Below are 72,089 nucleotides of genomic sequence, written 5' to 3'. Positions count from 1 at the left end.
AGTTTTGATGATGACACTTTGTATGCAACCTAGTTGTGTCTCTACCAAACTCCTTCATATTCTTTAGATGCTCCTCCAGGAATCTTTAGTCTCCTTGCTCTTTCTTCTCATTTACACTTTCCTTTTCAATTAATTTTACTGTCAGTGTTGAGACTGGACTCTAAATTATGTATTACTGTTATTTTGATTTATATTTTCAATCATTGCTACATTCACAAAAGAATCTGTCAATCTTCTACATAATGGACCTTTCTGAAAGTCTAATGTCTTACACATAAGGAGTGTAAGTTAGATATGACTAAAGCCATATTTCTACAAATTATTATTTTGGAAAGGAAGGCTATTTAAAATAATAAAATATTATATGAATTTAATATTAAATTAGAAGAGCTTTCAATTGATACTGTCCTAAGTAATAATTTTCTGCTATGTTAAAACCATGATGTCATTGGCATTTCTATCAGAATATTATTGATTCAAAAACCACTTTATGGTAGAAATATATGGGAAAAAATCTATGTAATTAAAAATAAATTTTCTGTTGACTTTGAGGATATGTTATTACTTGTAATTATCCAATTTTAGTTGCCTAGGAACTAATGGTAGAAATAACAAATTTAACAGGTTGTTTTTCAATTTATCATCTCAGTCCTTTACCTCACATGACTTTTGTCTGTGTGGCATATGTCTGTATGCAATTTACATTTGCCAAAAAATATGTATGTGTTTGTGTGAAATTTTATTAAGAGTTACAGCATTGATTATGAGTGGTATGCATTAACTGGTTTTGTTGGCAGCAAAGAATCAATGATGGACATTGGCTGTCATTCTTTATCTGGGTTTTTCTTTTATTAACTTGCTTCACTTCTTGAAATTTTTTGTGTTAGCTGTTCTATTATTCTAATTCTACATTAAAATAATATTAAATGTATCTATATTCATGAAACTCTCCCTCACATGTTTTTATAGTATCCAAAATGTTTTTCAACAAAAAATGCTTCCGTTTATCAACAGTGTATATATGTGTGTGTGTGTGTGTGTGTGTGTGTGTGTAATTTTAATAGAGACTGGAATGATTTCCAACAGTAATTACCTATAATTTCATATCAGTTTGCTAATATCCAGACCAACAGGATATCCCCCCATATAAATGTTACAGGAATGACTTCTAATGACCTACATTTAGATATTTTTAAGGTAATTATTCTTACTCTGGTTGAAGGAAAACTGTACTTGCATGCACTTACTCATAATAAATTATTTGTAACACATTTCAGTCTCCTCGGCAGGTATTTACCTTTGGAGTTGGAGAGCAAAATGTACACAGCAATTGTAGAGAATATGGCAAATTGCTAGCACTTACAGTAAGTCTAATGAGATCTCATGGAGAGTAGCTATGGTCAGCAATGTCCAAGCTTACAGAATAACATCAGTGTCAACAACACAGGTTGTCAGGTATGGCAAAAGGGAATACATTTAATAAAATAACTTCATCAGACTAAGAAGTCACAGTCAGAAAGACACCTGCTATGGGACTATGAAGAAGTGAGTTCAGATTACCAGCACCCACAGGAAAGACAGGCACATCTATAATACTAGAACCTATTACCAGGTGCAGTAAGATGGGGATCTTGAGTCCAGCCAGTCCAAGTAAGTGGTGAGTTCTAGTTTCAGAAAGAGGAATTTCTCAGAAAATAATAGGGGGAGCTGTGGTGGCAGGCACATAACACTCATCTATGGCTTCCAAGTGTATGTACACATAGTCACATGTATCATATATACCATACACACACATATACACACCCTCATTTATATTCCACATGTATGCAAATATGTACCCACACATAGACAGCACACACACATTAAAAAGTTGGGAAGGTAGGATGGACTTAAAGACAGAGGAGAGGGAGGGATTAAAGATAAATTGCAATAAGGATGTTTAAAAATGTTTAAGGAATCATAATATTTTATATTTACCTAAAATTACATATAATACATAATTGCATGTATATACATAAATACATAGGTTAAATGAAGTTATGCCGTTTGGACTGTCAATGCTATCCATAAGTGTGATAGACTATCAAACAAAATCCCTAGTTCCAGGCTTAGATATTTCCTTTTAAACAGTTGATAAGCAACTCCAAGTGACCACACACACACCAAAATATAGACCAATGTTACTTCTGCTAATTGCTTTGAAGAGGTTGAAGGGAAGTTGCTATTGAAAAAAAACACAAAAATCCCCACATATTTCAGACACAGACCATAGAAGATTTAAGCTGTTACTCACCTGAAAACTTTCACCCTGTGGTCAAGCTTTCATAGTACAAGAAGGTGCTGTTCCTTCTGTAAAGAGGGGGAAGTAATCAGTATTCCTACCCAGCTATAATGGCTGTGAACCACAACAATGAACATCATGGCAAGATAGTCCTAATGTTCCATAGTGACACTCACATCTTCACAATAACTAGCATCTGTCTAATTAAACTTTAAAGCTTCCTCAAAAGGAAGAAAATCATGCCTGATATTGGAAACCTAGCCAACTACCCAGAGATATTAAGGACATGGGACTGAAAGGGGAACCTACTACCATGACTTTAGTAGATCTTCATGATGCCTACAGGCATACTAAAATTTGTCCTTATACTCATTGGTAAATGAAGCTCTCTCTCACCGACCATCAAAGAAGCTTCTCTGGTAAGTGGGTCGAGACCACTATAGAACACTATAACTGAACATAGTGCAAGATAAAGTAACTGTAGTGTATCTAGCCCCAAAGAATACATCTGCAACCCAACTCCTGAACCTAATGTTCATTGAACATTCTGGGAAAAGGTGTGGGAAGATTGTAAGTGCAGGAAGACTAAGAACTCTGCTGAGAGGTTGTATCACCTTTAAAGTACATGCAATTTAAAAATATTATGCTTCAACAATATGGATGCCTAAATAAAACCTAAAGAATGACAACAACAGACGTACTGATATAGATGATAGAAATATCACTGGGCTGTACCCATAGACAAAGAATTACAGACAACTAATGACTCCAGAGAGAGGAAGAATTAGACTTTCTGAAGAGTGAACCTTCTAATTGGTGATCCAATACGTAATTCTAATCCCTGAAATCATATACATACAAGCAAGTAAATGGATTCAATGGGTTGCATATATCCATTTCTCTCTCTCTCTCTCTCTCTCTCTCTCTCTCTCTCTCTCTGTGTGTGTGTGTGTGTGTATAGCAATAATAAGCAAAGAAAAAAGCCTATTAATTCAAGATGGAGTGAAGGGATACATATGAGGGTTTAAAGGGATGAAAGAGAAAGAGTGAAATTATGGGAGAATTCATGTAATTATATTTTAATTAAAGAAAAATAATTTACCTTGGCTATGCAAAATCAATGTGTAAAATTAAGAGACAAATACTTTATAATTCATGCAACAAAATAGATTGTGTTTAATAAGACATCATAATTCTTTAATTCTTTCATAATATGAGCTTTAAACTTTGAAATAACTTTGATCACTGAGAGGATTAAACATACTAAAATGCTGATTTTTCTTAAGTGATTATCCCTGATAACTTCATAGAATTTCATCACACTGATGAAAAATGTGTTTTAAGATTTTTTTTAAGCGCCTACTCATGAGGCAAAAAAAAAAACCCAATAACCTACAAGATAACTGGATATTTTTAGACACTGAAAGAAAATCCTGTGAAAAGTATATATTATTGTGGTAAAGGACAGGGAAGGATAGCTTATGTCTATCCTATCTTCCACATTTGAAAATAATCAGTCCTACTTGGCAGTAAAAGGATTTTGTAAGATCAGTGCTTTGAACCAATAGGGCACATTCCCACAGAGAATCCTTTCAATTCCATTTCCAATCCTACGGGGAGGATTAGTGTAGCCCTATCCTTTGATAGACAGATACACCTTTCAGGATGGAGACGCCTATCATCAGCACTATTGGTTAGAGCTAAAATGCACTGTCTGCTGATTTAGTAAAGAAAACATAGTTTGTTCATTCCTATTAATAAGACCTCTATTAAGCACATTGCATTATATTTGCTCTGTATACATATTCCATGCATTTTGAGGAAGAATACTTCCCCAGTTATTGCAGTAGACTGTTCCTGATTAAAGAAACACACATTTAAGTGAAGAGCTGTGTGATTTCAGAGCTGTGCCCTGTATCTACCTTTGTCCTATGGAAATGACAGCCAGGCAGGCTCTGCAACTGTGCAAGAGCCTTTAGCTGAAAGAAAATCCAACATTAGTAGCTTGAAAGTTGTGATTCATGGAGATAATTCATTCAATAACCATGCCCTAACTATTGAAATGGACAATACTTAAAAGAATAGATGATATGGAGCAGAAAACTTCGTGAGCTGTCTCATAAATTAGTAAAAAGCTAAGAGCACTAATTTCCATCGATGTCAGCAACGTTGCTCATAGTTAAACTAAAACAAAAGTGAGAATGATAACTACTGACAGTTTCATCTGAATGGTTTGAGGCAAGGAAGCAATTCTGTTGTTTTTTTTTTCTTTCATTTAAAAACAAAAGCAATTCTTATTTGACTTCAGATACTGGGATTAAGGCAGAGTCAGAGCCATTTAGTCTTGAAACATACTGTGTGGTATGGCACCCAATATATAGACAAAAATATTAATTATGAACAAGGGGCTGAGGATATGGCTTACTGAGATTAATGCTTGCTGTACAAGCATGATGAGCAGATTTTGGTCCCCAGCACCAACACAGACGCCGGTAATGTTGGCACAAGCCTCTAATCCCCATGCTCTGGGTAGACAAATCTCTTCAGATATTTAGAGTTTCCTGGCCAAACAGTCTACTTGAAATATAAAAGTCTAGATTCAGTGAGAGACTGTGTTTGAATAACAATAAGATATTCTGATATCAACATATTGTGTACATACAAACAGGCAAGCATACACGTATACACTGCAAAACACTATGCAAGCATAAGCACACAGTGACACAGACATATTTTAATTATCTTTTCTTTATATATAGTGAGCTCATAATTCTGGTTACACTAAAAGCCCCATGGATAATTCCTCAGTCCTCACAATCAACTGTTTGAAATAAGTCAGGACAAGAAATGCAGACTATAATTTAAGATTGCTTTCAGCTTTCAATTATTCAATATGATTCTCTTTCTCACAAAAATTCAATTAATATTTAAAAGCGAAAGAAAATTTACTTTCTCTGACAGATTGTATTATATTAGATATTTGAGAATATGAAAAAATTCGTCTAGTAAATTTAAACAATGCTCACTTTGTTTATGTAAAATTTATTGTTACACAATAGCTAAGTGGTTCATTTGATTGGTGAGTAATAACAGAGTATGAGGCATATCTCTAAAATTATGATAATTATGGTGAAGTTATGGTAAATTAGAGTTATTTAACAATAAGTAAGGGGAAAAATTGGGGAGACTACTGGATGAGTCTGAAATGCATGTTAGCAATTGAATAAAGAAGTAACAGAAAACAAAAGAAATAATGCACAATCAAAAGAGGCAGATTGATTTAACTGACATTTTTGTTTGAAGAATGTTCACATTATGAGAATGGTGAGAATGTAACTTTTTTGTGGGTAAAGAAGTGAAAGAAAAACTTCCTTTATTGGTCTTCTGATAGGAAATAACCAGAATACCAATACTTGATTAGCCCTAATAGACTTTATCATTGAATTAGTGTCAATGAGTGAGGAGACCTGACATCCATAACTATGAGGGAGGATGTGAGTATGCCTTTTATTGAAGCATCTTTATTATGGTATCTCATATGTTCAAGACGACACATAGGAATGCCTTAGGTTTGCTTGTTTTCTTATTAATTTAAGTAGATTCTAATAGGCTCCAGGAGTTCTGAATTCATAGACAACTCCTCTGTTTTAGTATATTTTGTTTATTGTTTCTTGATACTTTGGAGTGCTCAGAATCTATATCACACCCCTTCTTCCGAGGGTCAGAGATCACTATGTGTAAGAGAGAGAGATGGCAGGTGTCTGCAGTGAAACATTTTCTGAAGGTCAGAGCATTTGCACATGTGAATTCACAATGGCTTGTGACTGTATGCACAAGGGCTGCACAAGAAGTCAGCCAAAATTAAAGATGGGAAGGTCAGAATCTTTATGAACTATAACCACTAGCTGACCACCTACTGACAGTTAATGGCTTCTGGGGAAGAACGACAGTTTCTTTTTAAACATATGGCTACTGGGAGGCTAGTCACACTTCACTAGTTGACCCTATACCCATGTACACACAGGCAGCACTAAGTTAGCTCAATAGGTTTCGAAAAAGGTACATGAAGTTGAAGGGGAGGGAAGTACTGGAGAAAGAGATATGGGAGGAATTAGGTGGGAGTAAGGGCAGCATTTGGCCATGACACATTTTTATACTCTTATATGAAAGTCTGAACAATTAAAAAGTGTCCGTAGGCAACAATAAATGATTGTTTCTTTTTTTAAAGAAAATTAATGATCACAGATTAAAATAACAATAACATAAAGTAACTAATATGAAGACTGATTTCAGGGGAGTAAAAATAGTGAATATATAGGACATGGCTATATGGATATAATCAAAGATCACTACATTCATGTTTATATTAATCACAAAAATGCCATTAACTTTCACAAATATTACATAACTCACATAATGCAGGCCAACTGATTTTCTGTAAAGTCAGCACAAATATACAACCTTTCTAATAAGTGGTGTTGGGAATATTGAGTCCTCATAGGAAGAACATCATGATGAGAAACTCTAACTGGAGCCAGAAATCAAATGTCACATGTTTCATCTCATATTCAGAATCTATATTAAAATTTATATATATCAATTTTTGTAGGAAGTAAACTGAGGCAAAAGGGTGATGAGAATGATAATGAATATCATCAAAATGAATTATGTACACATAGATAAGTGTTATGCCACCCATTTTTGTGTAACTAATTTATACTTACTTTCTTATTTTCAAATAATTACTTTTAGAGATCATACTACAAGTCTATCTCACTGTTCCCTTTCTGCTCTTCATCCCTTCTATATAGCCCCTCACTCACTCTCCTTCAGATTAATGCCCTCTTCTTGTTAAAACACAGTCCAAGATTGGAGTCCTGGGAGGGGATTTCTGAGTGCTTGTGAAAAGACTCCAAGAAACCAAAACAACAATCTTGTGACCTCAGTTTTCTTAAAAAACATAGAATAATTATTCTCAAATTCTGCTTTTGTGCACCTCCCAGCTGTAGTGGATAAGAGTGAGTTTACTTCAGATTATTCATTATAAATGACTGTTGTTACTTTTTTATAATACTCTATGGAAAAACCATGTTTCTGTTGCATGCAGTTTCATCTTTATGATTTGTCTTTCCTTGTTTTTTTAAATGCACTGAATCTAATTTTTTCTACCCATTCACTCTTGAATGTGTGATCTTCTACTGGAGTATGCACAACCTCCTGAATGCCATGCCTTAAAAGGAAACTGACTCTGTCTCCCAGCATTCAATTCCCAATAGCTCTTCAGCTATGGGTGAGACTTTGTACTCATCTCCATTCAATATGTTGATCAAATAAATGTCTGACTTAAGCATGTGAAGTACATGTGCATACTGTCTCCATTACTTTGAGTTAATATGGTTAACTGGTCTACCATGTTCAGAAAATCCTATTTAGTAGAAGTTATCCACTGCCTCTGACTCTTATCCTGTTCACAATGATCACTTTTCACGATGATGTGTGAGCCATTTCTATTTAAGGCTGAACAATCTGATTCTCTGTACCTTGACCAGTGATGGGTCTCCATGTTTATTTAATATCAACTCCAAAAAAACCCCAGATTTTTCTGAGGAGGTTTGTCAGATATGCTAATCTATGTGTATAACAATAAGTCATTTAGAGTAGGTTAACTATTAGCTTCATTTAGCAGAAAAACAGTAACATGTTTTTCCACAGTCTGTAACCTATCTAGCCACAGGATGTTTGGTCTGATAACAGTGCCACATATGTATGAGAATGACCCTAGAGTCAGAAGAGGTGTTGGGTTTAAATCCAATATTTATAAGTGTTAAGACTATGACAAGTAATTTGATTTTAGCTTCAGTGGATCTGTACAGCTTCATAAGATGTATAAAGTTCTTACAAAAGTATATTTTATATATGTTGTAGCAATTAATATAAGAGATGGTATGTAAGTGTAATCATTTTTCTTATAGGGCCAGATTGGAAATTCGACTTGACCTATTATATAATAAAGATCTGAAATGAAACTTGAAAAAATTACATATTTCAGGTGTGAAATAACTTATAACTTAAAAGATCTTAAAGGGTGCTAGATATTTTAATGTATTATTGTTGTTGATGATGTTTATTTCACTGCACTCAATAAGATATTCAAATTTTGTTGAATGCAAAATAAAGATCCTTATACAGATATGAGCTTTACGTCAGGAGATACAAAATTTAAGGTTATTTATCTATGTTACTTCTACACTGCAGATGCTTCATCTGAGGAAAGAAAAGTCAGTTAAGCTTTAGAGAATGAGCAGGGGACACATTTGAGCCTCACCTGAAAGAACAAGCGGCTTGCAGATGCCATTCAAATATGAGTGCATTTAGGGAGGGCGTCCTCCAACGGCAACTACACACAGCATCTATTGACTTCGCGTTTCTGGCTCTTTTTCCTGCAGAGCAGACTCCAGCTCAAAGCTCTCTCTGTCTTCAAAGGAAGCTTTGTGCTCAGATGGGCTCAGCAGGAGGAAGATGAGAAACTGACCCAGGTTCCTATTCTATTCCCAGATGAATTTGTGCAGGAAATAGTGTGCTATGAGATTTGAGAGCTGTGCAGTGTATATACATATACATGTGCAATATATTTATATATACTCAGATTGCTTAAGAAATGGCAGTTGTGATAGGAATTTTAGATTTTATTGTGTTGAGCTATATTAACAAGTACTGAATTTTCATTTAAGCTACCAATAAAAATTAGTATTAAAATAAGTCATATAAATCATCACAGAGTTTGGAAGCTGTTTCATTTTCAGCTACATGAATTGACCCAAATTACCCTACACAGAATTCCCAAAGAGATTTGACTTGAATATGGGGTAATTAAGCCATTTGTGCTTCCTTTATATTTTTGTGCAATGCCTCCTTGATAGCATCTTCACTAGTGGGGAAATAAGTTGGCTCCTTAACAAAATCCACTTTCTACATTCAGCTCATTTCTTTATATGAAAATATTCTAATCAAGAGTTTTAAGAATGATTGAACCTAGAAAACTTAGAAATTAGTTTGGGGTGTTTTTCTAGCAATATTTTTTTTCTCTTTTTGTCTTGTTAAAAGTGATTAAATATTTTTGCTAATTAGATTGAAAATTGGAAGAGTTAGTATTAACTATGAAATCTGAGATGGATTTTATATTGCTTAGTAGATCCAGATGGATTAGAAAAGCAGGAACAATTATACAAACTAGAAGGACTTCTTTACGCCATAGTATTGTGAATATATAACAATTTACCTCTCTCTCTCTCTCTCTCTCTCTCTCTCTCTCTCTCTCTCTCTCTCTCTCACACACACACACACACACACACACACACACACACACACACACAATCTGCTCAGTCCATATATTGTTATCTCAATGTATATGATTTCAGAGCTGATTAATTGCCATTGTATAAGCACATTGAGGAACTGTAACATGAATTGCTAAATGGCCTTATTAATAAAAAATAAATAAATTTGAGCCAGATATTGGGGTGAAAGCTGAAAAAGCAGAGAAGCAGAACAATCTACAGCAAACCTCAACTCACCAACTCTTCAGCCAATTCTGTTTCTATGAATCCTCAGACTGAGAGCCTCTCAGTCCTCATCCTTGAGGATCTCAGTTGAACTGCTGCTTAGTTCCTGTCTCCTGACACCTTTTATACCTTTCTCACTCAGCCATGTCTGTCCTGGGATTAAAGGCATGTGTCCTTCCCAAGCAAAGACATGAGATCTAATTTATTTAATGGGATGGTCTGTTATCAAAGCATAGTGATTAAAATGTCTTTTGTTATGAACACTATTGTTCATTAGTTAAGGAAAACACTCATGCCAACAGTAGAGAAAAAAATAACCAAATTAAGTGTATAAAATGCATTAATCAACTTCTAATTATGTCAGACTGGAAGAATATTTCAACAAGGCAGGAAAATATTTAGCAGAGAAATATTGAAAGCAAGCCAGAAAAAATGAGTAATATCTAGTACCTGTGAATGTTCAAAGTGGCATTTGTAGTCTTGAAATGTCAGCAAAGTACTGTCAACCTTTTCTTTAGCAGTCTGCATTTGGTGTAGACATGTGTGTGTCAACAAGATAAAATAAATTCCCTTTGCCATAGAGAAGTACTGCCTAGGCTAGCAAGACTAATTTTAGCTATGTGTTATAAAGCACCTTGAATTTAATAGCATGTGATTACAACACTCACAAAGTTCTGAGAGTGCTGAGAAGACAGTTTGAGCCATCGTCCCTTGCTGAGAGGAGAGTCGTCATGGTGAAAGAAAGATGTTGCCATGATCCAGTAGACGTTTTTACCTTCATGTCCCACCGCATTCTTTTCTTAAGGATAAATGTCTATTTATTCTTAATGCACATTGATTAATAATGAGGAATCACCTAAATTAATGACATCTTTCTTTTCAAAAACTGAATAAAATACTATTTAACTATTATGAAATTTGTAGACATTACCACTAGACAGAGTTCTGCCCCAAATAGTTGATATTTGAAGCCAAACTTATATCATTTCTAAAGGCTACAATTCTAATGAAAATTTCTGAATATGTTCTCTATAGAAAAAAAAAACTATGTGTAAAAGTAAAGCTTTCGTATATTTGTATGTATTTAAAAATATTGTCAGTATGAACTGACGATAACCTGCATCTACATTATATACATTAAACTGTCATATATCAAATACTTTAACATTGCTAGTTGAAACTCACATGAATCTCCAAACATACCTGGCACATCCCTAAAGCAGTGGCTAGCACATGGCACTCTTCTTGCCTCAAAATCCTTCAGTCTAGGACTCCCAGGACAACTAATCCTTAATACAACTGAACATCTCTTGCAGGTAGCCTTTCCTAGTATGGCTAAGATTGCATCAGCAATTACTGCACTCTTCTCTTCAGTTCTCCGTGTGTTCCCCCGCTTCTTCCACCTTGTATTGTCAACATTTGTGATAAGACTTATATGTCAGGGAGCCCTCTGCCGTGTGTTTTACAAGCTCCAGTACTTACCATTTTTCTTTTTTACTGCCAGCATAATCTAAAGAAATCTAAAACAGTATAACAGGATGAATTAATTTTATTTCTGTTTTAGCCTAGCGATTTCCTTCCCATGGGTGAAACAGGAAGCACTGAAAGTATAAATTTCATGCAAACCATTGAGAGAAAAACAATGTCCTGAGAGGGTGGAGGCATTTTGTCCTGGAGTGATAGGCCAAGAGGCCACCTGTGCAATTCACACAACATCAGGCTTCAAGCAGAGTATTTAACTTGTGTGTAAGAACTCCAGACGAGAGGCGCAGGGTCAGACATCACTCAGAGACAGTCTTGTCAGTACAGCCTGAGTGACATTTCAATAAAAAGTGAGTGTTTGATTTGCTGGTATAGATTTTTTTTTACTTTATTTTTATATAAGGGTAGCAGCATTATTGGTAAATTGCTAAAGTGGCAAGGAATATAACAAGAATGTCACCCCAAATCTTCCAGAAATTCAATCCTGATCTGAGAAGGGATGATCAGTACCATTAGAAAACTATTTAGTAGTCTCACACTGAGAGCAACAATTAATAATTGGGACCTCTTGAAACTGAGAGGCTCTTGTATGGCAAAGGACGCAGTAAATAAGACAAAATGACAGCCTACAGAATAGGAAAAGTTCTTCACCAACTCCACATCTGACAGAGGGCTGATCTCCAGAATATATAAAGAACTCAAGAAACTAGAAATCAAAATACCTAACAGTCCAATTAAAAAATGGGCTACAGAGCTAAACAGAGAATACTCAGCAGAAGATACTCAAATGGCTGGAAGACATTTAAGGAATTGCTCAACATCATTAGTCATCAGGGAAATGCAAATCAAAACAACTCTGAAATACCATCTTACACCTGTCAGAATGGCTAAGATCAAAAACACTGAAGACAGCTTATGTTTGAGGGATATGGACCAAGGGGAACACTTCTCAAATGTTGGTAGGAATGCAAACTTGTACAGCCACTTTGGAAATCAGTATGACTGTTTCTCAGAAAATTGGGAATCATTCTTCTTTAAGACCCAGCTACACCACTCTTGGGCATATACCCAAGGAATGCTCAATCATACCACAAGGATACATGCTCAGCTATCTTCATAGCAGCATTATTTGTAATAGCCAGAACCTGGTAACAACCTAGATGCCCCTCAACTGAAGAATTAATAAAGAAAATGTGGTTCATATACACAATGGAGTACTGTTCAGCAGAGAAAAAAAATGACATCATGAGGTTTGCAGGCAAATGGATAGAACTAGAAAATATCATCCTGAGTGAGGTAACACAGACTCAGAAGCAAGAACATGGTATGTACTCATTCATAAGTGGATACTAGATTGTAAAGCAAAGGATAACCAGACTGCAACCCACAGCTCCATGGAGGTTAACTAGTAAGGAGGACCTTAGGAAGGATACATGGATGGCCCAGCAATGGAGAAATGGATGAGATCTACATGAGCAAACAGGGGTGCTGTGGGAGTAATGGAGGGCAAGGGATGGGGAATGGGAACTTAGGGGAGCTGGAGGTTTGAGCTGGAATGGAAACAGAGTGGGAGAGCAAGGAAAGAGATACCATAATAAAGGAAGACACCATGAGAATAGAGAGAAGCAGAGTGCTTAGGGAGGTTCCCAGGAATCCACAAGGATGACTGCACCATATACTACTGGCAATAGTTGAGAGGGTGCCTGAGCTGGCCTACTCTGGTGATCAGATGGTTGAACACCCTAACTGTCATCATAGAATCCTCATCCAGTGACTGATGAAAGCAGATGCAGAGATCCACATCCAGGTCCCAGGCAGAGCTCCAGGAGCACAATCAATGAGAGAGAGGAGGGATTTTATAAGCAAGATATATTGAGATCATGATTGGAAAAAGTATAGAGACAACTAGCCAAACTAATGGAAACACATGAAGTGTGGACCAATAGCTGAGGAGCCCAATGGTACTGTGTAGAGAGCTGCGTGCAGCCGCGCCTCAAAGATGGCGGTGGCTTCTGCTTTCCACCCTTGTCCTTACTTGGCTAAGGCTAGGATCTGGCTTGCTTCCGCATACCTGGACCTATCCACAGTACCCACGTGGCAGACTGGGGTAGGCTACCCAGAGGCTATTTAGGTTGTGGGTTAGCTCTCCCCAGGGTCAGAAGATTGTCTCAAGGTTCCTGAATAAACTGCTTGGAGAAGAGCCTGGTGTTGTGTCTTCCTTGCTGGTCGAGGCAGACGCGACAATACTGGACTAGTCCCTCTGGATAAGTGAGACAGTTGTTTAGCTGAATTGTTTAGGGGGTCCCCAGGCAGTAGGATCAGGACCTGTCCCTAGTGCATGAGCTTGCTTTTTGGAGCCTAGTGCCTATGGTGAGACACTTTGCTCAGCCTTGGTGCAGGGAGGAGGGGCTTCGACCTGCCTCAACTGAATGTACCAGGCTCTTCTGACTCCCCATGGGAGACCTTGCTTTGGAGGAGGTGGGAATGGGGGGTGGGTGGGTTGGGGGGAAAGACTCAAGGAAGGAGGAGGGAAGACAGGGGAATCTGTGTTTGGTATGTAAAATGAATAGAAAATTTCTTAATAATAATATATATATTTGAAGAAAAAGAAAAAAAACTACTTAGAATTAACAAGAACCTATTCATACTCCCAAATAAACTATAATCCACCTGCCCTTAAGACCTTGACACAAACCATCATATGGTTCATTTCTGACATTTAAGTATACAATGCATGTGATTCTATCTGTCTATCTATCTATCTATCTATCTATCTATCTATTTTTGAGACAGTCTCTCACTGACCTGGGATTCTGGATAGCCTGATTTGCCAGAAAGTCCTAGGAATCAACAAGTTTCTCCCTTGTGCTAGAATTGCAAACATGTATGACTACATCAGAAATTTTATTTTATCTAAGTCCAAAGTATTCTACTCAGATTCTTATGCATACAAGCAAATATTTAACTACCTGAGAAGTCTGTCAGGAATCTAGGAATTTCATTCTTTATCGGTAGTGATACAATAGGCTGAACCAGCTCTAAACAATGACATGGTACTGTACAAATATAAACAAAGAATCAAAACCTGCTAACTCACTTTTAAAACTTTTTAAAGTAGAATATAAGATAAATAGGTCATTTCCACATGTTTTATAACTTGATTGCTTTTACTTTTAACCAGTGCCACTTGGTTTTAACAGAGTGTTTCTTCTGTTACTTCTTTTCACTTTAACAATGAACTGGGCATGAAAAATATATGTTTCTTTTTGTCCTTACCATATTATCATTGAGAAAATTGTACTTAGTCAGCATTTCTCGGTATGTTACCTTTCAACTTAATTGCAATGAAACCAAACAAGGGACAAAGCCATGCACCAGCATTCCCAGTGTCTATAGCATCCTCCAGCATCCTCTTCTTTCTCCTCTACCTCAAGAAAAGTTCCTGAAAATGAAGATGATTGAAACTTAAATATCTCCTGTAGACTTCAGCCACTATCTTGGTAGGTTTGGTAACTTTAAGAAGTGAGATCTAAGAGACAAAGGATGTCACTGATGGCGTTGCTTCAGTGTACATTATCCCTGATGATGAACCCGGGTTTTCTTGTCTACCATGTGTAAAAATATCCTCTATCATGCTTACCTGCTGTCATAATCTTCTACTGAAGCACATTGGGACAAACAACCAGACCGGACTCTCTGAACTAATGAAAAAAAAAAATCTGTCTTCCTTAAGATTGATTTTCCTAAATATTGGTCACATCACAAAAACCTAAATAGACAATCCTGTGCAGCCTAACATGACACAATATCATAATATATTTTAAATTCATAATATATTTTAAAGGCCAGAGTAACAAGTCTGAGCAACTTAATGGTTAACAAGTAATCAAGAAATTGTTGACAATGAAACCAAATCCTTGTTTTACCTGCTATAACTAAGCCCAGTAAAAAAAAATAGAACAACATAGACATGGTCATTCCATATGATTGTGGAACCTCAAGATGACCATTAAAAGTCCTAGATATCGGGCACTCTTATATTTGTATACTCTGTAATTCTCAAGCTTGTCTGATGTTACTAACATGGAAATAGAGGAGATAAGACTGTTGTATCTAATCTTGTCTTTTGAAATTCTCCCTCTGGTAGAAGCCATCGGCCATGCTGTAAAAAAATTTAAAGAATCATCAAAAGAAGCTGATTTGTAGAATAACTGAGACCTTCTAATGATTGGCAGTTTTTGTGGATAAGCTGATTGGTATGAATCAGCTGTATTGGAAGAATATCCTGTCATCTCATTCAAATTATTAAGGAGCTATCATGGATCTTTGAATAAATCCTATACTTTGAATAAATCAGTTACCACATGCTAAAATAACTGAATTAAGCCACGCCAAAATTCCTTATTAGACAAACTGTGACAAATCTAAATAAATACTATTTCATTAACTAAATATTAAGGCTTTTTCTTTATTATATGTCACCAGGTTGATAGGAAATTCAGAAAATTTCTTGCTTCTGACCATAATAAGTTTGCACTATGATGAAATACTCAAATGTGTATTGTAAGTTGACTGAGAATCAGTTTTAGAGATATCTGTATTTTATATGCATGCAAATAGTCACCTAATTGTGACTAGTAGTTTAACACACATGCTAAAAGACCAGAGAATAAGAAATAAGGTCGGTGAGTAAAATAGTGGACTTCCGTGTTAGGTAGCTGGGAAGAAGAGGTAACTGAGTATATAAACAAAGAATGATGAGAAGATACTACAAAAGTTATCATATCCACAGGAAAAAAAATTATTCCAGAATGAGGGGAAATCCAAAAATACCCAAGGGCATCTTACATAGTAATGAATAAAATAAAATAAAAATTTGGGTACAAACATATATTTGTGACCTTATTAACAATTACTTGAAAGTAATGTTAAGAGATCACTAAGAAAGGAGACAATAGACAGCAACCCTCAATGTTATCTTCCATTCTACTTAGAAGCAACAACCATGGCACAGTTTGAGATGCTTTCTCATTTGGCCTTGTGGAAATCACACTGAGTTACTTTATATAATCATGATACAATGAAGCATTAGATCCTGTTTTTCCTCTTGTGATTCAAATGGTAATCACTTAAAATCAATCCTATCCAGTAAAAAGCAATAACAATAAAGGTTATTTTATATTAAAATTTCATATTGCATTAATATCATAGAATAATCCACAAATCTTTATAATAATGGAATAAAAGGGGTCATTAAAATATAGCATGAAATTTAAGGATGTATCATATTTTACCATTAATTCAGAAACAGTTATATTTTCTTAGAAGCAAATGGGGTGTTTGTGGAGAATAAATACAGAGAACAAAATATGTTGGACAAAGTAAGATTTAGGAGGACACAATATGCTGAATTACTATATACATTTTGTTTAAAATGCATATAGAGAGCAGATTAGATTTTAATATAACAGACTAATCCATTTTCCTCTTCCTCTGTTCTTATGTTGCAGTAAACTCTTTTCACAAAGCTCCATAGTGCCACCTACCATAGAACACCTGCTATTGCACTAGATTGAAAATGAAAATATTTACTTAATCTAATATTTGCAATAAAATTCTCCTATTTATTTCCTTGTAATAGAGAAATATTTTATTCATTTGTTTTTGTGAGATGTTTACAACATGTAAGTGTAAAACAAAGTTCATAACATATGCTTAATAGATGTAATGATAACTTATAGAAAGCATATGCTCAAACCATAGCTACATAGTCCATCTCATATGTTGATAAAATTGTGTGTCAAAGACATTTTTGGCAGTTGTCCATTTTTCAGTTTAATCCTAGTACTTAGGTGGGAATTGGGGGGTGGGCTGGAGGGAAGGTGAGAGGGGTGGGAGGGGGGAGAATAAGGGAATCAGTGGCTGATATGTAGAACTGAATTGTATTGCAAAATAAAAAAAATAAAATAAAATAAAAATATAAATAAATAAATAAAAAGATTTGCAATGAAGACTTGGCATTGCCCACATTTCCGTCAGCTTCCTTTTAAATTAACCTTGTATGATATACTTTCTGTTTTCTTCATTCACTGTTATTCCCAGTGTATATTTGTAAAGAGACCTTAGAGTCCATAATGTAGGCAATTAACATGTGATAACCTTTCAACCTTACACAAAACAATTACTTTGTTCTAGGATTTTTCAGGTCACAGTTCCATAGGTCAGAAATCCAAGTGGTTTTGGCTGTGTTCCATGATCAAGGCCTTCCTGTTTCAAAATTACATTACCAGCAGAGTGTATTTTCATTGAAGCCTGTAGTTCATGTCTAAGCTCATTCATTTAATGGATGAACTCATTCTTTGCAGGACTCAGACATGTTGTTCCTTTGGTTTCATGCTTTCATTTAGAAAACTTTCTCTCTTTTTTTTTTTTTTTTTTGGTTTTTCGAGACAGGGTTTCTCTGTGTAGCTTTGCGCCTTTTCCTGGAACTCACTTGGTAGACCAGGCTGGCCTCGAACTCACAGAGATCCACCTGGCTCTGCCTCCCGAGTGCTGGGATTAAAGGCGTGCGCCACCACCGCCCGGCAAGCACAGAGACAAATAGCCAAACAAACGGAAACACATGAAATATGAACCAATGGCTGAGGGGTCACCAACTGGATCAGGCCCTCTGAGTGGGTGAGACAGTTGATTGGCCTGATCTGTTTGGGAGGCATCCAGGCAAGTGGGACCGGGTCCTGTGCTCATTGCATGAGTTGGCTGTTTGAAACCTGGGGCCTATGCAGGGTCCCTTGGCTCAGCATGGGAGGAGGGGACTGGACCTACCTGGACTGAGTCCACCAGGTTGATCTCAGTCTGTGGGGAAGGCTTTGCCCTGGAGGAGATTGGAATGGGGGGCGGGCTGGGGGGAAGGTGAGGGGGGCGGGAGGGGGGAGAACAAGGGAATCTGTGGCTGATATGTAGAACTGAATTGTATTGCAAAATAAAAATTAAAAAAAAAAAAAAAAAAAGAATAATTTTGATAACATAATGTATTAACATATAAAAATAAAATTCTAAGGTAACTTTATACATAAAAAAAAAAAGAAAACTTTCTCAGTCCATAAATGTCTGTATTCTTCTAGTTTGTTCCATTGCAGTTAATCTTTAAGAACAAGTCCTGTTCTCATTCTTTAAAACTACCTGAATCTTTTCTATGAACAAAGAACAGTCTGGTGTTAAGAAAATATATACAGATAAGGTCTAGTAAGTTATTTTCTCTCCCAGAGGTCTGAAACCTATAATTGACTCTAAGGAGTGATATTTCACCAAGTTCAAAGAGAATCAAGATGAGTATCTTTCAGGACTAATTTGAGGAATTGGATTTATGATACCAAGAATTACAGAGTGTCAGTCCTTCAAAGTATCAAAAGAAAAATCCATGAGATTTCTTCCACACAGGCAGTTAAATACACCTTTCCTATTTATGTTTTCCTAAAATCAAGGACAAGAAGTATAACCATCCTTTAGGCCACTGCCACCACAAAGATCTGTCTTATGGTAGCATTCAATAGTAATCTCATTTTCCTACTTTCCATTAGAGTAATTGTTTTCTCTCTTCCTCCTGTGGAAGATCATTATGTCAACAATCTATCTACATAAATGTTATTGGCTGAAAACGTATATCTTCTCCCTGGGTGATGATTATATATGTAATCTGTTACCCTTTTCCATTAAGCTAATGAACAGTTGACACTTATGATTAGAATAATCTGGCATCTTTAAGAGTTGTCCCAAAAGCAAAGCATGAAAATATCCCGTATTTAAACCCATTGAACAGCATCTGTTTTGAAATCTACATAAGTGATGGAGTTTTACTTCCTACCAACAGCAAAGGATATTAAATGGATTACGGTTTGATTTCTCATTTACTGGAGTCAAAGAAAACTTGCTGAAGCCACAGTTAATAATAGATAGCGTTTCCTAAAGAGAAAAGATGCAACATATTTTGTATATCCCAAAGTACTGTATACCAATGCATAAATGCATATTTGACACATGGAATTCTAATAAATGAAATCACTTCATGAAAAATCATTTTCAAGTTTTTCAGTATCTAATTCATGGGTTTATTGTTGTTGCAGCTATTGCTTGAAATTTGAAATTTTTTTCCATGATGTTCATGTCTACCTTTGCAGTTGATAAAAAATATAGTTGACACCACTCTGATGTTCCGTGTACAGTGTCTCACACAGTTCTCATTTAGTACATTAAGGTGTTTCTAGGAATTCTCTGCTAAAAATTCTTTATTACAAGAATAATAAACTCAGCATGCAAAATTGGCATGCCGCCTCTTGCCCTGTGTGGCCCCTTACACTAATGCTTCTGTTTTGCTCCATTAGAAATTAAATAACTAAATTATGCTTATGTCAGTCTTTTCTGTTCATCATCTAGGTTCAGTTTCTGAGGAAAGCCTTTCTCCTATGTCTGCTCATTCTAATACAGCTTCTTCAGTAACTGCTCTACCACTTCAATTTCAAAGTTCTACCACCAGCTTGTCCCTCGTTCCTTTACCTTAAGTAGTCTCTACTTCAGCCTGACAATTTTGTGAGATTCATACTGTTTCACTTCAGTAAAATATTCAAGACATACATGAGATCAAATCCTATTTCCCTTGAAAACACACCATTAATTGCAGTCTTCTGTCATTTGTACCCTAGTGTGTGCATTATTTACCAATTTACTGTGCCACATCATATTCTCCATTACAATTTAAAAACTCTACTTCTTATCCTCTTGCACCTCATGTTCTATATAGCAATTGAAACTCAAGCATGTACCTCTCATCATATGGATATAAACATAAGAAATGCTGTGGGAGCCCACAGAGGTTTCCTAGTGAGATCCGAGCTTGCTTTACCACCAAAGCTCCATAAGAGGATGATTGGACCACGGGCCTCGGTCCCAGGTGTTTAGAAGGGTCTGCACTTGGCTGTATCTAGCAAGGCAGAGGTCTTTTGTCCCGCCCCCTCCCCCCGGCATTGTTATAAAAAGCCCCTTTGAATAAAGTTCTGGGCTGGTGGGTAAGGTATCCAGGCCCTCCTGAGGCTATCCTGTGTTTCTATCTGTTCCTCTCCCCTCTATATTTTTATCTAAATCTCTTATCCCTCACACCTCAAGAGTACCTTGGGGTAAAGAGGTGAGGGCTGGTCACACACAATATGCTTATATGTAGACCATAAAATTAGACAAGCTAGTAGAACATAGCATTATATTTCATATAGTATACAGTAAATCTTCAGATAATGATTCACATACAGAATGTGCTGAAAAACACATGAAATACGTAAAATCTGTAGCTGTGCGTTGGTTCAATTGGCATCAGTCACACCTACAACTCTAGGCTTTACTTTTGTCACTTTTAGCCTGATTCAACTCCTACAGGAATGAGTTTGCAGAGGGTTAAAGGGATCTCACTTGGGGAAAATGAAGAATAAAGTTGGGGACTCTTGAGAGCTCTGTGAAGAAAAAATTGCAGTTTGTTTGATGGATGATATTTTAGAAACATGGGAAGTTTCAAACCATTGAAGTCATTTTTTGATCACTATAACAAATGAGAATTTAGAATTGACTCTTCCAAAGAACTTGCATTTTGCCACATACTCACATTTGCTATGAGGTAGACACCTTTGTTAGGCTGTTTCTGAGAAAAGCATATTATATCCATGTAAGAAAATTAATACAAAGCTGTGGAAACAAAGTCTGCACACTGATACTGAACCTAGAAATTAAGTTACTAAATTTATTCAATACATTATAAAATATCATAAAGATTTATAGACATGAAGCAGATTTGTAATTCTAATGAATAATCCTGAATTACATGGACAGGAAAGGATTTGTTGAATAATTTTTCGATTAATTATCTTATACTTTGCCTGAACTTTTACCGTTGTAGTTACAGGATAAACATATATGTTGCTATTTAGGTTCTTAACATTTGTATGACTGGTTTTGCCTGTTTCGTCCTCTTTATTGACGTGTTAACTCTACAGCAATTCACCATCTAACTTAATCACAGAGCATTGTTGGGGTAATGGAGAACATTCACTACAATAACTAAACACTGTGATTGTAGAGGCTCATTGAGAAGCCTAAGCTTACCATTGTGCCTTAAATAAGGGCAATTTTGATGTATTGCCATGATTCTCATCTTGCTGCTTTGATTCAAAGAATTGGCTAATTGCTCATGATTTCAAAGCATATTGCATGCTGAAATAAATCTTATTTCCATTTCCTTTATTTCACCTGCTCCTTTCACATTGATTTGTATAATTAGTATAAAAATATTGCATGACAAATCATTAAAATGCTGTTTGATTCACAACATCATTAGTAATTAAACACAGCATAATTTATCCTCCTTAATTAAACAATAACAACCCGAGAGGACTGGGTGGCTTCAATGAGTATTATTGGCAGTTGATTTATTTGTATGATGTTTGGTTTGTTGGCTTACTCACTTATTACATCCGAGTCACTGAGCTTGATCAAATTGTTGTGGGAAGTTATTATTATAAGATGGGAGTCTCTTGATTTGCTTGAATGATCAGGTTATACCAATATTGTTCCTTCATATAAGACATGAACATTGGTATCATTAATGTGAATGCTTGCACCAAGACATTGTTTTAAAATAGTCAATGAAATAGAATTTTGACATCATTTTCAAATAAACTAGTTCCTGTCTAGGTGATTAAATTCTACAAAAAAATGAATAGTTTCCTGGAGCTCTAGTTATGGTACAGGAAGAAGTTACAATGTGAATGCTATTTTCTCTTTTTAACCTTTGCTTTCCAAGCTACTGTATGTCCTTGAGCATCTTTGATTAATTATCACTACTATTTACTCTGGTTAAACACATTTAAATGAGCATTATTATATATCTTTCTAAACTGACTTAGTATTTTAAATCATAATGCATTTGGTCATCATGATATATATATATATATATATATATATATATATATATATATATATATATATATATATATATATATAAAATAGTATATATAGTATATAAAACTGGAAATTATGAGAATTATATTTAAGTATGATTAGGGCTATCAGAAAAAATTTCAGAGAAAAGGAACTACCCTGCATATTAAAGTAATGGGAATTTGAACATGCTATTTTCACAACAGTTTACAGGTGTGGAACGGTAAAGCAAAGATTTATTTCTAGACAATGAAATAATTTTACAGGCGTGTGTGGCTTCTCATTTACTTAACCAATGTTTGAATTCTTTCTATTACTCTTCCAATGATGTATGTTACATAATATACTAATTCAAAATTAGTATAAATGTCTTCTGCTTCTATTTTTCTCTTGATTGAATTGACAAGTAATTCAGAAAAGGAGTTACTCATCTGGATAAACTAGGTGACTTAAAGGCAACTTAGGTACTTGTTTGGCCGCTCCGAAATGTGTAATATGCTGTATTTTCATATAAAAACATATTTAGTTTTGGGCATGTACGTGTATTCATGACTGTGCACATGCCACAGAACATGTATCAAAGTCAGACAATGCCCTCTCTGCAGGAGTAGATTCTCTCTTTGTTGTATGTGTACTCCAGGCAATGAACTCAGATTGTTATGCTAACTGGGTCACAAGCAACTTGGTAAGCTGAGCCATCTCACTGACCCAAGATGCTTCATTTCTATGTGTTATTTTTAAGTAAGCAGAGTTTGAAGGCAGGACCCATGTGCCCCTTGTTTATACCTCATATAATCTTGATGCTTGGCTACAAGACAATGAAGTTTACATGTTGGCTCAAGGTTCTAAAAGAAGAAATCAGAATCTAAAACCCCTTTAGATGGTAAAGCACAAAATATGATGGCAGCATTTACATTGTACCCTGCTGTTCAAAGTAGCAGCTGATTAACCTGGGCTTCAGCAGAAGGAAAAGACAATCCACCTATATGATTCCTCAACCATCTGTAAGTCATCACACTTACAATAATTAAACCAACCATTTTATTTTACACATAGCAAAACAAGATTTGAAACTTTCATAAAAATAGGATATATTTCATATTAATTCAAGTTATACTGGCAGCTTCAAACAAAATATGTGAAAATTGTATTGAAACAAAAGCAGAAGAAAATGCTTAGATTAATTTTTCTGTAGATTAATTATTTATGAAAGCAGCAGAGAAGAAATTGTATAGTAGTTTGATTTATATACGTACAATATTGTAGAGGTGGGTAAAAAGTCAGCACGTGTCATTCATCATTAGATTGATACCTTGCTGTGGGTATCACCCTTCTGTACGCTGTGAATGTATGTTGCTCTCATTGGTTGATAATAAAAGCTGATTTGGCCTTTAGCCAAGCAGAATTAGGATGGGATGGACAGGAAAGCCAAATAGAGCTACAGGGAGAAGGGTGGTGTAAAGAGTCATCAGCCAGATGCAGAGGAAGCAAAATGAGAATGCCATATGAGAAAAGGTACCAAGCCATGTGACTAAACATAAATAAGAATTATGAGTTAATTTCTGTGTAAGAACTAGTTAGTAATACACCCAAGCTACCAGCTGAGCATTTTTAAGTAATATTAAACCTCTGGATCAATTATTTAGGAAGCAGTTGCTGGGTATTTGGGAGTTGCTTGTGGGGCAGAAACTTCCACCTGCAATACCTGTCTTTGTTTCCTCCTTTAGTTTAAAGTACTAACTGAACATCTAAAAATACATTGAGAAAAGAAGTTAAGGGAATACTCCTATTCTGGCATCTTCCTTACTGCCACTTATTGGATAAAGAGATCTTGTGTAAGTTTTAGGTTGACTGTAATTTAATTTCCTCTTCTCTTGAATTTCTGTAACCTTCTGCAACCTTCATTTTATGTTTGGAGTGTATTTGCTTCTCTTAAAGGCAATTTCAAGCAGCTGTTTTCAGCAGCTTCTGAGAATATTTGAAAAGCTATCTTTTAACCTTGTTGGATTTTTGACTCTTGATTTTGTGCCCCTACCCTGAAGAAAAGGACACAAAGCTGAGACAAATCCTCTCTCTCTCTCTCTCTCTCTCTCTCTCTCTCTCTCTCTCTCTTCCTTTCTCTCTCTCTCTCTCTCTCATCTCTCTCTCTCTCTCTCTCTCTCTCTCTCTCTCTCTCTCTCTCTCTCTCTCTCTCACACACACACACACACACACACACACACATCATTATGGAATTCAAAGAGCTCTTTTATATTGTTATATGTTCATTATACAGAATACTGGGTTTCATATGAATATTTTTATCTAAATATCAAGGAGTGTTTATTGAATTTTGAGAGCCACTTATAACTTCGGAAAAATACACTGAAACATAAATAATTTTACCTTACCAAAACACTATTTACTTGGGTTTGGCAATTGTTGACCCTGTATTCACCATAAATCCATTGTACATTTATTGTTGTCATGAATCTTAGGGATTTTATACTTTAAGAATGAATTTTTTAAAGGAAGGTAAATAATGTTTCTGGCTCAATTTATTATTTTTAAAGAAAACTCAATTGGTTCAAATTAAGATGGAAAGAAGGGGCTGTAAAAATGGCTCAATCATTAAGAGTACTTGACACCCTTTAACAAGATCTAGCTTTGATTTCCAGCATCCACTTGGTGGCTCACAATCATCGGAAACTCTCATTTCAGGGGTTTCAGTGCCCTCTTCTGGCCTTTTCATAAACCAGAACTGTATGTGATACATTTACATATATTCAGGCAAAACACTCATACACATAAGACAAAAATAACTAAATATATTAAAGATGCAGAAAAGACACCAACATCTTTATCTTTATCATTATCATCTAATTACTATTTTTGATAATTAAATAACAGTAGCAAAATTCAAAAGGAAAAAAAAAACTGTTCCTTGAAGGGTATCATGACACACAAGTATAAGTACAAGAAAGGAAAATTCAGGACATAATTATTTGAAGCTGCAGTGAAACTATTTGTGAATTAGAAACTCAACCCATTTATTAAGATAGACAAGCAACCATGTCTCCTCAGCTGTGAGGTGAAATAATTGATTTCAAGATACATAACAATTAGCTTAGCTTCAGGAAAACTATTCTTATTCTACGTGCAGACCTCCATCAAATTGGAGTTTGGGGGTCTAGCTCAGCAGTAAAGACCACTGGCTACTCTTCACCTACATGGTACATAGACATACATGCAGACAAACACTCATACACATACAATTTTTTAAAAAAATTATAAATGGAGGTTTTCTACTTAACTCTTGAAGGCTGTGGTGGTTTCTTCAGCACAAAACACAAACGCTTATTTATGTGAGTAGATGTTCTAGAAAATATTTGACTTCAGGAAGGCTCAATTCCTCCACAGTGCAACTGTGAGTTAAGCCTAATACTTTAGACCTACATTCCTACATTTATTGCAAGTTACTCATAACTGTGTGACATAAGTAAAGCAATCCTTGTTAAAATATTCATTGAGATGCACAACAAATACTCATCATTCAGTTAAAGTTTATTATCACTTTTGCTGCTATTCCTAGGATTTTATTCATAGTCCTAAATTACTCCCTATCACTGTATTGTTCTTTTTTTATTAATTAACGAATTTATTTTGTAACTGGACTGATAGCCTCCCCTCCTTCCTCTCCTCCCACCTACTCCCTCCCCCACCTCCCCTATGCCACCCACCCTCAATCCACCCCTCCTCCATATTTGCTCAGAAAGGGGCAGGCCTCCCATGGGCATCAGAATAGCATGGCATAAGACCAAGCACCCTCCCCCATATTCAGGTAGAGCAAGGCAATCCAGCGTGAGGAACAGGTTTCTAAGAGCCAGTCTAAGCACCAGGGACAGGCCTGCTCCCATTGCCAGGAGTTCCAGAAACAGACCAAGCTACAGGACTGTCACATATATGCAGAGAGCCTAGATCTGTCCCATACAGGCTTCCCAGTTGTTTGTTCAGACTGTGAGTTCCCATGAACCAGGCTGGACCGTTTCTGTGTCCCCCTCCCCATGTCCCTGACCGCCCTGGCTCCTACAATCCCTCCTTCCTCTCCTCAGCAGGACTCCCTGAACTAGGCCCAATGTTGGTCCTTGGGTGTCTAAACATGCCTCCATCAGTCCCTGGATGAAGGCTCTCTGTTGACAACCCAGGGTAGTCACCAATCAGGATGACAGGCGTTGGCCCACTCAGAGCATGCGGCCACTGCTACCAGTAGTCTTCGCTGAGGCCATCCTTGTAGACTCCTGGAAGTTTCTCTCCCACCAGTCTTCTACTAATCTCAGTAACCACCCCTCCCTTCTGGTCATCTTTCTCAGCACTCTTTCTGTCTGCCCAGCCCCCAACAGGATTCCTCAAGTTCCCATGCCTCACCACCCCAAATCCAACCAGGAGATTTATTTCCCCTTCCCTGGGAGAGTCACACCTCCCTCCTTGGGCCATCCTTGTTACCTAACCTCTCTGGGTCTGTGGATTGTAGTATGGTTATATAAAAAAATGAAACTAGACATTAAAAACATAAATAAATGATCCAATTTAAAAAGGGGCAACTGATGAAAAAAGATTACTATTTTTTCCATTCAGTTTAATGTAAAAATTTGTAAGACACCAAAGGTATTTTTCTATAAAGTTTAAAGAAATGAGAAAATTAATCATGTATACCCATATACAACATTCCTTTCAATGAAAGCTATATCACTAAATGAACAGGTTTGAAATTAGGCATGGAAAAAAATTAGCCAAGTTTTGTCTTCATATCCCTCTGTTGGTAGAGTGGAAGTGTTCATCAAAAGAACCACAAAATTACTTAAAATTGTCAAGGAGTTTAGGCTTCTTAATCACAATGTTGGATTCATCAAAGACTATCTATATGAAAACAGTTGACCACGAGACAACTTTTAACTTTTTCTATCAGAACTGAACATTGAAAACATTACTTTCTTTACAACATACAATAACAACACAACTCTGAGATAATTTTCCTACTCTAACCTAACAACAATTACAGGGCTGTGGCATTCCAATATTTGAGCCAAGCAAGAAAGCTGTCAGAATATTTGTTTTTGCCAAATGATCAAATTACAAATTCCAGGCCGCATTTACTCTGCAACTGCATAATATTCATTACATACAAACTTCACTGGGTTACTATCAGTCATGCTTACCTGCATTTAATGTTTGCTGTAGAATTAAATACCTTTTGTTTTTCTGTTAGTGTGACTATTTTTAAAAGTTGATAAAAGCTATTACATGTCTGTTAATTATGGCACATAACAGGTATTTTTAGTTTATAGTTGTTTTTTTTGTTATAGCAGTGAAGATGACTAGATAATTTATTAGGAGTTGATATTAATAAGACCTTGCTGTAAAATACATTTAAATAACTATATTATGACATATTGTATTGGATTTTTGTTATTCTCCAAGTGGAATTTTTTAAATTAAAACCTTTTTGAAATTTATACAATGAGTTTTGATCCTATTCACTCATGCCCCAAATATCCTCAGATCTTACCCCTCAACCTTATCTATCAACCAAACTTTGTGTTCTATTTAATGAAAAAGAAGAAAAAGAAAAGAAAGAAAATCAAGTCCAATGTGTGATTGTGTGATGTTTATATATTCATATAGGTGTGGCCTTCCATTTGATTATGATCAACTTACCAGGGATAACTCTCTCTCTCTCTCTCTCTCTCTCTCTCTATATATATATATATATATATATATATATATATATATATATATATATATATGTGTGTGTGTGTGTGTGTGTGTGTGTGTGTGTGTGTGTGTGTGTTCTTTCTCCTAGCAACTGTCAGCTGCCAATAGCTACTCTAAGGGTGGGATTTTATGTTCTCCTCGCATTTGCATACTGTAATTTGGTCTGGTTTATGCTATCATAACAACTCTGAGTTCATATCTTTAGCTATCATATTGTGTCCACAAAACAATCTTTGTGTTTATCCACTTTCACTGGCTGTTATACTCTTTCCAAACCCTTTTCCTGTGTGATCCCTAAGCTATGATGGAGGGGAGTGTGACATAAATGTTTCATTTAGGGCTAAGCATTCAGTGCTCTTTCGCTTTCTTATTCTCTTCACCTGGACCAGTTGTGGATCTCTGTGTTAATCAAGCTTCCCTTTTGAGGTTGACAGATACATTGATCTATGGGCATAATGATAAGTCAGTATGGGTCAGTTTAATATTATATCCACTGAGCAAAGTAATAGTAGTTGATTCTCCCATAGAGCATATGATCTGTCTATCCGTAGGTTCCTGGCCTTATAATTATACCAGTTATAGGTTTCATCTTGTAGAGTGGACATTAAATTCAATCATAAAGTCTTGGTTATCTACATGGTGTTCATGCCATTATTTTTGAGTCAACAGTTCTTGGCAGGCCATTCATTATTGTTGACATTCAAAGCCTTCATAGACATATAGTACTGAAGATTGCTCTTCTTTTTTGGTAGTATGAATAGCACCTTCCAGCATTATTAAATCTTTATAGTAAAGCTGAAGCTTTCAAGTCAGTGTTAGTTTGATTTCTCCATGTTCTGGGATTCAAACACCTATTTATTTTTTAAATAAATATATTTATTTGTGTATATAGGTGCTTGTTTATGTGTATGTGAGTTCTTGTGTGTGCACATGTGCTTGTGAAGGCCAGAAGACAACTTTGAGTGTTGTCTTCAAGAATACCACCTATCACCTTTTAGATAGGGTCTCTTATTGTCCTGCAGCTATGCAGTCAGGTTAAGGATCCTAATTAGACAGGGATGCTCCTTTCTTTGCCTCCCAGCCCTATCACAACTACCAATTTTTAAATTTATTTCATTTATTTATTCTACATTCGGACCCCAGTTTTCCTTCCATCAATCTTTCAAGGAGTGAGCTTCCTTATCATATTTAAAATCATGATTTATCTATAGTTAAATCCAATTCAAACATCAAGAATTATAGAGATATGATTTTGTAAATGATAGGTTTTATATAAAATGATAATTTATAGATAAAACTATGAAGATGAGAAATCTCTTTCTCACACTCATGCATACGTACACATGCATGAATGCGCACATGCACACACACATACACGTGCACACACACACACACACACACACACACACACACACGAGAGAGAGAGAGAGAGAGAGAGAGAGAGAGAGAGAGAAGAAGAATCTCTCCAGAGTCAATCGATTTCTGAAATTCTCTTGATTTTCCTTACTATCTATCAAAGTTGACTTGCAACGAAAGAGTTCATACTCAGACTACAAGGTTCTCCATTAAAAAGAGTGTATTATAAAAATTAAATAAGACCATTCACAAAGATTAGATAAAAGTTTAGACCAGAGAAGTATTATTAAGAGAATGCTAGTGCTAAAGGCAGTGGAGTTATATGAGCCATTTGTACTGTTGTAGACTATCAAGAAACAGAAGCCTAGGCAAGCTATCTCAACAGCAACATGTTCTATGGAGGAAAAGCAAGATATTCTCTTACGAAGCTGGATATGCAGACAGGACATGAAGGTAGCTTTTGGGATGTCACATTTAGTATAATAACTGAGTATTTACTCTGTTGGATAGTTCATCTTAGGTTTTGTCATTTAATACATATATTAGCTAAACAAATTTCATCTTGTGAACTCAATATTATTGTTCCTTTATTTTAACTAAAAGAAAACACTGAGGCTTAGAGAAATTGGATTCTAGAAAAATTTAGAGTTTTGTAATACAACTCAGAGAATCAGGATTTTTGGTTCAATTTCCTTTTTTATTACATTTCCCTGAACTGATAGGATTTATATGTTTCCTAATGTATCTTTGTGATAAATGATCAGAAATTAGCAATCTAAAGAATTCTTCCTCAGTCTCCCAAATCATTGTGATATAGTCAAAAACAGCCCAGGATATATGTAGGATGAATTTAAATAAACAGAAAATTAGCAGCATATTCCCAATTTCTTTATAATTGAATCAATGATAATCATTTGGAAAGAAATTTGGGTGTCTGCCTAGAGGGGAAGTGCTTTAGGGTTTCTTTTGCTATGAAGAGATACCATGACCACCACAACTCTTATAAGGAAAACATTTAATCGAGGTGACTTGCTTACAGTTTCAGAGGTTCAGTCCATTATCATCACCTCAGGGAGCAAGGAATGGGGCAGGCAGACATGGTGCTGTCTAGATCTTGATAATATGGCAACAGGAAGTTGCTGGAGATGTCTTTCTGTATGATGTGAATATATATTGTTCCCACTGGTTAATAAATAAGCTGCTTTGGCCTATGGCAAGGCAGCTTAGAGGCAGGTGGGAAATCCAAGGAGAGAGGAAGAAAAGAGAAAAGGCAGAGTCTGGTGTGAGACTCAAAAGGAAAAACATGCCAGTAGACAGGTAAGCCATGAAACAATTGGCAAAACATAGATTATTAGGAATGGGTTAATTTAAGTTTTAACAGCTAGCTAGCAAGAGGTCTGCCATAGACCATACAGTTTGTAAATAATATTAAGACTCTGAGTGATTATTTTATAAGCAGCTGTGGAACTTCAGTCTCAGATGGGACTGGAGAAAACTTCTGACTACAGCAAGTGAACCAAGTATCACACTGAGCAAAGTTTGAACAAAAACGTCCTCAAAATCTACCCTCACAGTGACACACTTCCTCCACCAAAGCCATACCTCCTAATAGTGTCACTCTAGTTGGAGGCCATTTTCTTTCAAAACACCACCACAAGAAGACTTTAGATGCTCATGATAAGTGGGGATACAAATGTGGCTTATATTGACTGCAAATTAATTAAAAATGGTAAAGTGATGTTTGTCATACTAGCAGTCTGTGGATGGGTCTATTCAAGACCTTGAATGTTCTTCACAATATCTCACTGTTCCACTTCCTAAAAGACAGGCCATGAATAATGTGACTGAAAATCACTAATGAATTTAAATATTTAATCGTGACTCATACATGCCAAAAAACTATGGCACATTTCCTTTATTTTAAATTACATGTGTACATATAGCTAGTGAGCAATAATAATTGCGATGATTTTTGTCATGGTTTCATATATTTAGCTGAGCTCTCAAACATTAGTCCACATATATTAGAGTGCAAACTTTTCAGAATTCTTATTATAATATGGGCATTTATCATTTTGCAGATAATTTATTTTATAATTCAGAATTGGTATGTTGATGGTTAAAGTCAGAGAGCAACAGTTGTACAACATGTTGACAATAAGGCAATATGTACTTTTCACTAAGTGGTTACATCCTCTTGCCAAGCTTAGTTCTAACAATTCTTCCATTTTGTATTTAAACACAAATCTACTACAATATATATTCTCTGAATATTTTTTCTATAATAAAGTGACAGACTTTTGATTAGATTTCATGGAGGTTAAAATAAACATTATCAATGTACATTTAAGGTGTATATAGATAATAAAGTAACAATTAAATATTTAGTGTTTGAGTTTATGCATATAGCCATATATTGTGCAAACATGTTGTCATCAACAGTAAATTAAATATATTTTTACGGTTACAGGGATTATATTAGGTAGTGATATAATTATCTTACCAAAACTATGATATTCACACAAAGAAAGAAAAAATTGCATGCAACTCAATTTTCAGAATGTATCTTCAAAACCAAAATGACACACGAAACCCAAACATACTTGAAAGTACAGTCTCTTTCTGTTCCCCAACTCTGCGTACATCAGCCCACATAGCATATTTTTATCTTTGTAGATGATGTACATAAGCAGAGAATAAGCTGACACACAAAGGCAGAACTTGCCTGTATTGACAAGAAAATGAAACAAGCACAAAAAATAGTGAATAGGGAAGAATACATAAATATTTTAAGAAATATGTATTATTTCTTAGTTATTGTTATACTACTCTGTTTTCTTTAGAATAAAAATTTTCTGTATCAATACCCTCTGTTAGTCATCTAATCAGGAGGTTTTATTTCTGTTATTATTGGTGTTGGAGTTCTAGAGATTAAACCAGCTTCTTTTAGGTACCTTTAACTTTAGATCCAAATAACTAACATTCCTTGCAGACAAATGTGGTCTCAATGCAGGAAAATAATGAAATTGGGAAATATTTTATGTAAAATTCAATTTATTCACTACAAGAGACTATAAAGCTCTGAATGTTTTAGGAAGTATTATCTTCATTCACACCCTTAATATATCCCTAATGTAGTAATTATGCAACCTTGATCATTTCATTCATCTATCCTTCATATTCTTCATGTTCAAAAGTAAAATATGAGTACATTTTTATCTTGACTAGTGATTTGCGATTACTTAACACTAATTGAAAGCTGGTTAGTTATAACGATAAAAATAAATTCTAAAATATACAAATGAGAACATAACATTTGACATGTTATAAACACTAAATTGTTGTTATAATTAAACTTTAATTGGATTATGAAATCACAATTGAAGGACAATGACAGGTTATACAGTGGATTACATTGCAAGAGGCAAAAAGGATGTTGGTGGTCTCTCTTAATAATACATATGTAGCTCTCCATATATAAATTCTGCATATTGACTTTGAATTATTATTATAAATATTTTACCAATGTTGAGTTTGTGTAAGAGAACAAGTGTTTTTTTCTAAGTTTTTAAAAATAAAATAATGAGGCATGAAGGCTTTAAGTTGTTTACCACTCAAAAATCTTCAGAAAGCTCTCTACAGAATTTTGCATTCAAGTATTTGTGTTCATTGAGATGATTTATGTACTCAACTCATTAAAGTATTTTAAAAGGATCTTCAGCAAGGTTAGCATTAGACAAGGAAATTAATTCAGTGAAAAGAATATAAATAGAATATTGTAATCTTAAAAATAATAGAAATCAGTTCTTTCTTATTCAACATAAACTTCTTTGAAAGAAAGAAAAATGAGCCAGCTCTGGTAATTACATTTTTATTGTGTTTTTCGTTTATACCATATTCCTCTGGCAGGTAAGCTTGTAATTACAGAAAACTGTACCTTATGTATTTAAATTAAAGTCAAATGGACCTAAGCATGAAGGACTTTTCTTTGATCAATAACTGAACAAAAGTAAAACACACTCTAAATGTTGTACTTAAGAAAACATTCAAAGTTTCAGATAGGCTGAAATTATTTCTATACTTCAGAAAATGTGAGAGTAAAGGAAAAACAATTTTGATTGAATGGCAGTATCATATTAAATATTGCTTTATAAAAATTATTAAATTGAATTTTTAAACAATCTTAAAGGCATATATGTTAAGGCTCTTAATTTTATTACATAAAAGAATTTAGAACAATAAATTTTACTAGCTGCTGTCAAAGGCTCATTGACCAAAAAAAGACATAATCTCGGTTTTATGATGATGCAGTAGCATGGGACTATCACTCAGGTAGTCATTGTTATTGGCCTATTGCTGTGAGATGTCTTTCTGTATACCGTGACCTTCCTTTTTGATTAGACAGAAAAGGGAAAGTTCTGTGAGATGTCTTTCTGTATGCTGTGAATATGTTGTTTTCATTGGCTAATAAATAAAGCTGCATTGGCCTATGGCAGGGCAGGATTGAGCCAGGTGAGAAAATCCAAGAGAGACAGTGAGAGAAGAAAGGAGAGTGGAGAGAGATGCCATACCTCCATCCAAGGAGCAACTTGTAATGAGATGCAGGTAAAGCCATGGAACATATGGTGATACATGAATTGATAGTTATGTATTGTGTTAAGTTATAAGAGCTAGCTAGTAAGAAGACTGAGCTATAGGCCATATAATTTACAATTAATATTAAGCCCCTGAGTGATTATTTTATAAGTGGCTGCAGGACCATGGGGCCCCATGAGACCAGAGAAACATGGGACCATGGGGCCAGGTGGGACCCAAGAAACTTATGGCCACAGCCTATAGTCTCTGAAACCTTTATCATTCATTTCTTGCTCAAAACTTATTCTTCTCAACATAAAACATTTATCACAATTTTGTCTCATGCTTCCTCTCTTGTGTACAAAGAAAGAATTGTTTTTCTTGTTCTAAAATTCAAAATATTATTAATCATATTCTATTTTAATTTGGGGTAGACCAGACCAATACATAGTCACAGCCTTTTTTCAGAATAATACAATTCAGAAACAGTTTATATCATCCAAATGATGATCAATGTTTGAACAATTATTCAAACAAAATAGGGATCCTATTAGTTGAGGGGAATGTAAAACTGCTGCCATTTGAGTTGATAGGTGCTGTGGATATCGTTCTGTATAAATAAAACACTGATTGGCCAGTAGCCAGACAGGAAGTATAGGTGGGACTAACAGAGAGGAGAAAAGAGGAAACAGGAAGGCAGAGGACAGACTGCCTGGAGCCACCGCCCTGACAAGCAAGATGTAAGGTACCAGTAAGCCACGAGCCACGTGGCAAAGTATAGATTAATAGAAATGGGCTAAATATAGGAGTAAGAGCTAGACAATGTTAGGCCTGAGCTAATGGCCAAACAGTTTAAATAATGTAAGCATCTGTGTGTTTATTTTATAAGTGGGCTCCAGGACTGGCGGGACTTGGTGGGACCTATAGAGAAAAGCTCTCCAGCTACAGATAGGAAAAAGCCACTACACTATCAAATTCCTTTTTAGTAAAGGGGGAAACTAATCTTTGATGAAATGTAGCAATTGAATAATGCCTTTCCAAAATTGAGATCCAGCTATGCAGCAATTCTTTCGAAAAGTTCAACTCCATTCTGAAGACTGGTTTGATGCACTTTCATGAGCAGCTCCTGCCATAGCTCAGTATAAGATCACCATCTTCCCAAGAGGTTATTATTACAGTCTTTAATGATAGGACTGAGTATGTGACTTCTCTGGAGAGACATGAAGAATGATTACAAACCCAAGACAGAGCACAAAATATGGGGTAAATAAATGTTCTAATCAATTTTAGATTAGTGAATCAATAAGTGCATGGATGTCAACCACAGTGTCCCCAGTTAGGGCTTACTTATGGGAAATTCGTAAAGCACAGGCAGCTAAAATACCAAAGGTTTCCCCCAGGGATGAGTGATAACCAATAACATTTGCAAGACTGGAGATCCCTGAACATCTTGCAGACCTTAGTCAGCTAGAGAGTCCCTTCCTCTAGCAAATGTTTCTACTTATAACAATGAGCACAAGGTTAAAGAATCTTGTAACTTTGATCTTTTTCATTTTAGTACCTCATTGAGTCTTACAGGTTTCATGCATTCTTTCTGCCAGCTTTTCTTTTGCTCATTTGCTCTGCTTTTATAGGAATAAATGTGAATTCCCTCCTGTGAATTTAGGGTTCAATTCAATCAGAAAACAATTGGTTACATCTACAATTGTGATGTCAGTATGGAAATAATAGGCATATGTTGGTTGGCATGTTGGTAGTACAGCACTCAGAATCCACAGGAGAAAAGTACTGTTGGTAACAGCTCATTCGCTGTAGCCTGTATAGCATGTTTTGGCAAAAAAAAAATAATTGATTACATGCCTAACATATAAGTCCCTATTACCGCAGGTCTTGCAGCTAGGAATATGGTGCCTTAAGTAATGCAGATTTATCATATAAATTTGGCAGGTCACCAACAGCATGGCAGTAGCCTTCTTTTGTTATTAAACCTAAACTACTTCCCTCTCAACAGCTCTTAGAGACATAAGCTATTACTGACATTGGAATTTTTGCCCAACAAACTTACAGTTCTTGGGAGTGATTCTTTTCCACCTCTGCTTGTTGTCTTTGTTCAGTCTGTCTAACTACTGTCTTTGTAGGTTTCCCTGATGCCATTTAAAATCTGTGGGACTCTCAAGGGTTAGCATTAAATTAGAAAACCTCTTTTACTCACAATGGGATCTGTCAAGGACCAACACTCTCTACTCAAATCAACTATTAATTAGTCTTGGGGACCAGAAGTTAAAAGGATTTTTAAAAAGTGTAATCAAGGTCAAATAAATCAGAAAAGAAGCCCTCACGAGTACCAATGTTTACAATGCAAGGACAAGATTGGTAGAGCAACAAGGATGGGTGGCACTACCACATCCTCTATGATCCACATTTATTTTTCACAAGACTCTAGGCCTCCCTGTCCGGGAGTGTTATTGCTACTGCAGGGCTGTTGCACATCTCTCCACTCCTGATGGTCTCAAGGAGATGGTTAACAGTGCTCCACGTGACTTAGCCTAGTGGGAGGAACAGGAACATTGTTTAGTTGGCTGAACTTGCTTTGGAGCTGGGTTCTAGTTTCTAAAGCTCCACTGTGGCCTTTGCCTTTCCATTCAGTTACATCTGGAAATAAATATCATAGAGAAAATATGACCATACACTGTGTGATAGAAAATTTGTTTTAACATGATGAGTTTGTTCTTATTTACCATTTTTTCAGTTATTCCCCTATAAGATCATTTTAGTTTCTCTTCATGTATCTTGAGTTATATTTTAAAGGGCTACATGATTTTGCTACAGTACCCATTTCATTTAAGATTGTGTGTGTGCACACACCCTAGTTCTTGCCATTGTTACTGTTACTGTTGTTACATTACTTCATGCAAAGAAACACTTAATACACAGGATTACCTAAAAGAGAGTTACTAAATATCACAGCTGCATCAGATAGCTTTTCGATCTTATTATTCATTGGTCAGGAGTAAACAAGCTAATTGTTTCTAATTTGAATTTGATGTGCTCCTACATAATTAGCAATTAAAGAGTTTTCACAAACCTAATGAGTCTCCATCCCTTCCTCTGACTGTCTCTTTCACATTTTTGCAGATCAGCATACATACAAAATGATACGTTTTCACTGAGTTGTCTGACCCAACAAGCACTGAACATGTTTTGATCTCATTTCACTAAAGATTCAGCATTTTGTTACTGGCATATTGCTAATGTGGGGAAATATGCCTATATTCTGCTGACTGCTAATTAATCTTGATAATTAAATCATCTCCCAAGCACAATCAAAATCAAATGGAAGAAGGAATGTCTAATAAAGAAAATCTTTATCTGCATAAGTGCTTCTCTTTCAAGAAAGACTTCAGTTGAAGATGCCCTTTGAGATAAATGATTGATTAGGTAATTATTTTTTTCAAATGAGAAGAGTAAAAGAAAGGAAATTAATTTGCATATGCATATCATACAATGTCTTTTAATGAGAATTGGATAGTCTAACAGAATGCTTTTTAATAATGAGCAAGCATACCTTGGATGAAACTTAAATTTTCACAAATCTGGTGGTTTAAAACAAAAGCATTTTTTTATTCCATCCTAAAGGCCAATATCTATAACCACCTATATAAGAAGTAAAATATAAAGTATAAAGACAATTCGAGAAGCACATGTGGATCGTGTGGATCCAGAACTTAAATGCATTCTTGTCATATTCCCCTCCAGACATTCCCCAACAGGTATTTTGATGCAGAGGGAAGATATTATATTGGAATGGATAGTCCTACCATGTAAACCAAATAAGAAATTAAAGACTTATATAGAAAAGATCTCTGATTTGATTCAAAAAGGTAAATTAAGACTTCGCCAGTTGACAGGAATGGACCCAGCAGAAATTGTAGTACCTTTAACTAATGAGGAAATTTCATCACTATGGAAACATAATAAATACTGGCAGAGAGCCTGCAGTAACTTTTTGGGAGAGATTAACAATCACTATCCCAAAAGCAAGAGAATAGAATTCATAAAGAAGGCAGAATGGGTCCTTCCTCACATTGTACTACAAAAGCCAATTTCTGGAGGCCTCACATTCTATACTGATGCAAATAAATCAGGGAAAGCAGGATATAAATTAGGAGACTTAAGTAAAGTGGTACAAAGTCCATACAGCTCTGTACAAAAGGCAGAACTGTATGCCATTCTTATGGTACTGATGGACTTCATAGAACCCCTCAATATAGTCACTGATTCTCAATATGCAGAGAGAGTTGTTTTACATATTGCAACTGCTGAATTTATTCCTGATAATACAGAATTAACTTCATTATTCATACAATTGCAGGAAATTATCAGAAAAAGGGAACATCATATATATATCACATATCAGATCCCATACAGGTCTGCCAGGACCTCTAGCACAAGGTAATGATGAGATTGATCAGTTACTAATAGGTAATGTGCTAGAAGCCTCAGAATTTCATAAGAAATATCATGTAAATAGCAAAGGTTTGAAGAAGCATTTCTCCATCACTTGGCAACAGGCTAAGGATATTGTGAAAAAAATGTCCTACTTGTTCCATCTATAACCAAACTCCATTACCTGCAGGGAGCAATCCAAAAGGTATACAAAGAAATGAAATTTGGCAGATGGATGTGTTTCATTTTGCAGAATTTGGAAGATTAAAGTATATACATCATACCATTGACACCTATTCAGGTTTTCAATGGGCAACTCCTATGAGTTCTGAAAAGGCTCATTCTGTGATTACACACCTTTTAGAAGTTATGGCCATCATGGTAATACCTATACAAATTAAGACAAACAATGCCCCAGCATATGTCTCCAATAAAATGAGACAATTCTTTGCTTATTACAATATAAAGCATGTTACAGGTATACCACACAATCCCACAGGCCAAACAGTCATAGAAAGATCTAATCGAACTTTAAAGGATATGCTAAATAAACAGCAACAGGTAACAATGACTCCTAGAAATAGATTGCATAGTGCTTAATTAACCTTGAATTTTCTCAATGCTGATGAGAAAGGAACAACAGCTGCGGAGAGACAATGGATGACAGACAAAACTTCTGAGCTAAACCAACTGGTTTATTTCAAGGATGTGCTGACCTCAGAATGGAAACCTGGATATGTTCTACATTGGGGAAGGGGTTTTGCCTTTGTTTCTACAGAAGCAAAGCTATGGATACCAACAAAATTAATAAAAATTTGATTTGAACGGGAAAAACCTCTTGATGAGGAGAAGTAAAAGATAATCCACCAATGTGACATCTCTACAAGTTGTAAGAAAAATTTAACAATCAAAAGTTGGGGTAGGGTTCTGTTTTTGTCTTTCCAGGATAATGGAAATACCCATCTTCCAAAAATCATAAGGCCTTGGATATCCGTATGTTTACAGCAAAAAGAAAGAATCTATTGGTACCAATCTACACACGGTAAAATCTCACTGTCTAACATCTATCTCTCTATCAATCTAGTAAAGTTGTGGTTCCAATTCAATTAAAAGCCAAGCTGCAAACCTCATGATGTCATTGTTTTTCATCCTGAGTGAGGTATCCCAGACTCAGAAAGACAAACATGGTATGTACTCACTCATAACAGGATACTAGATGTGGAACAAGGATGACTGGACTGCTACTCACATCACCAGGCAGGCTACCTGGAAAACAGGACCCCAAGAAAGACACAGGGATCGCCCAATGACAGAGAAATGGAATGAGATCTACATGAACAGCCTGGACATGAGTGGGGGTAGTGAAGGGCAAGGGTCGAGGGAAAGAGAGCTTGGGTGAGTGGGAGATCCCAGCTGGATCAACAACAGAGAGGGAGAACAAGGAATAGGAGACCATGGTAAATGAAGACCACATGAGAATAGGAAGAAACAAAGTGCTAGAGAGGCCCACAGAAATCCACAAAGATACCCCCACAACAGACTGCTGGCAATGGTCGAGAGACAGTCCGAACTGACCTACTCTGGTGATGGGATGGCCAAACACCCTAATTGTCGTGCTAGAAACCTCATCCAACTACTGAGGGATCTGGATGCAGAGATCCATGACTAGGCCCCAGGTGGATCTCTGGGAGTCCAATTAGCGAGAATGAGGAGGGTTTATATGAGCGAGAATTGTTGAGACCAAGGTCGGATAAAGCACAAATAGCCAAACAAATGGAAACACATGAAATATGAACCAATGGCTGAGGGGTCACCAACTGGATCAGGCCCTCTGAGTGGGTGAGACAGTTGATTGGCCTGATCTGTTTGGGAGGCATCCAGGCAGTGGCACCAGGTCCTGTGCTCATTGCATGAGTCGGCTGTTTGAAACCTGGGGCCTATGCAGGGTCCCTTGGCTCGGCCTGGGAAGAGGGGACTGGACCTACCTGGACTGAGTCCACCAGGTTGATCTCAGTCTGTGGGGAAGGCTTTGCCCTGGAGGAGATTGGAATGGGGGGCAGGCTGGGGCGAAGGTGAGGGGGGCGGGAGGGGGGAGAACAAGGGAATCTGGCTGATATGTAGAACTGAATTGTATTGCAAAATAAAAATTAAAAAAAAAAAAAGCCAAGCTGGCTTTGGAGATGGAATTGACTCACTCCTTCTCTAAACCCAAGCACATTGCTAAAAGAAAAGTTTGAGAGATTCTTCAGTCCCATATCAGAAGAGCCCTCTGGTGTGGGACAGAAGGAAACCAATAAAAAGGGACCATTGTCTTCTAGATTCTAATTCTCTCCATGCTTACTCTTGATTTCTCAGAATCCTTTCTTACATGCTATGTCCTCTTTAAATCCAAACCTTTCATTTTGATAACAAATAAGTTTTTCCAATAGCAATCTTGGAAGTCTCCAGAAGGAAGATGGGGCCCCAACAACAACAACTCTACCTAATTCGAATGATGCCATTGTAATCATCATCATACTACACTTCTTGCCAGAACTTCAGACAATCTTACCCATTACTCTAAGACTTGCTGCAGAACCTACAGTTAGTCTAACTGAGATTTAACTATTTGAGCTTTCTCACAGTACCCAACAGAGATAACATCACCCCCTAAACAGCAGGAAGCAATTCTAAGAAAACGGTGCCCCTTCTCCCTTAGCTTTCATAATTCTCAGGGTTATGGATGACGGTTATAGGGTTGGGGGTGGAAGAAAATATTAGACTAAGTATTCTAAAAAAAAGGGAAAAGAAGAAATGGAATGGATAGGTATAAGATATTATAGTAGATTATTGAATATACTAGTAAACAAATTTAGTAAAATAGCAGCCTTAGATAATTTGCACTATATTTTGCACTGTTGTGGATTCTTATCTTATACGTTGATACAAATGTAAACTATTTTTATATTCCTGTTTAAGATAATTTGTATATTGATACAAATACAGAACTATATTTGTTGTAATGTACATATATTTCTACTCTTATTTGAAATATTTGTATATTGATACAAATGTAAATTTATATCTGTCATACTTTATGTATGTTCTACTTCTGTTTAGGATATTTGGTATATTGATATATATTTAAGATTAATGTCATATTGCACTATATATTCCTAACTCTGTTATAAATATCTTGTGTATTGTCACAATTTTGAAGTCATCGTTCTTTATCATACATTTGCTTATAGACTGTTTACCTTGTTTACGTGAAGTCTTAGTCTTTAGGTTATTTTGGTAGATAAGACTTATAGATTTATAGTCACCTATGCTTGTCATCTCTATAGTTATGTTAGTTAGGTTATCCAGATTTACAGATACATAGGTCAGATGGACAGGTAATCTTCAAACACTTCATAGACCTAGAGAATATGGCATTTAAATAACTTAGAATTCTGTTGACGTGAGGCACAATTGCTCCTAGCTGCACCAATTTGATTTTGATCCCGAGAGAATGTTGGGCTTCTAAGACATTTCCATTTGGAAGTTTGTCTTCTTGGCACAAAATGGCCTACTGGGCAAAGAACTGCCCTTGCCTCGATGGCTGACAGTATGAATGCAATGCTATCCTTTCTGGACAAGCGGGACACAATGAAAGCGACCACTGTACTCTGCCAAGACAGGGTAAGATGGCCATTCAGAATTCGTGCTTCTGAAAATGGTCTGTCAGATACTCTAGGCCTGTAGCCAATTTGAATGCACCAACAATGCTGAGAAACATTAGGTGACTGTCCAGGCTGCCAGCTATTTCTGTCTACTCTTGCAAGATTACCGAAAGTTGCTTGCATCCATCTACCATTTCTCAGGTACCATTATATTCCTTCTCAGGTTTTTGATGGGATTGAAGACTAGCAGTTATACTTACAACTTAGTATATATATTAGATAGAACATATTAAGTATTAGATTCAGGTTCTTTAGGATAGGACACATTTTGGAATGATCTTTGTATCATGCTGTTTACCTATGCTCCATACTTCTCTGGATTTTAGTATGTGTTTCTTGCTTGATATTGTTTGCATTGGTTGTAGTTCCATCTTATCTAGGTCATTATCCCTCATTATTCCTGGACAATATTTGATAACCATTCTTTGTGTATAGTCTTGTATTAGGTTAGAACCTTCTTATTTAGACAAAAAGGGGGAGACATAGTGGGTAGCCATTCCAGCTTTGATCTGGAAGTTCCAACCCCCATTGAGACTTCGGCAACTGTCACGCCTACGAGACCAGAGATCTGGATGGGCCAGCGTGCTCTCCATTCCAGGACCCTGAACGGTGGAGGTGGACTGAGCAGAGCTCCAAAGAACACCGCTGGACTGCGATACACCTTCCCCAGACCCTGGGACCTACCTATCCCTTAATTTGTAAGTTACGCCATTAAATAAATCTTTTAACTACGTGGAGTGGTCTTAATATTTTCACCAATAATTCTTAGCAATGTTTGATGATGTATATCTGTCATCCTGGAACTTCAAAGACAGAGACAGGATTCTGAGATGAATGCCACTCTGGATTACATAGATAGAAACTATCTAAAAAATGCTGGTATAATCCACATTTCTCTAAGAGTTTCTAGAGTTCTGGATGCTCCTTGGTCTTTTTGCTTCTAGCTTCACATTTACGCTTTCAGCTCTGATTTCTCTTGGCTTCCTGTGGTTTTTTGCTTCTTAAATCTTGCTTTTTACTCTCACATGGATAGAAGTGGAGGACTGGAGAGTTGAAGGAGGTGTTAAGGTGCTCTGGAGGTAGGGAAGTAGATATGTGAGAAAGCTTGGTGTTTTCTGATCCACTAGCTTGGTGAAATTTCTGATATCCAGGTTGAAAAAGAGACCTTCTTCCAAACCTAAGACCAAAGAGTGACAGAAGGGGATACCAGACATCCGCATTTGACCTTCACACATGTACTCACACATATCTACACTCATAAGTATAGCCACACTCACATAATCAAAACAAAAATGTGTACATGGTACCCTACACACAGGTAGACACATGAAAGAGCAGCATATAGATTGAAATGTCTCTCTATTCTATGTTCAGGGTAGGCTCTTCTCATGATCTTAGCTTTATTACATCTGAAAAGAGCATTTTCCCAAGGCTGTGCTCTTTGCTAGAAAACAGTGTGAAAAATATATATAATCTATGATTTGTATATGTGCACCTGTGTGTATGTGCGTGAATGTGTGTGACTGTGTCTTAGAAAACCCACTGTGTTTGATTGCTTTAGATTACATTTGCAATGCAAAATCAGCTTGGACTGGCCAAGGATTCATCACTTAAGTGTTTGGCTTAAATGGAAGACCAGGTACCACCAAATTACCATCCTGTAGTGAGAACCATTAGGGACAAGAAAAAGTGACACCACCTAGGAATTTTCAGCCTAAATATAAGATGGGCAAGAGGAGATCGCCAGGGGAAAGGTAAGTTAGCAGATGTAATGCAGGGAGAGGCAGAGATGAGAAACTGCCCTGTGGCAGCTTTGGTGATGTATGTGTCAGGGCTTGGCTATGTTTCCTGTTCTATCCCTGACTTCAGGAGATTCTGCTATTTCCTTAGAAAAGAAGTCACAGTTACATGAACAATTCTATTCTTTGTATCAAATGATTATCAACTACAGACAATAACATTTAAATATTTAAAAAAAGAATGAATAACAAAAGACTGTATTTATAAGCAGTATCATATTCCCAGGTACCAAGGTTTAGGACAGGACATGGACTTAATTTTAGAACCTATAGTTCAGTTCACTACCTATATTTTATATTTTGTATTATTGACAATAAAATATGAAAATATAATCAATTATTAAAAAATAACACGTTTTGTTTTGTCTCAGATTTTATTCATATCTTAAATTTGCAAAAAAATAAGTGTTCCTTTCTATATATGATTTTCCAAATACTGAAGGGACAAATATTTAATGGGTCCTCATGAAGGCAGAAGAGAAACATCTTGATTGGGTATATTGTATTTTGCTCCAGTGACCTACTGTGGGTGAAAATGATACTTTTAAATGTCAAAAAGCAAGCCGGGCGGTGGTGGCGCACGCCTTTAATCCCAGCACTCGGGAGGCAGAGCCAGGCGGATCTCTGTGAGTTCGAGGCCAGCCTGGGCTACCAAGTGAGTTCCAGGAAAGGCGCAAAGCTACACAGAGAAACCCTGTCTCGAAAAACCAAAAAAAAAAAAAAAAAAAAAAAAATGTCAAAAAGCAGACAACAATAAATTGTACTGGACTCTAAGGAAAGAGCTTATTTTTATTTCATTTTGGCATTAACCACAAAATGCAAAGAGGGCCTTGTGGGGCAAAAAGGTATGCAATTAATGAGCAAAAGGATCATATTCTACAGGAGGGATGCATAACTATCCTGTCTTATTTTTACAGAACAGCTCATAACCTTTCAGACAGATCTTTCCAACATTGGCACCCTGTGTCTTTCCAATCATAGTTGATATTTAGGTTCAGCAATACAGGACTAAGTTATTAAAAGGAAAAGTGAATGCCAGCAAAGTATCTTGTTACACAGGAACATGAGTGGTGTACCTGAAGATAAGATGAGTGGTAAAAAAAGAAATATATACTGAGCATTGACAAGTGCTTTATGCTTATTCCCATAATTGCTGAGAAGATTACCTAGAGTATATTTATGATGATATATTTTGTTACTCAATCTTTGAGCATACTGACTTTGGACAGGTAGCTTTCAACCTTTATTGTTTGGGCTACTTGACATTTAACAAATTAAGAAGTGAAATTTGAGATAATGAAATTTAAACTTAGAGAATCAAAATATTGACAGATTTTGAGAGTAGATTAACATTATAAAATTTAAAAAGGCTTTTAGTTCATTGGAAGAGGGCACTATTTTAATGGTACTTCTATGAAAAAAAAAACTTTTGGCATTTTCAAATTACAAGAAGACAAACTGAATGACCTCGTTGTTAGTTTTGAAGGAAGAGAATTATAATTGCTGTTTAATTAAAGATTAAAAATGTTTTATGAAAAAATTGGTAGAAAATTTATTAAACACTGATATATTCTTCAATGAACACACAAGCAAGAATCAAAGACTGCTCAATGAAATGAATAATATTCCAACCTATCTTGGAGCAAATTTTTAAATTTACTTTAGATCAGAATTGTCAGTTCTACATAAAATGACAAATGTGCAAAAAGATTATAATTATTCCATTTAGGAATTGATAGAAAGTTTCTAAATTAAATTTAAACAAATTCAAGACTGATTGAAAAGGTGGTAACAAGATTGAGAAGGGTGGGCAATATCCCTTACTAATTTTTTGTCTACGAATCAGTTACCTCACTTACTTTGGTCTGGTCCTCGGGGCCTAGGAACTGAAAGAGCAAATGTGTTAGATATTATGTAGGTGAGTGAGGCTGTGAAGGCGAGAAACATACAAACACATTCCTCATCAATATTTTTATTTTGTTAGAGAATTAAGACATGGAAATAATGGTAGCATAAAATAGCCTGTCTACTATAGAGAAGGCATAGGAAACAATTTGTACTGACTGCCAGATTCTTTGCTATTTTTTTTTAAATTGAATGAGAGAGATTTTCATGAAGGTGTTGGCTTTTTAGTGAGTCTTAGAGTGATAAAACAGATTTGATCTGGTAAGTTTGAAAGATGGAGAATGAGCATTTCAAGGAGTAGGAACAATGAGATAAGTGCTCAGAACCAAGTAAATGAAAGGATGTAAGTGAAGCAATTAATGGGTGAGTCAGGACAAGAATGCAAAAGCAAATGAGAGAAACTTGAATGGGAATGTTAGGATTTATACTTTATTCACAAAGATTCAAGTAAAGGGTTTAGGGAAGTTAAAAAAAGGGATTTTTAGGAATGTAGTCCTTTTGTGAAATCTCCAACTTCATATTGTGTATACTACACATTCTTTTCTACTTGATTATTTTTCCTTCACTACTCATTAACAAATATTAATGCATTGATTTGTTTGTGGAATGATGGAAACACTCATTAGTTAGTATGAATAAAAGGGAAATAACAGAGTGTATCAGTGGATCTTTGGCTGTTTTCCCAAAGTATGCTAACTTGCCAAGGGAGTGTTTTAAAATAGTGTTCTAGAGCCAGCCAGTGGTCGTGCACACCTTTAATCTCAGCACTCAGGAGGCAGAGCCAGGCGAATCTCTGTGAGTTCAAGGCCAGCATGGTCTACAAAGCGAGTTCCAGGAAAGGCACAAAGCTACACAGAGAAACCCTGTCTCAGAAAACCAAAAAATAGTGTTCTAACTAAGAACTGGCAGAGACAACACTAGTTTTTAGTGTGTGAAATTATACAATGTTTAGTATCTGTGCCCTGGAACTGTATAGAAAACATTATCTAGCTGGGCAGTAGTGGTGCACACCTTTAATCCTAGCACTTGGAAGGCAGAGGCTGGCAGATCTCTGTGAGTTTGAGGCCAGCCTGGTCTACAGATTGAGTTCCAGGACAGATTCCAAAGCTACACCGAGAAACCTGTCTCAAAAAAAACAAAAAACAAAAAAAAAGGAAACCATTATCTATTTCTTTCCATTGATTCCATGACATACAAGCATGTTAAGCTGCGTATCTTGTGATAAAAAGCATGGGACACAGTACATTTTAAATGAGTACTATATCAACATACTAAGATTTTCTCTAATATTTAAAATAAGGAGTCTAATATATATTTTCTGGAAAAAATTAATATTCCCCCATGAGATACTATATTGAAATACTTTATTTTTAAACATATGATAATTTACATGTCAGTATGATGAAACTTTTGGTAATTTGTTTATATTAAAACTCTTAATACTATATATTCCTGCCTCCCTACTATTCTTTTGAAAGATAATATTCCATATATATATATATATGGAATATTATATATATATATACATATACATATATATATATATATATGTTTGGTGTCAGATTTTAGACACACTGAACAAATGCTTTAGAAAATACTGAGGTGTGTTTTCACAATGAATAGAGATCTCTGTGTGGAAAGGCATTCTGTTGTCACTGTGACCACATCAGGAGATTATACCCAACTAGTTCACTCTAGATTTCTAAGTTTTCACTCTCTTTATAGTCAAAGACCTGTCTCTATACACATCAACTTATTACATATATGATTCCTTCTTCAACATTTGGAACAATAGTGTTTGAAGAAAAAAACAAGAATATGTAACTGTTGCATTTGTACCTCATTTAAATTGTGAGTCTCTTCTCTGTACTTTTAATTCAACTAAAGAATTATACTTTTTTTAAACAGTAAAATTTTTGGAATTTCTTACAACTCATTCTAATTCCTTATCAAAATTAGCTTCCTTCTTCCCATTTTTCCCTTCCTTTCATCCCTGCTTGTCTGCATTCCTGCCTTCCTTTTTCTATTCATCAATTTCCTGGAATGAGAATTTAGTATTTATGACATGTCGTCCCCATTTGTCTCTTCTAAATCTTAGATTCTTCCATTTTAAATACATATAATCCTTACAATTTTGCAATCAAATGAACATATTATACACTTAAATAGATTATAGACATAAAGTGAGTACAGTATTAAAGTGGCTAATAACTTCCTGAGCTGAGAATTATTCAGTCTGATGGATTCTTACTAGGAGGAGGTATTTTTTAAGTTGTAGTTATCTCACAGGATACAAAAGAACAACTTTTAAAACATTAAAAGTCACAGATATAGTAAAATGATAATATAAACAACTTCTCTGAATCATGAGTGTAGTGAGGCTTTCAAATGTCTCTTTTGTCCTCATATGACCTACAAGTCACTAATTAATGATATCAATAATACTGTACCTTTAATTATTAAGAATAATGACAAAGTAAGTAATTTCCTTGCTTGGAAAGGACGAGTCTTAATTTCAGACTCTGTTCCAAGACCTTTCTATTGCTCAAAGGTGATATAGTGCTTTTTGTCCTTCTCTAAAGCCCAATTTAAAAAAAAATATATATGTATATGGGTATTTTGCCTGCATACATACCTGGGGCCCATGGAAATCAGAAGAAGGCATTGGATCCCTGAAAACATAGTTATGGATGATTGTGAACCATGACACATAGGTGCTGGGAACCAAACCTGGGTCCTCTGCAAAAGCAGTAAGTGCTCTTAGTTGTTGACCCGTCAATACAGCTCCCCAAATCTCAATTTGTTTTTTAAAAATTCTTTGCCAGAGGCCTACAATGCATTAGTATCATGCATTTTTCCTCGCCTATATAAAGTCCTGACTGTCTTCACAACATCACATTTCCTCTATTAGAGGACATAGCCAATCTTTGTAATGACTCAACTTCAATTGGGCCCTTCATACACTCTCTTTTTGATAGATGATGCTTTAAGAAAAATTAATAAAGAGTTAAATATAATACTACTAATTTGTCTTTTATTTAGCTTTTTTTTGGCTTTTTGTTTGTTTTCTTATTTTGTTTGTTGAGACTAAATCTTGCCCTGTAGCTTGAATTTTCCATGTGCTCACTGTAATCCTCAACCCAAATGCTTGAATTAAAAGTCTCTACTATCATACCTAGTTGCATTGTTAGTATCTTACTATAAGCCATATCTTCAGGCCATTTCTATTTTCTTTAAAATAAAGAACAGAAAGAAGTCACATTTGAATATCATAGGCAATATGCATTTTTGCATAAAGTCTTTTCCTCCAGTTTGGGTTAATTAAAAATACATATTATATATGTATATAATATATATATTATACATATGGATATTGTTGATACATATGATATATGTGCTGATATGTATGATATGATGATACCTACATAATTAAAGATTTCTCTAGAAAATAATATGTAATAACATGTAGATATTTCATGGCCAATATCTATAATTGGTATAGTAATTTTTCTTATGTTCTTAATTTTCTATTTACAATAACTGGATTTCTGGGACTATGAGAATTTTAAAGCATTAATATAAGGATGAATACATGACTGGAGGATTCTGATGGATAGCTCTGATGCCAAATTAAAGAAATTAGCAATGAGCCCTATCATGTAGAAAATTGTAGACCACTTTCAACATTCTCCAATATGCTGAGTTTATACATCATAATGGAAAGTTTTAGTATTACCAGCAAGAACATTTATAGCTGCTCTCATTAAATTCAGAGATAGTAAGATAAAAATGTGGTTCACGTAATCAAGATGGATTATCATATATTTGTGAATATAGTTATTTCTAAGATACTATATATTGATTTTTCTAGGTTCATCTATTGTTCCAGAGTTCCTACATAAATATGCAATGGCAAGATTCAGTACAAATAAATATAATTCACAGAGATTCTTTCATGACTATTCCCTCAAGAATGTTATCTGAAGCAAGATATTACAATGGAAGCTTATATTGTCTACATTTTCTTTGGTAAAGCTTTGGATCCAGCCACTAATAGAATTACTGTAAATTCATTTCACTGGGCAATTAGGTTCAAAAATTTGAAAAGAAGTTGTCATTTTATTTTAATCCTTATCTCCAAATTCACATTGATCTAATGGAATCTGTTAGTGAGTAATGAAAATACAATTATAAGCCTTGAAAATTTTTACATGATTTCTTGAATAAAAGCTGCTGCAATGTATCAATTTAAAAACAGGCAGAGGGAACAAGTGAGAGAACTGGGAGAGAAGCAAGATCAAGATACATGATATCAAATGCATAGAGAATCAATAAAAGTTGAAAAAATAGAACAGTAAGTTTGAAAGGGAGTGTTTCTCCTATTTTTATTCATATTGAAATGAATAGAGAATACCTTGTGTATTCTCCATTCTCTTTGTGTAAAAAAGGTCAAGGAAAACTTGTCTTTCTCATCTCTGTTCAAGAAGCAAACAAGATATTAGCACTTATAAAATAAATGTTATACACAAGAGAGTTGCATACAATTGCCCAATCTCATTGATTTTTTTCTTTAGTCCTCTACAATGTGGAGATCATGGTCACCCAGTGCCCAAACCTGACGCTGCAGTTCCTGATGCTAAGGAAAGTAAGACCAAGTAACTTGGCTAATGTGGTGAAGTTTCTTTGGTGGTTTTAGAAAATTAGTCCATGTTCTTTGAAAAATAAAGAATAGCCGGGCGGTGGTGGCGCACGCCTTTAATCCCAGCACTCGGGAGGCAGAGCCAGGCGGATCTCTGTGAGTTCGAGGCCAGCCTGGGCTACAGAGTGAGTTCCAGGAAAGGCGCAAAGCTACACAGAGAAACCCTGTCTCGAAGAAAAACAAAACAAAAAAAAAAGTAAATAAAGAAAAATAAAGAATAATATATTCATACATAGTTTCCAAATCTTTGTCAAATATCTTCACTTGAAAAATAGATTGCATTGCTAGTAAGAAAAATATGCAATGGTTTAATAGAAATACAAAATGCTGTAGGTTTCTGTATTTATGCCTACAAAGTTTTCTTCTACGAGCTATCATCTTACAACCTCTATGATTAAATGAGCTTCAAAAATTATACATTTAAAAATGTAAATGTTTTTCTAACTCAAATATTTGTCACTTGAAGACTTTCAGAAAATGAACAATAGAGTTGATAAAGTTTTTGCATCATATGTAAAGGTAGGATATGTATACTGCAATATGAAATAAAGCTTCAACTTAATATTATCTTGAAAACTATCTACATTTATTTTATCTAAAACAACCAAAATTTTATCTCTATCATGTTGTAAGAAGACACACACACACACACACACACACACACACACACACACACATATATATATATATATAAGCTGGTAGAGACTATGTATATATAAAATCAGAAAATGTATACTTACACGCAGGCTTGTGTTAATATTATTTTGGCAGTGTAATAAAAATGGGAAAACAAATAATATTCTTCATTTTAGTCTGCAAGCCTGCTATTATTTTACATCTTGGGTGTGCAATGTAGTCTTAGTGCTGAATCATTCACATGTCTGAAAAAGTTGCAGCAGAGCTGTCTTATCTTTGCTTCTTTAGTATATATCAGGCAAATAGGAACTTTCTGTCATTTCTCTAGTAAATATATTCTCCTTCAATAGATGAGGGCCAACACTGGAGTTCCAAGAAATTCATTGGTATAGTAATGAACATACAGTCCATTCAAAAAACTGCTTATATTTTTTACATTGTGAGTATTATTTCTAATTATTCCCTGATATTTAAAAAATTTGGTTAATTATTCTTCTATGTTTCTAATTGTTCCCTAATATGTTAAAAAAAAAAAACTATAAGCAGATAAACAGATTGGGAGACTAATGCTTGGAAATGTTATTTTATTTCAGACATATAAAAATATTCAAAAGTTTCATAGCTATAAAAAGTCAAGATTATTTTAGTCATAAATGGGAAAAATAAGCAAAATGTGATGATATAATGAAAATTTAGAGCTAAGTTTATAGAGTAATTAGCATATTCTATGAGTAGCAAAAGGTGCCACTTATATTTTAAAAATGCGGGAAAGAGTCGCTGTAGATGTAACCCTCTTGTTAAATAAGAAACACAGAGCCAATGCAGAGATGAAAGCCCAAGAGTTCAGAGCAAATAGCTAAGAACTAAAAACCTTACCCTTCATTGCTGCTGCTGTCCTCCTCAGCAAGAGAGCTACTTCCTGTGTGTGTGTCTTTATATAGACTTTCTGTTCTGCCTTCTCATTGGTTGTAAACCCAACCACGTGACCTCCTCATCACTGCCCATCTATATAGACCTCCAGGTCTTCTATGGTTGGTATTGAGATTAAAGATGTGTGTCTCCATGCTGGCTGTATCCTTGAACACACAGAGATCTGCCTAGCTCTGCCTCCCAAGTGCTGGGATTAAAGGCGTGCACCACCACTGCCCAGCTTCTGCTATGGCTTGCTATTAGCTCTGACCCCCAGACAACTATATTTATTAACATACAAATAAAATCACATTTCAGTACAAATGAAATATCACCATAATTTGCACCGTACAACAGGGCCCACATGGGAGGTTTGTTGAGGGGAAGGAAGAGAAATAGCAGATAAGGGTCAGAGACTGGTATCTGGAGACAAGAGGAAGAGAAAAAGAAATAGGCTAGAAGTGTACAAGGCCTACCTTTTATAAGGAAACATAGCAAATGTGCACATGGGGGTGCTCTTAACAGCTGTAGCTGAGGATATATCCTGTCAGGACCCTAAGGGCAGGCCAGCACAGATGCCTAAATGCTAACACCACTTCTATTCATTTTCATCATGTTCATTATTTGATAAAGGTGACTGGTTTTTATTTTACTACCAAGGAAGTTGCATTTCCACTTTTGAAAGGTATAAAAAATGACATTCAATGCTTCTTAGGTTTCAGATCACTCAGTCTATAATTAGGAAGGAAGTTTAAATAATGTACTCAGGTAAGCACAAGAATGATTAGAGACTAGATGTTTCACATTCTGAAAGAAGGCCTTTCTATGTAAGCAATTTTATGTATTTGTCAGTAATGGGAAGCTATCAGGATTTGTCACAGGTGCATGGGTGGGCTTTTGGAGCCCAGTGCCTAGGGTGTGGCACTTTGCATAGCCTTGGTGCATGGGGGAGGGGATTGTACCTGCCTCATCTGAGTGTGCCAGGCTCTACTGACTACTCATGGGGGAGACCTTGACTTAGGGAAGGAGGATGGGTTGAGGGGGAGGTTGGCGGTAGGAAGAGGAGGGGAAATCTGTGGTTCGTATGTAAAATGAATAGAAAATTTATTAATAATTAAAAGAAACAAGTTTGGAGAATAAAGTTCAAAAGAAGGAGAAAAATTAAAAAAAAAAAAAGCTGACTAGAAATAAGCCAAGCTAAGGCTGGGTGTTTATAAGTAATAATAAGTCTTTGTGTATTTATTTGGAAGCTGAGTAGTGGGCCCCCAAAGAACAAAGAGTAAGAATAAAACAAACAAACAAACAAAAAAACTTGCAAAAAAAAGAAAAGAAAAGCAATCAGCTTAGTATATAGACATGCTTTGAGATCTATCAAATGACATGGTACATACTCTAAAGTAAAGAGTGATTACTGGAGAATATTTAGTCACCAGGAGGTTAATTGTATGTGTTTTTAAAGATCCAATTATATGCAGGATGACATGAAAAGATAAGAGCATGAGCCAATGTTCATAAAATCTATCACTGTTTGAAAATTCAACTCTACTGTTGAGAATGGTTGGCAACTGTCAAAGTTATGCATTGGAATATCAAGTTTTAGAAACTGGACAAGAATAGTTGTTTTATAATTCAAATGTGATATCTACTGAGCAAGTTAAATAGACTTGGATAGACAATAAAAGAGCTATGTTATGTGGAAGGAATTATTTTTGAATCATTTGGCCATTGCTGTCTTAGTCCATAATTGGGGAATCTTTTGAAACACTTGCTCAACTGGATATGCTCACGTTTTTTCTGGATTTCATGATGCTAGCCATCTGTGTTATATATTTTTCCACTACAGAGTTCTGACTTGGATATATTTTCAGTTGTCAACAATTGAAACAATAATATTGTATTTTCTGTAGAAAAATACAATGTCAGGAAGAACCAAGAGGCATACATATTACTTCATTTTACCCATTCATATTTTTTTGTTGCAAAGTAAACTCAAAATATGAACCACAACTTTTGTACAACCTTTATGCTTTAAAAAAAATGCCATTTTTAGTAATATATTGGTTGTAGCTTAAAAATTCTGATATCACATTTAGTATACTCCCTTAAATATTTTAATGCAGTATGAGAAGCATTTTCAAATAAAATTCATCATGTTTTATATATTTTAAGGTAATTGTAGTAAGTACAGTCATGATTTTTCTGAATGAAAATCTTGCTTACAAACGAGTGAAAATACTAGTGGTAACAGACACTGTAAAAGTAAGAAGGATGCCAAAGAATTTGAAAGGGCTCAAGATTGATCTCTTAATTATGAGTACTGGTAATACCAACTATATTAAGCATGGGTGCCAGAGCCTCGTTTGTGGGGGCAGGGGTTGGGCAAATAACAGAGGATGACACAAGAACAGGATCTGAGGATAAATCAGGATGGCTGCCAGCAGACTTTAATTGAAAAAAGATTACACCTTTTATTGCATATAGGATTAAATGGGAGAAAAGGGGTATGTCATCTGGGATGTGGCCTGAAATCATGGATTGAGGAAACTAGTTTTGACTTTGACAATAGTCAAAGTCATATGTTAATGAAATAGTCATAAGTTCCTCTTGCTAGAGATAAGCAGAAGGACTGCTTTAGTAAGCACCTCAGTGAATGGAGACCCTTATCCAAATGCCTCACTTTGGGAAAAGGACTTCTCCTGGGGACCAGATACTATACTACAAATTCTTAGGCTTTTTATATGAGTCTGTTCACCTCATAATGCTACCAAAAGGGAAGGTCCTAGTGTCTTACTCTTTTCCCATTATACTGAACCACTCTGATTTCTTTGCATTTATTAACAGAACTCTTACCCTTAATGGCCTCATGCTTTGGATGTGAATTGTAGACACTTCACATTTAGGATCATGAGTGTCTAGTAAATCTCCAACTTTCTTATTCTTGTTGTAATTAGGAAGGCACAATGGGATTCCTGAATCCACAGAGGCAGGTATTTTTTTCCAAAGAATTATTTTGTTCAGAGAAACTACGATTGTACACATATTTATAATTTACCAAATCCCACACAAAATTTCCCAAAAGGAAAGGAGTTAATATCAAGCATCATTAAAAATGGAAGTTAAAGGTGCTGGAAAGGTGTGGTCTGCAATGTCAAAATGCTAGAACTTTGCCAAGCAGCAATGGTCGGTCGCCATGTAGTCCACGCCAATTGTGAAAGAACTACAGCTTACAATATGCCCTGGCTTATCAAAATTTCTGAAAACCTAAGACTCATTATGACATGAGAAGATACAACATAAGAAATAAACCTCACCTAAGAAGGTACCAGTGACAAAATTTTGGATGATATAATTTACTTTATATAAATCCTTTTGCATGAAATATGGTTGTATTTATAACTATACTGTGGTGACTAAGATTTTGAGTTCTTAAAGTAAATCAATGAAACCTGTATTTTTCCTTGATTACTTGAGATATGTTGATTTTAACTATATTTTGTATAGTTAAAATAATTTAATTTAGTGTTTGTTTCAATAAACAAACACTACATAAATTGTTCTATGTATATAAAGCAAATAGTGCAAGGGAATAACAGGTGAAACATATTTAATTTTTAGGACCCCAAACATTCAACTGTATCTAACATAATACAATATTTAGCAAATAGAATGAATGAGTGACATAATAAAAGCATGTAAAAAGAAATAAAATAATAAAATTTATTGTGATATATTAGTAATAAGAATCATAATGCTGAAAGTCAAATATCAGGTAGTTTTCATCAGGCAATTATACAGCCTTGAGATAATTGAGCAAAGGAATTGCAAAATAACATCAATATCTATTAAAAGTTTAAATATCAATGCAAATGTACTGAAAGAAACAGAAGACATTTCTTTATTGTATATATTATGTGGCCCATTTTATATCAATTATGTATCTTAATTCTTCCTGTGTACATTACAACTATTCTAGTCAGACAACACTTACTTAATAAAGAGGAAGACAAATTCTTCCACAGTTATTCAAATTTTAAAGGAGAATTTGTTGCAGTGGCTCAAATGGTATCTACAAGGGATCAAATAGTAGAATTTTGGCTTCAAGATCCAAAACTTGAAATCTAAACAAGCTTGGGGAGTGTTCACAGTTTTTTGTTTGTTTGTTGGTTTGTTTTTCACTAAAATGACAAGTGTAAATGGATAAGAAGAATTAATCTTGATGCACGGTTTCAGAAGTCCTAGTCCATGGGCTGGCTCTGTTGTTTAGGAGCCTATGGTAAGGAAGAACATCATTGTTGAGAATGTCATTCTGTATACTGTGAATATATGTTGCTCTAATTGATTGTAAATAAAACACTGATTTGCCAGTAGCCAGGCAGAAAGTATAGTCAGGGTAAATGGATGAGGAGAACTCTGGGAAGAGGAAGTCAGAGTCAGGAAATGCCAGCCTGCTGTCCAGGGAGCAGCATGTAATGGCACACAGGTAAATGCAAGGAACACATGGTGACATATAGATTAACAGAAACGGGCTGAGTTTAAATATAAGAGCTAGTCAGTAGTAAGCCAAGCAGTTTGAATTAATGTCAGCCTCCATATGTTTACTTAGGTTTGAGCAGCTGCAGACTGAAAGGGACACAGGAAAACTTCCAACTACAGGTAGTTGAGCAAAGTCACTCACCTTATTATATCAAAGATACAAATAAAAGAAGAACATGTTGAGAAAGGGAGAAAAAAGAGGGAAAGAGAGGATGAGAGTGAAACAAAAGACAGGAGAAAGAGAGGCAGAGGGAGGGAGAGAGAAAAAGGGAGGAATGGAGGGAGGAAGAGAGATAAACAGAAACAGAGATAAAGAGAGAGAGAGGAAGAGAGAGAAACAGAAAGAGAATGAGAGAGCTAGAGGCTCCTATGGTGATACTTTATTGGTGCTGAAATGTGATTTTATTTGTATGTTAATAAATAAAGTTGCCTGGGGGTCAGAGCTAATAGCAAACCATAGCAGAAGCCAGGTAGTGGTGGCATACATCTTTAATCTGATCACATGGCAGGCAGAGTCTGTGTGTTCAAGGACATAGCCAGCTTGGAGACACACTCCTTTAATCTCAATACCAACCATAGAGACCTGGAGGTCTATATAGACAGGCAGTGACAAGGAGGTCATGTGGTTGGGTTTAGAACCAATGAGAAGGCAGAACAGAAAGTCAATAAAAAGACAGACACACAGGAAGTAGGTCTCTTTCTCAGGGGAAGGATGGCAGCGGCAGCAGGTGGTAAGAAGGCAGTTTTAGTCTCAGCTTTTAGCTACTGCTCTGACCTATTGGGCTTTTAACTCTGCATTTGGCTCTGTGTTTCTTATTTAATGAGACTGTTACATCTACCGGCTCCAAATTCTAATAAAGACTCTGTCAGCGTATTCCCTTCAATGACTTCCTTTGACTGAGCCCCACCTACTAAAGTAACATCTCAGTTATGCTAAAGGCTATTTGTGCTTTAACAAATAAGGCATGCCTGAAAATCAGAGGGCAAAGGTAGCCACTAGATAGCCATATAAGCCAGGAAGTGGTGGCACATATCTTTAATCGCAGCACTTGGCAGGGGGAAGCAGGAAGATGAGGAGTTCAAGGCCACCCTGGGCTACACAAGATTGATCCAGTCTAAATGGAGAAACAGAACCAGATAGTGGTGGCACACACCTTTGATCCCAGCACTAGGGAGGTAGAGACAGGAGGTGATATGGCTAGGCCAAGAGAGGAATATAAAGTGGGAGGACTTCCTTTCAGGCTGAGGATTCAGTAGAGGTAAAAAGTCTCTCTAGTGGCTGGCTCCTTTACTGATCTTTTAGCATTTACTCTGATATCTGGCTCCAGGTTTTTATTATTAAGACCAATTAGAAATCATTCAACATCTGGCATCCAACTTGTCAAGCATAAATTCATGAAAAAGCCACTTGTCTGTGGTGTTACAGCCACCAGCAGAGGCAATAGCTGTACAGAGCTGGAGTCACTACCCTGCTGGCTAGGTTTCTGTTGCAGCCTATCTGCAGCAAACTCTATAGTCTTTTAGGCTCCAATAACTACAGGAGTTAGCTACTTTCACACAGTTCCCCATGAAGAAGGCTGGCTTTTTGACTTTTTCTACCCCAGTGGGTTGTGGGCCCTCCCTGGATCACCCTCCTCAGGCTGCTACCAAACTAGGTAGCTAGCTTCCTTGAAATCTCCCCGGGCTTCTACTATTCTACAAAGAAGATGAAGCAGTTAGCATCATGTGTGAATCGTCAACATGGGCAGATTTCGTGAGACAATTGGGAATTCTCAAAGGAAGGAATTAGTTAAAAGAGAGAGTTTTTTTTCACCACATTAAAAAATGGGAAACATTATTACAATGGAGGTAGTTGGGTCTCTGTTTCATAATAATCTAGATGGTTAGAAAATGGAACAATTAAATGAGAAGATAATTAATTTAGATGGGATTTATGTAATGTCAATTATAAATATTATTTGTTTGATCATTTTTGATCATTTTTGTTTTATCATTAAAATAGTTGGTCAATATGAGTGTGAAGATAGAAGTTTTAGAAAAACTTATTAAAATAGTTTTATTATTATTATTTTTATTTTATTTATTTATTTATTTGCTTTCTCAGGTTTCAGGTGGAAACTCTTGCCCCATGTTTGGAACCATTTGTAGCTGAAGTTTTTCTGTGTCCTGCCGGGTTGGTAGTCAGAACAAATCTCTCCCATCCACAGGCCTTGCAGCCGCTCAGATCCAAGTAAACATACAGAGGCTTATATTAATTAAAACTGCTCAGCCATTAGCTCAAGCTTACTACTGACTAGCTTTTACACTCAAACTCAGCCCATTTCTGTTAATCTATATGTTGCCACATGTTCCATGGCTTTACCTGTGTGCCATTACATGCTGCTCCCTGGACAGCTGGCATCTCCTGACTCAGCCTTCCTCTTCCCCAAATTCTCTTTGTCTGCTTATCCCACCTATACTTTTTGCCTGGCTACTGGCCCATCAGCATTTTATTTATCAACCAATAAGAGCAACACATTCATAACATACAGAGCAACATCACCCATCAATCTTTGAAGGGCTTGTAGACATAGGTGTAGATGTAATAGTAATTGCACCAGAATCTTGGCATGCAAATTGACCTCTTCATGAAGTAAATGTTAAGAATTTAAGGGTTGGAACATTATCTCAGATAAAATAGACCTCAAGATGGATCAAAGGTATAGGACCAGAAGGACAGAGAATAAAATTAAAGCCATATGAGGCTAATATAGCAATAAATTTATGGGTATGTGATTTGTTACAACAATGGAAAAATGCATATTAACATTCCTCCAATCTCAGAAATAAACCATAAATTAATGTACATTTCTGCAAAAAAATATTAGAAGGTATTATAAAGAACAGTCACCAATCATTCAGGTTGTACAAGGATAGGACACAGCAGCTGCTGATCTACCTTTAAAATGGTTGATGGACAAACCTATATTGGTTGAGCCTTTAACAACAGAGAAATTGCATGCCTTATAACAGCTGGTTACAAGAGCAGCTAAATGCTCAGCATATTGAAGAATCAACAAGCTCTTGGAGTTCTCCTATATTTGTTGTTAAAAAGAAATCTGGAAAATGGAGAATTGTAACAGATCTAAGAGCTGTTAATAAGGTGATTCAGCCAACGAGCTCTCTATAGTCTGGAATTCCTTTGCCTTTTCTGTTACGTAAAGGATGCCTTTTATAGTTATTGATTTAAAAGACTGTCTTCACTGTACCATTAAAAGAAAAAGACAGAGAAAAATTTGTCTTCATGGTGCCTACTTATAATAATTCACAGCTTGTTAAGAGATATCAATGGAAGATTGTCCCACAAGGAACTTTAAATAGCCCTACTCTGTGCTAATATTTTGTAAGTCACCTGTTGGATATGATGTGTAAGTGATTTCTTCAGTCTATAGCTTACTGTTACATGGATGTCATCTTACTAGTTGATTGAAATGTAGATACATTAGAGAAATTGTTAGAAGAAGTAAAGAAAGTTTTGCCTTGCTGGGGATTATAGATTGCTCCTGAAAAAATACAAGGATAAGGTTTTATTAATTATTTCAATTATAAAATATATCTATAAAACGTTATACCCCTAAAGGTACAAATTTAGAGAGATCAGTTGTGGACTCTTTTTTTTTGTTTGTTTGTTTGTTTGTTTGTTTTCGAGATAGGGTTTCTCTGTAGCTTTGAGCCTTTCCTGGAACTCACTTGGTAGCCCAGGCTGGCCTCGAACTCACAGAGATCTGCCTGCCTCTGCCTCCCAAGTGCTGAGATTAAAGGCGTGCGCCACCACCGCCTGGCAGTTGTGGACTCTTAATGATTTTCAAAGACTGCTAGAAAATATTTCCCATCTATAGCCCACTATTGGAGTAGAAAATCAAGGATTTATTAATTTATTTAAAACTATAAATGGTGATAAGGACTTAAATAGTCCAAGAGAATTATCACCTGAAGCTGAGAGAGAATAGGCTTTGGTGGCAAAAAAATTACAGGATGCACATGTGGATCCATTGGATCCAGAGTTTGATTGCATTCTGTTTATTTTACCCTCTATGCATTCTTATATAGGAATATTAATGCATAGGGAAGATATTATCTTAAAATGGATGTTTCCACCACATAAAAAGAGTTAAAAATTAAAAACTTATGTGGAAAAGGTCTCTGAGTTGATTATAAAAGGAAAATTGAGACTATCAATTAACAGAAATAGACTGAGTAGAAATTTAGTGCCTTTTACTAATGATGAAATTAACAAAGTATGGACAGAAAGTGAACCTTGGCAAAGAGCTTGCAGTAATTTTTTTGGCGGAGAGGTTAACAACAAATTTCCCAAAAGCAAGAGACTTCAATTTGTAAAGAGAACTAACTGGATCCTTCTTAGCATTGAATGGGGAACAAAAATATCTGGAGCCCCTGGATTCTATACTGATGCAAACAAATCAGGAAAGGCAGATTACAAATCAGAAAATTTAAGTAAAGTGGCTCAAAGCCCTTATGATTCTCTTCAAAAGTCAGAATTATATGTTATTCTGATGATATTAATGGATTTCACAGAACCTCTTAACATAGTCACTGACTCTCAGTATGCATAAAGAGTTACACATTGAAACTACTGAATTTATTCCTGATGAGTCAAAATTAACTTTGTTATTTATTCATTTACAAGGAATAATCAGGAATAGGTATCATCCCTTGTTTATAACATACATCCAATCCTGTACAGGTCTGTCAGGTCCTCTAGCATAAGATGATGATGAAATTGATCAGCTATTAATAGGAAATGTGCTCAAGACCTCAGAATTTCATAAAATATACTATGTCAATAACAAGGGTTTGAAAAAGGATCTTTCCATTGCTTTGCAATAAGCCAATGTAATTATAAGGAAATGTCCTACTTGTTCTTTATATAACCAAACTCCATCACCTCCAAGAAGAACCCCAAAGGGTACTCAAAGGAAAGAAATCTGTCAGATGGATGTGTTTCATTTGTAGAATTTGGAAAATTAAAATATGTATACCACAGCATTGATACCTATTCAGGATTTCAATGGGTGATTGCTTTGAGGTCTGAAAAGACAGATTCTGTAATCACACATTTGCTGGAAGTTATGGCCATCATGTACAAATTAAGACTGACAATGTTCCAGCATATGTCTCTGGTAAAATGAAACAGTTTTTTTTTCTTATCACATTATAAAGCATATTACAGCTATAGCACACAATCCTACAGGTCAAGCAGTCATCGAAAGATCAAATTGAACTCTAAAAGATATGCCAAATAAACAGAAAGGGGTAATAAAGATCCCCCAGAAATAGATTGCATTGTTTTTATTAGCTTTAAATTTCCTAAATGCTAATGAGAATGGAATGATAGCTGCAGAGAGATATTGGATAATAGAAAGTAATTAGAGAATTATATCAGCCAGTATACTCTAAAGATGTGCTGAACTAAGAATGGAAACCATCATGTTCAAACACTTCAGAGATCTATAGAATATGGCATTTACAATATTTTTTAATAACATAGGTTCTTTTTTATGAAAATTATTCATATCTGTTCCTGACAGCACCAATATACTTCAGAGAAGATGATGGGCATTGAAGAAACTCCATATGGAGTTTACTTTATTTTTCATAAGATAGCCACTGGGCAAGAAAATGCCCTTGTCTCAATGCTGGCAGTATGCTGTCCAAATGGGACAAGCAGGACACAAAATAAAGAACTGCCAAACTTTGCCAAGACATGGTAGGACAGTCCTTCAGAATATCCAGGTTAACAGAAAAGTCTGTCAAATATGCTAGGCCTGTAGGCTGAAGATGGATGCCTCAACATTACAGAGAAACCTTGGGTGAATATCTAGGCAGCCAGCTGTTCTTGTCATTTCTCACACCTTTTGGAAGTCACTTGTTTGCAAACCTGCTTACTTACTCAGGTAATATTATTTCCTTCTCAGGTCTCTGATAGAGTTGAAGAACTTATAGTTATAGTTATAGTTTCCCATGTTACCAGATTCAGAAAAGAAACTCACTAAAGAGGTGTAAAGTATGTAAGATGGAGAGACATCAAAAGATAGATTTGGGTCAGTAATACAAGTTATGATAGAAAATGAATTGGATACAACCTTTTGGACTTACCAAGATAGGATAAATAATGGAGTATTTTCTCTGAATTTGTCAAATGCTAATGGACTAGACTTTGTTAGTATAATTATTGACTTTTTATATTGTATATAGTTATTATACATATTGTGTATATTTTTCTTATATTAGTTATAATGTTCTTTTTTATTTTAGACAAAAAAGGGGAAATGTGATGATATTATGTTTGTGCTTTAATAAATAAAACTTGCCTAAAGATCAGAAGGGGAAGCTAGCCACCATATAACCATAGAAGCCAGGCAGTGGTGGCACCCATCTTTGAACCCAGCTCTTGGGATCTCACGCCTTTAATCCCAGCAATAGGAAGGTGGAGACAGGAAGTGATATGGCTTGGTGGAGAGAAGAATATAAGGCAGGAGGAGACAGAAACTGGGCCCTTTCAGGCTAAGGATTCAGTAGAGGTAAGAAGTCTCTCTAGTGGCTGGCTCCTTTCCTGACCTTTCAGCATTTACCTTATATCTGGCTCCAGGTTATTATTATTTAAGACTATTTAGGATTAGTGCAACAGCTGTTGAACAAATTTATTTTAATTTAATTTTATTTTATTTTACAATTCAGTTCTACATATCAGCCACGAATTCCTTTGTTCTCCCCCCCTCCCACCCCCCTCCCCTTCCTCTCAGCATCCCCCCTATTTCCACCTCCTCCAGGGCAAAGCCTCCCCTGAGGACTGAGATCAACCTGGTAGACTCAGTCTAGGCAGGTCCAGTCCCCTCCTCCCAGGCCGAGCCAAGGGACCCTGTATAAGCCCCAGGTTTCAAACAGCCGACTCATGCAATGAGCACAGGACCCGGTCCTACTGCCTGGATGCCTCCCAAACAGATCAAGAAATCGACTATTTCACCCATTCAGAGGGCCTGATCCAGTTGGGGGCCCCTCAGCCATTGGTTCATAGTTCATGTGTTTCCATTTGTTTGGCTATTTGTCCCTGTGCTTTATCCAACCTTGATCTCAACAATTTTTGCTCATATAAACCCTCCTCTTTCTCGCTAATTGGACTCCCAGAGCTCCACCCGGGCCTAGCCGTGGATCACTTCATCCAGTGTTGAACAAATTTTTGACATGGGTTCATTGGAAGCCATGAAAGTTCCAAGTAGTAGCATTTCTTATCTTTCATAATTGCATATTTTATCTGATGTACATTTTTTCTGTTTGATATTCCCTGGTTTTTCATTGCATATGATTTTGTATTTTATTCGTCAAATACCTCCTCTGATGTTAATTGATACCCACCTTTAAAAAATCCTTATTTTAAAAAAACTTAGAGGCAGACATTTTCTTCGTTTAAGCACACATAAATGAGACACACTATGATTAAATATGTCACTCACATGAATACACTTTGGTATCATAAGAGGCAATGTGATTCAGATTCAAGGAGTTTGGCTTCATGTTTTAGATTTAGATAACCAGAGCTGTTACAGTGAGCAAAATGACCAGCATCCAATAGTTACCCCAAGAATTAGCATCCTTCTCTCATAAATTTACACCCTGGCTAATCTAGCTCAAATTTATGAAAGAAGAGATTGGTGTGTAGGCACCACTCCACTCTGAAATTTTAGAGTAAAAGAAGGCAAAGGCTGATGTCATAGACGGTCTCGGGAGCTTGTAACATAATTTTCTTTGCCAGTTTGGAAGCACAACTATTTAAAATGATCTGCATGTAATCAACTCCATTTTTTAAATGGACAAAGTGCCTTAACATTTCAATTCAAAAAGACATAAAATAAAAATAAATAGAATAAATACTAGTATAAATGGTTATTGATGTGAGACTCTCGAAAAAACCTGTTTCTTCATTGTTGTTCAGACTTTAAAGTCTGAAATAACAAAAAAGAAAAAATAAAATATAGTTACAATATTTATTAATGACAAAAATGAAAAGAAGTACAGAGTTCTAAATATCAAGGTATATGGATACCAAGTAGTGTGGCTTAAAGTCATCAAGACTTTTGTTCAAGGAAATCTTATTCTATGCTTTTTAGCTTTAGGAAGATAGTTGTATTCTTTATACGAACCTACCAATTTATAAACATTGGGATCAATAATGATGTCTACTTCAGAGAGTTTCCAAGAGGTTTATTGTGGAAAATAGGCATTAAAATAAATTGCTACTGAGTAGTCACAATAAATCCTAAAATATTTAAGGCTATTTGGAATTAAAAATAGAAAGAATGTGAAGTTTAGATTAAAATGCCTATTATAGTAAATTAAGTTGGTAGAAAAATGTAAAGAAATATCATTTCTGATTTCAAGTTGAATTAGATAACTCCACATGATGTAAGATCTCATTGGCTTCTTAGGTTCTCAAAATAGACTGGGAAAGGAAACTGATGTATTTTTAAAAAAGAAGTAATATATTCATATAATCAAATATTTAACTTACCTCAATTTTCTAAAACAAAGCTAATGTCTTTTGTTATGCACTTCCTCAATTATGCAGTAACACAATAAGGTTTAACATAATTGTCTATTATTTAAAAGTAATTTTTCAATTATCTTCACAAAAAGAATGTGTTCCCAAATTAGCAGAGTAAATTGATGCAAAATTTTCTTTCATAAAGTAGTACAGTTATAACTGAAGGAATAAGTACTAATGGGAAGAGGGAAAGACCAAGTGCTGGAACCAGTGTTGCCACCATCATAAACTCCAACACAGGGTTTTCTTCCTTTGAAGTCAGACTTTCATATTACGTTTGAGATTTGGGTTTTCTATTATTGTGATGATTAATCTTGGTTGTCAACCTTTTTGCCTCTGGAATCATGGAAGAAATATGCCTCTTTCTAGATGAGTCTGTGAGAGTATTGAGAGGGAAGGAAAACCTCCTGAGTGGGCAACATATTCTTGTGGGAGCCCAAGCATAAAGAGAACTGAAGAGGAAGCAGTGTCTTGTCCGCTTTCATAAGTCCTTGATGACAAGTCTATCCCTGACATTATTGCTTCCATCATGACCCAGCTTCTTAAATTACTATATATGGACTGAGTACCAGTATTTATCATGAAATCTGTCTAGCATTCTGCTTCTGAATGGGACTGTTGAGTCTGCTTCTGATTGGGACTGTTGAGTCATACCTCCTCATGAACTGAACACCTATCAGACACATAAATAACCTCTTTAGCATTTAGGAAGCCATTGCTGGATTAACAAACACCTATCATGTAATCTATGCTAATAAACCACCTAATATGTTCCTATATAAGTTCCAGTTGTTTTCCTAGAAAAGCATGACTAATATAATTAACTTTCTATCCCAAGTTTCTCAGGGGTTACTTAATAAGAAAGCCAAATGGAAATGGTGTAGAAAAAATACCACATTCTAAAATGTACCTATAAGATACTTGAAAAAAAAACTTTTTAACAGATGCTAAGTGTAAACTAAGCTGTAGGGATGGATAATGTTGGATTTAACGTATACACACTACAAAGATAATTATTTATTTAATATAGTCTTAAAAATTCCCTTTAACATTTTATTCTTTTATAAATCTCTATTACAATATAACAATTCTGCCCAAATTTGGTGACAAAAAACAGCACATACTGTTTCTGTAGAGATCCAATCCAGGAATTTTGCTGTGTGTTTGGATTCTTTGACTTTTGTCCTCATTTATACAGCTGAAATCTGTGCAGAAACTCAATCTACAGTCACATCTAAAAGCTTAACCGAGGAAGTGTTCATTCTCATACATGCTCAATATGGCACAACTCATGAGAATTATGTTCTCCAGGGGCTAGTGGATGAAGTTCTTCAGTTCTGAGTGGATGGGCTTCTCGTAAGAGATAGTTTAAACAAAAATGGAAAGAAAAAACTCACAAGAAACTGGAAATAGGAAGTGAAAAGGGAATGACAACATCAACACTCTGGAAGTTATATGTTATTGCCATTGTATTTTGTTTGTAGAGAAAAGTAACGGTAACAGATAACTTCTGAAAGGTCATTACTGCCATTTAGTGTATGAGTGACAGCCATATGGGTGGTTTATCAGTCGTAATTTCCCTTACTTCATCATCATTGATTTATCTCTCATGTTTGAATCTGAGTAATGTCTTAGAACTAATTCAGTTGAGAACAAAATTTGGGAGAATGTTATATTGAAATTGATCAATTTAATACACATGTGTACTTTAAATCTATTTATATATTTGAGCTCCCTAGTTTTGTATTCTACATTTGGCTCTCTGTTGTCTTCTTTACACACTCAATTGTATTCATCTTGGTCTCTCTCCTGTTCCCACACATGGATGAGATTAAAACTTATTTGTGTTAAAATGAGATCTTATTTTTTTTTTCAGTTTCACTGTATCTACTTTACTTCCCAGGATGCTAATGAGGAATTAACTTCTTCTGGAACAGAGCACTTTGATAACACAGCATTCAGATATTACATTGAATCAGCACTAAACAGCAGGAAACACACTGTTTCTCAGGGAGACCCAGAGTCTGCAACTTCCTAATGGCCCTCTCCAGGTTTGATCACAACTACAGATCTGTTTTGCCAGATTAATGAACTCTAGCAAAACTTTCTTGAATAGCAAAGACTACAATTATACTCAGAGTCCAATATCACAAACGACATACTTTTAAATCCTTTTTATTCTATGCTGTTCATTTCAATGCACAGAAAGAGGAAGACGTTGTACATAGTGTACATGTCCACATTAGAAAGTCAGGTTTGACTTTTCTTCATACAATTGTTACCAGATTATGAAAAAATGGAGCATTTATTTCGGAAATCTGCAAACTACCTATATATGGCAAATAATATCTATTAAATAAATATTCCTTACAGAATATAGAAAACGAAGAGAGAAATAAGTATTTTTTTTTTATTCAGATCTTCATAACATGGAGCATCTCTGTGTGATTTCAGGCTGACAAGGACACTTTTTTAATTCTGAGTTCCTTTCTTGTTTTTTATTCTCTTTTTCTTGGTTTTGTGGTGAAGGCCTAGGCTGATCTTGCATCATCTCTAATGCACCAGAGTCATAGAAAAACCAGAATCTCCCTTTCTTTTTCCTAGATATTCTTGCAGCCTAGCGACATGGATCTTTTAAAGCCTCACCATTTTCCCATACTCATAAAATACTTGGCATTTTAATCATTGACTTGGATGTTGAAGAAAGCATAGAAAACAAACACAAAGGTAAGAAACTGTGAGAGAAAAATGATCAAATGTTCTTGTGGACTCTAGTCACTAGAGTTCTTGTCCTGGTTATTTAAGAGCTTCTGTGGAAGGTTATATAAAAATTCATTTTTTCTTAATTTTCACTTTTCCTCAATTCAATATTTAAATAAAACTCCAGTGCCTTTACATTTTTAAAGATACATTCAAGGTAATGTTTTTTGTATAACTTACTCATATGTACTACATTTATAAAGAATATTTATTGCAGCTATTTTTAATGTTTTATTATTCAATAAAGCTTGGGAGTCAAATATTAGAGAATAAACCTGATTGAGCCACATAGCAATGAAGAAATGATGACCTCATCCTCTTCTCCACCTTCCACAACGGAAAAAGATCACTTATCTTTTAAGCCACTACCTATTGTCTCCATATCCCTCTATATTCCTCTGACTCCACTAAAAAACTCTATTGTCCACTTCATTGGTGGTCTCAGAGTGAAAACACAAATAAATCTCCTGAAACATTTCACCTTTTTGTCTAAAAATAGGAAGGATTTTAACTCATAATAAATACATAATAATATACAATGAGATCCATTACTAGGTATTGTCTAAATAAAAGGAAAGGTATTAAATTTAACAAAATGAAACTATATACAGAAAGAACAGTTATCATGTGAGAAATACGTTCACAATATCCAGTCCATTAGAATTTGGCAAATTCAGAGAAAATACTGCATTATCTATTCTTTCTTGGCAAGACAAAAGTTTTGTATCTAATTTACTTTCTATCATAACTAAGGAAAAGTATAACTATAACTATCTAGTCTTCAACCCCATCAGATACATGAGGAGGATATCATATTACCTAGTAAACAGGATGTGCAGAGCAAGCAACTACCAAAACTATAGAAATACCAGAAATAGCTGGCTGCCTGAAGAGTAACCCTAAGGTCCTCTGCAATGTTGGGGCATCTGTCTTCAGCCTACAGGCCTAGAATATTTGACAGAATTTTTTGTGAAGCAGGAAATTTTGAAGTACAGTTCTATCTTTTCCTAGCAAAGTTTGTCAGTCACCTTCTTTTGTGTCCTATTTGTTCAATTTGGACAGCATACTGCTAGCTGTCAAGGCAAAGGCACATTCTTGTCCAAATGGCTAGCTTTGCCATGGAGAAATCAAACTCTGGATGGTGGTTCTTCAATGTCTATCATCCTTTTTTGAAATAAACTTGTGCTGCCAAGAGCAGACATATCTCATTGTCATGAAAAGCCGTGTTATTAAAACATTTTAAACGCCATAATATGTAGGTCTCTGAAATGTTTGTAAATTATCTATCAATTTAAAATATATCTCTGTTTGACTTTGAAAACTTACCTAACATGATGATGAGTTTGATTGTTACAGATGATTAACTACTAACCTGTATTCCTTTATTTTCCTAAATAATTTTCAAAGATTAAAACTTTATATTATTAAATGAGCTGCATAGGTACAATACCTTAAACAAGAATAGAAACAAATGTAAAATATAACAAGAAAAACCTTAAATTTGTATCAATATACAAAAATCCAAACCAATGTAAAATATGTGGGACTGTTAGTTGCTTTTTCAGTTTGAGAGTAGATTCAATAGTCTATCCTTTTATCCTATCATTTCCATATCTCACCTTTCCCATTTAAGAATGAGATCCTTGAATCTAATCTCTTTTGTTAGTTTCCTCCCTGACTATGACCAATAACAACTTGTAATACCCCACTAAACAATAATGAATATCCATAGTCAACCAAGTGACCAGAAACTACCCACCCCACTTTTTGAATATTTGGGTGTCATGTTCTTAAAATTACTTCCTGTCTTTGCCTGTTTAAGGAGCAATAGGTGTCCCATTTCTTTTCTACTAGACACAGAACCCTGTAGCATAGTAAAATCAACACTTCTCAGATGCCTTGCTGCTATGACAAATCTCTGGCTTGCCAAAATGTCCCCCAGAATAATGTTGTTTGTGGCTTCTGCTTTTCCTTCTTTTCTTTTCTTTTTTTTTTCCACACATAAATTGAGTTAATGAAAAAAAAATGATGGAAAACCTTTGTCTGTGTACTACCAGGCAGCTTTATCTTTTAGAAAACAATATATTATGGTTATGATAACTTTCTCTTCTTTGTTTTATTTTTTAAAAATAAGAGCAAACTTTAATTATTCTATTCATTTTTAAAGTAGTATTTAGATAACCATACACAATGTATATAAGAGAAGGCCTATCAGATTTAGCAAGAATGAACAAAGTATGGTCAATCTTAAGAACTCACTGTTTCTTGACCCCTTACACTGGACAAGCCTGTGTACATGGTGTTTTACCTGCATTGTCCTATAGAATTGTAGCGTTCCCACATCGAGAAAAGTATCGCTGGTAGAGTTATAGCTTTATATTTGTTAAACTCTTGCTCAATATCGTTAATAGATAGCACATAATTTGTCATTGGAATAAAAATTGTTTCAACCTTATAACCTATTATTGGCCTCTTTTTAATGATATTTCCATTTTAACACAATTTAAACTTACACATCTTTCATATAATTGCTAATTATGTGATCATTTCTCATAAAAGACTATGATCCAGCACCAGTTTATTAGCAGACACTACAATTAATTGTTTTCTAAATAAAAATCTGATTTTTATAGATGTCAAGACCTAATCATGTGTAAGTGACCATATGGCTCTTTCCTCTAATGTTCCCATGCACAGGGTATGTACTGTCATGTGATCACCACTAGGAGCTGCTGCTACAAATGTGCGTTCATCTCCTCTTGCCCTCAATATATATATATATATATATATATATATATATATATATATATATATATATGTGTGTGTGTGTGTGTGTGTGTGTGTGTGTATACATATATATGTATATATGTGTGTGTGTGTATATATATATATATATGTATATATACAGATACTTCTTACATTTTCATAATAGTGGTAGTAGTAAAAGTCAGTGCTGTTACAGGCTTTCAACTAGATTACATGGCATAACCAGATACTTATCTCTTTCTATATGTAGTCTTGCATCCAGAATCACTATCTTTTTTCTCTCTCTTTTTTTGTATAAGTGATGGCTTTATAAATTGATGGTAATAATTTCTTATGTAATCTAGTTTAACAAAATAAGTACTTAATGTTTGGGGAGTTCATAGAGATCTTTGGCTCTAGTGGGGTCAGCACGCAGTCAGAGAAAGAAAGGAGGCATTCTAACAATGTCAGAAAAGAGACAGGTGCCCAAGCAAACACCCAAATCTCCTAGCACTGCCTAAGGCATTTCTAGCATGTTAGCAGCAGCTAGAGCCATGGCACATTTTTAATCTGGTTAAAAATAGCAGGATGGCCTTGCTAACATTCTGCCACTTCATGTTTGAAGAGTCCATTTTTGGTCTTGAAGCAATATAGCTTGCTAGAAAACCATAAGAAAAAAAGTAAAATTCTACTATCATAATATAATAGAGAAAAAATTTCCCTCTGGGAAAATTGAATTAAAATTGACATTTTATATTTGAGAAAACAAAATATTATTACACAAAGAATGTTTCACTGTCTATTTCATGCTCAGATGTTTTCTGGTAGTTGAAGCTGATTTCCACCTTGGTCCTGGTCAAGCTGTGAATAATGTTTTCTCATTACCTGTCACCTCAGGGACATGGCTCTTTAGAGCTTGACAGACTATACCCTCTCATTCTCAACTTGGGTTGGTGTCTCTTCTTTTTCTGGCCTTTGTCCCAAACAACAAGGGCATCATTCTTGACTGACACTGATGCTGGCAGGTACCTTGTTCCCAAGGACAGAACCCACTGCTCTTTGGCTATGACTAATGCCCAGGGCTTTCTTCTAACAGGAGGAAAATATTGTAAGAGAAAATTCTGACAATTACTGGAGTGGAATAAATAGTGGTGGTGTAATGCCAACCAAATGAACTTATGTGGAATGGCATCATTACAACTTTCTGTCAGACTTCCTCCTGCTTTTGAAATAAATCACTGCACTTTGCATCTTAAATTTTCATATTTAGACCTTTGATGTCTTCCCTCAAATACAAGATGATTTACTGAACTTTGATTGAACATTTATTAAACTGTATTATAACCAAGCACTTGGTAATTTATGACTCC

This window comes from Peromyscus eremicus, chromosome 4 (assembly GCF_949786415.1).
Source record: "Peromyscus eremicus chromosome 4, PerEre_H2_v1, whole genome shotgun sequence".
NCBI lineage: Eukaryota > Metazoa > Chordata > Mammalia > Rodentia > Cricetidae > Peromyscus > Peromyscus eremicus.
The sequence above is the reverse complement of the archived record's forward strand: the minus strand, read 5'-3'. Positions refer to the sequence as shown.